Source organism: Sturnira hondurensis, unplaced genomic scaffold (genome assembly GCF_014824575.4).
Source record: "Sturnira hondurensis isolate 20B ecotype Veracruz unplaced genomic scaffold, ASM1482457v3 Scaffold0008710, whole genome shotgun sequence".
NCBI classification, from domain to species: Eukaryota; Metazoa; Chordata; class Mammalia; order Chiroptera; family Phyllostomidae; genus Sturnira; species Sturnira hondurensis.
Genome location: NW_028081341.1, coordinates 1,134,933 through 1,195,880, shown reverse-complemented (window position 1 = coordinate 1,195,880; position 60,948 = coordinate 1,134,933). Strand labels below are relative to the sequence as shown.

Genomic DNA, 60,948 nt, shown 5'->3' with positions numbered 1-60,948 from the left:
CAATCCATTTTATTCATGTTGCTGATGTAAATGCTGAGAGACTCCGGGAAAGGGAGAAATGTATTACTTTATTCACATTCAAAGAAAAATAATTTTGCTAAAATTAGTTGACAATTTAGAAAAATATTTAGTTAGTTTACTTTAAAATTATATACCCAAATGGATTAAAAAATGAAATGATAAGGTAACCAGAAGAATAGAAATATGTTCAATGGAGTACCCCAAAACACTGGAATTTATTTATAAAAAATTGTGTATTTATTCTTACATGCTTAAACTTCAGTTACCTTCAAAGTGCTTCCCATTTGATCCAATACACCTATCAAAATGTTTTTTTCACTGTTCAGAACAGTTTTTGAACTTGTAGAGTTGATGCCTTTTGATGCTTCTGCCGTTTTTTTGTTTTGCCTCTTCCCCATCAGCAAAACACTCCCCTTTGAGGACTTCTTGCATCTGGGGAAACAAAAAACAGTTGCTCGGGGTGAGATTGGGTGAATAGGGAGGGTAGGCAGGGGTGCCACACCGTTTCTGGTCAAAAACTGCTTAACATTCAGTGCAGTATGGGCAGGTGCACTCGTAAATCACCCATCATGAAATGGGCAAACATGTTGAGAGTCTTCAAGAAAAATTCACTGAAGTTGATTGCAACCTCTCACAACAGTACCAGCTAGTACACTGATACAGATGGGTTCCTAGAACACTCACTTAGTGGAGGAAGCCTATTCTACAAGAAGCCTGTCCACCAAAAGATAATTCCATTTTGGGGGGGGGTCCCCCTTCATATATATGTGTGCATACATATACTTGGTTAGAAAAGATCTTTACTATTTTTGGTAAATTTTATTGAAATATAACATACATATGAGAAAGTGCACAAATCACAAGTGTGCTAGATGAATTTTCAATGAGCAAACACTACTGTGCAATTACATAAAACCAAGGACAAAAATGTAAGGGATACGATTGATAAGACTAACAACATAAATAATTTAAAACATCCATACGTCAAAAGCAATGAAAACAAAATGTAAGGAAGAAATAAACATTCAACCAGAACAGAATGAAGGAACAAGAAGTTTAAAAAATGAGGAGAAAACAAGAAAACTCTGGGACATCTCCAAAAGTGCCAACATCCAAATCATAGGGGTGCCAGAAGGAGAAGAGAAGGGGCAAGAAATTGAAAACATATTTAAAAAATAATGAAAGAAAACTTTCTTATTTTGGTGAAAGAAATAGACATGCAAGTCCAGGGAGCACAGAGTCCCAAACAAGATGGATATAAAGAGGCCCACTCCAAGACCCATCATAATTAAAGTGCCAAAGGTTAAAGATAAAAAGAGAATTTTAAAAGCAGCAAGAGAAAAGCAGAGAGTTATCTACCAGGGAGTTCCCATAAGACTGTCAGCTGATTTCTCAAAAAAAAAAACCTTGCAGGCAAGAAGGGATTGGCAAGAAGTATGCAAAGTGACAAAAAGCAAGGACCTATAATCAAGATTATTCTATCCAGCAAAGCTATCATCTTTAATGAAAGGACAGATGAAGTGCTTCACAGACAACATAAAGAGTTCATCATCACCAAGCCCGTATTATATGAAATGTTAAAGGGACTTATTTAAGAAAACAAGAAGATCAAAACTAAGAACACTAAAATGACAGTGAACTTACAACTATTAGCAATGGAATCTAAAAAGCAAAAACAAAAACTAACTCAGCAAACAACTAGAATAGGAACAGAATCACAGATATGAAGATCTTTGGAAGGTTATCAGCAGGGAAGAGGAAGGGGAAGAATGGGGGAAAAGTTACAGGGATCGAGAAGCATAATTGGTAGCTACAAAATAGACAGGGGGTGTTAAGAACAGTATAGGGAATGGAGAAGCCAAATAATTTATGTGCACCACCCATGGACATGAACTTGAGGGGGATGGGGATTGCTGGAGAGCAGGGGAGTACCAGGCAGAGGGGGCAAGGGGGGGAAAATTGGGACAACTGTAATAGCGTTATCAATAAAATATACTTTAAAAAATAAAATAATAACTTTTAAACTTTAAAAAAATTGCAGGAGAAGATGACAAACTGGAGACTGTTTTCAGATATGTGACAAAGATAATTACCTTAATATTTATTATTTCTAAGTAAAAAATGTTAATAAATTTGGATACCACAGTTAAAAAATGGGTAAGGTACACAAGAGGCAATTAAAATATATACAGGTTGGGGAAAAAGTAGGTTCAAAGTTGTTCATATGAAAAATAATACAACAATTAATAAATAATGATAGAAGAATAAAGTATTTCAAACCCAGTTTTTGAAGTGAATGATACACATATACATATGCCGAAAAAATACTGGTGGATCTTACATCAAAACATGAATTGGTTTAGATCTGGATGGAGCAATATGGGTGATTATTTTTCTCTTCGTGTTCTTCTATATTTTCAAAATTTTCTGTGTGAATATTAATTTTCGAATTAGGAAAAATATAATGAGTAATAAAAGTAATTTTAAAGTTTTCTATAGTATGATTTTGTAAAGTCTATCCTAAGCAGTAAAGATTTCTTTTTTTATGTGTGTTAGCTGCATGCTAAAGCAATAAAAACAGTGATTCATTTTATCTTCTTGGTCTAAAAGTGTTAAGACAGTCCAGACTGATCTTTACAGGTGTACATGTTAGGGTTGCCTCTGTAGTGACATCCAGAGTCTTGACACAGCAGCAACACACGACACCAGGATTAATCAAGAATAACCACGAATAAACTACTAACACAATACTCTGGACAAACAAGAGGTAAATACACTCCTGTAACACCAACCAGAGGAAGAGTATTAAATTACTTGTGTATCAAATTACTATGATAACAGTGTTCGAAGGGTTCCGCTCAATTCCACCAAATGGCAATTTATAAATCTTAAGCTTTGATGGATTTACTAATGACATTATCTGCCAAAGCGATGCCCTAGAAGGGATTACATAAATATTTTCTGTCTCCTATTTTGCAAATGATGTTGTCACTTCCTCCTTGTAAGCAGTAGAGATAGAAGATCACCTTTGAGCAGGTCATGATGGCTTTTGTATACCAGGAGGGCATGGGCAAGGCCGGGAGAAGGCGTAAAGTGTCAGTGAGTTTAAAACCAGCTCTGGAGCTGAGAAGCTGAGGAAACCATTTATATCAGAAGCCAGGGGTCTTCTGGGAAGACAGAGACCAACACTTCTCTCCTTGCCCCCAACTTTTCTACCTGAGGCTTGGTCAGGGAGATTCACAGATTTGGGCTAGGGTGGTTGCATTTTGAAATATAAAAAAGTACAAAGAAGAAAATCATAACCATAAATATCCCACCATCTAGAATAATCCCTACCCATATTGTCTTACTTGTTTTTAGTATACCTTAATTATTGTTTAAAATTACTCATTATTATTGAATTATTAAAATTATTATAAGTTCAATATGTGCAGATTATAAATTATTTATGCAGTCCTGGCAAGGGCAAAAGTGAAAGTGAAAATATCAAATTCTTTCATTAATAAGTAACACAGTAGTGAACCTTACTCAAGATGTTTTTCAGCTAAAGAAAGGAAGAAGGGTGAAAGATTAACTTTCCTACAAATGGGATAGTAATATAAACCTTATTTCTAAACACAATTTAATTTAAATATGTAGCATAAGAAAATAAACAAGTAAAATTAAAGGAATAACTGACATTCAAAGTGAAAACAGGTTCTTTACTACAGGAGATAATATTTTCTAAACGATTCCTCTTAACAAAGAATTTATGAAAAGTACAGTGAAATTGGAACCATGTTTATTTTTTAATAAAATCTTTACAGCTTAGCTGAGGATAATTAACATCCTGCTAAGAAAAGATCTTGGACCTCAGGTCTCTTGCAGTCCCTCCCAATGTGTTTTCTTTATCTTGTTAGTATTATAGTTTGTGTGACATTTTAACATTTATTTTCTCATCTGTAGCAAAATTTCTATAGTAACTTAGTGTCATTTTTCCATTTCAACAGTCAATACTCAGTTTTTTCACCACAATTTGCTTCCAAATTCTTTGCTTTAAACTCTTATTTGGTTAAGTTGTCTGAACAAGTAGCTCTTTTAATGGATCTTGCGTTGCGTAGTGTTTTTAACTTATGAAAATTTCTACTTGTTATTTTTATTCTTGAATAATATCTTGTCTAAATAATTACTCTTGAGTTACACTGTATGTTATATTTGGGTCTCGCAGTATTTCCCTTTTTGAGGATTGTTTTAATTACCTAGTGCTGTGGAACACATCCCTAGAAATCATTGCCACTTACAACAAACCTTTGTTATTGTACACAGTTTCTGAGGATCAGGAATCTGGGTGGGGCTTTGCTGTGAGGTTCCGGCTCAGGTTCCCTCTTGATGGCCTATTCAAGTTGTGGGCCAGGGTGGCAGTCATCTCAGAAGTTGACAGTGCCTCGAAGGTCTGCTTCGAAGGTGGCTTACTCACATGGCCGTTGTTGAGAAGCTGTTTCTTCCTGGCTGGTGGCAAGAGGAAGACTTCAGGACCTCATCACCTCAGGCTTTGCATAGCCACTGGCCTACCCCAGAATGAGTGTGATCTGCGAGCGTGTGGGTTTGCAACTAGCACAGAAGCTGCAGTGCCTTATTCTTCTCCACTCCTTCTCTTCCTTCTTTTTTGCTACAAACATTTTTTTCTTTCCATTTGGTCCAAAACATGGGAGAGGGCTCTAGGGTGGTTAAAAGTCTGCCTAGAGGCTTCAGGGAGAGGCTCAGGCAGAGGCCAGACACCAGGGAAATGCAGAAGTGCCCCTCAAAGGCCTCTGGGCTCCAAAGGCTCCTATGTGCTCTTGAGAATGAGCTTTTCCAAGACATGCCCACCCAGCCCAATCCAAGGGCCCCCCAGCCTGTGGAGGTGTGTCATGTTGTCGCCCATTTTCTCCATGGGTTTCACCTCCTTATCCAGAAAGCAGTTCACCAGAGAGATGGGGGTCTGTGCAGACACAACCCAGGGCAGACACATCCAAAAGGGCCTGGTTTGGGTTTTTCTCCATGACCATGGTGGCTTCCATGGTGTCCCGAGTGCCACTCCACTCACCTTGGGATGGGCTTCTGCATGTTCTGGAAGAGGGTACAGTCACCGTGCAGGTTTTGCATCTTCAAGAGATATTTAGTGCCTTAGCACTACTCCTCAGCCAGCTCAGGGAAGCTTGATGACAAGGAATAAAGCTCAAAAAAACGGTTTGGCAGGTCTCAGACGCCGAGGATGGCTGAGATGGTTCCAAATGTGGTGACTGGAAAAGAGGCTGGACAGTGGTCCGAGTCTGGAAAATGGGACAGTCCTGGGTCTGTTCCATCCAAACACTGTTGAAGCAAGAGGCAGATCTGGGGGACCTTGGAGGGTACCCCACAGTACCTTTTAAGCCTAGTCTTTAAAGTGGCATATCATTGCTTTTTTTGAATCCAACTATACTTGACATTCAGTATTATTTTGTATTAGTTTTAGGTGTACAGTGTGGTGGTTGGACAATCATATACTTTACAAAGTGTTTCCCCAGTATTTCCAGCACCCACCTAGCACCCTACATAGTTATGACCGTAACGTTGACTATATTCCCTTTGCTGCACTTTATATCCCTGTCACCACTTCTGTGGGAATCTATCGGTCACAGAGACCAATGCTGTTAAAGGGGGGGAGGAAACTACACAGGGTGTGAGTACCAGGAGGCAAGAATCCCTGAGGGTGAACTTGGAAGCTGAGTGCTGCCATGCTTTTCCCATTCAGTGATGCCACGTAGAAGTCAGAAGCAGCCCAAATTATCTTCCTTGCGAGTAGTGGACCTATAAAACTTGATGCCTTGAAGTTTTTAATTTTAATTTTAATTGTTGGAACTCACTGGTTACTCTGTGAATTGAATGTTTTATATCATGTTTTGGGGGGGGGCTGGGTGATTTTTAATTGCTCTAATCTTTGTCTTTTTCATCCTGTTTCCATGATTATTATCTTCTCTAGTAATATAGTTTTTACCTGCATTTATCACATCCTTCTACTATTTATTATTAATTCATTAGTTGTGTATGAAGATTGTTTTGGTTATCCTTTTTTCTTTTAGGAGTGCAAGATCTTTCTCTTCAAAATATCATTCTTTAATTTTATCTGAGAGTTGTTGATTTACTCACTTATGTTTTCCTTAAGCTGTTTTATCGTGTAAAACAGTTGTGAGACATTTTCTGCTGTTGCGTTCTTTATAATATGTGGCCCTAAATATCTCCCAGTATGATTCGGTGAGACTGACAAAAGTGAGATAATGAAGAATATTAATTAATCATTGCAAATTTTAATCCTCTCATGTCTGAAGCACCACAAATAAGTGATTTTTTTCTTCAGCTCTTGTGAAATGAAGAGGGAATACATAATACTTTTTTTAAAAAAATGCTTTACTTATTTATCTTTAGAGGGGAAAGGAAGGAGAGAAATATCAATGTATGGTTGCCTCTTATGCATCCCCTGCTGGGACCTGGCCTGCAGCCCAGGCATGTGCCCTGACTGGGAATCGAACCCTGATCCTTTTGTTCAAAGGCCCATGCTCAATCCACTGAGCTACGCCAGCCAGGGCTGCATAATATTTTTAAGTAGCTACCGGGCCTTACCAGTTCTGAGATGTCAGCAAAAATCCAGAAAAGACAACCCGAACTCAGGTTTAGTTGAAGGAAACCACCTTAAAGTACAGCCCTTTTGTTTTTCTCCCTAAAATGATATAATCATTAATCAATCTTACCACAAACTCCTGGAGATAATTAGAATTCTTTCATTGTAGTTTTGCCCTATCAAATATTGTTTAAAACAAGTCAACTATCAGGAGGGAGGGGCTAGAGGTATGGTTTTGGTTGCTCAACCTTACAGATGCAATTGATTTGTCCTTTGTCCATTCACAATTTCATGGAAATCAAAGTTAGCAAGGTGTTCAATCAAAACATCTGAAACAGTTATTGCCACTGACTGCACCATCAGTCATTTGTAGTATACATTTCCTGAACTGTTTTAGGTATATCAATCCAAACATATATTTATTTTTTATAACATTAACAAATACACATAAATGGGAACATACTAAAGATATTTCTCTTTTGGAAATCTTTTAATATCTGAACATAAAGATTTCATTTAATTTCTTTAACAAAAGTGCCTTGATTTAGTTCCTGTCTCTCTGCACATAAATTTCCCTTTTTTAACGCATATATCAACACTGCTGTCATAGGCATCTTTGCTCATGTGCCTCTGTGTGCATACACGAAAGGATGCCTGTATGGCAGAGTTTCCAGGACGAATTCATGACATTCTTTAAAGAAAGTTCATTTATTTATTTTAAATATTTTATTTATTTTTTTAGAGGGAGGGAGAAGGAGAGGGAGAGGAACATCATTCAGTTGCTTCTCACACACCCCCACTGGGGACCTAGCCTGCAGCCCGGCATGTGCCCTGACTGGGATTTGAACCAGAAACTCTTTGGGTCAAAAGCCAGTGCTCAAATCCTTGAGCCACACCAATGAGGGCTCAGATTCTTAGTGTAGGTTGTATGTGACCCATGAGGTATCATTCTGTAGAAGCTACTTCAATTTACCTGTGCCTTAGTAGCCTTTGCAACTCAAATTTTAGCGGAGTTTATAACAATTGGGGTTTTCCTTAACAATGCCTAGAAGTCCCTGAAAATTGTGTTTTTCCTCCTTTTTATCTCATAATTTTTTATTTTTTAAAGGAAAGAAACTATTTATTTTTTTAAGATTTCATTTATTTATTTTTAGAGAGAGGGGAAGGGAGGGAGAATGAGAGAGAGAAGCATCAATGTGTGGTTACCTCTTGTGTGCCCCCAGGTGAGGACTTGGCCTGCAACCTAAGCATATGCCCTGACTGGGAATAGAACCAGCGACCCTTTGGTTGGCAGCCCGTGCTCAGTCCACTGAGCTGCACCAGCCGGGGCTATCTCATAATTTTTTTAAAAAGTGTTTTTGCACTGGAATTATGTATTAATGAACTAGGTACCATTTATTGAATCTCCTGGATACTCGGTTCACCCAGAAGGGCGGGCGTCACCTCTGCGCCTGTGCAGAAGTCTGTTCTGAACATATGTCTGCCATCCGTGGTGTTCTGGGTCCTAACGTGAGGGGCTGTAATTAAAGACTGAGCTAGAAATGGGCAAACTTACTGCGGGGAAAATGGAAAGTGACATCTTCACCTTGATTCTCACCAAAAATAGCAATATTATTATATTGCTTAGCTCATGCTGGAGACTGAATGCTTGCATCCTCTTGAGTCCCCAGGTTGAAATTCTAACCCCCACCCTGATGGTGTGAGAAGGTGGGCCCTCTGGGAGGAGATTAGATCATGAGCATGGAGCCTTCACGAATGGGAGTAATGCATTTATGAAGGAGGTCCCAGAGAGCTACCAGGTCCCTTCTGTCATTTGGGGACACAGTGAAAAGGTATTTCTCTATGAACCAGGAAAAGGGGTCGCATCAGACGCTGCTCCTGCCAGCACCTTGATCATGGAATTCCCAGCCTTGAGAACTGTGAGAAATAAAATTTGTGTTGTTTATAATCCACCCAGTTATGGTATTCTGTTATAGCAGCCCGAATGAATTAAGACAGTGACTAATTAGCAGTCAATAAATGTTAACAAAGTACTTTATAAGCATTATGCTAGCTAAGTCATTACCACAATTCTTTCTGGTAAGGGCTATTAAAATTCCCATCTTATAAATACTCAAGTGTATGTCAATATTAATATACGTAGTGAAAGGCAAAGTTGGAGCTTGAACCCAGGTCCTCTGGTGTAGAGATCGGAAAAAGGAAGCATTGCCTTCGACATCAGACATTGTCCCCATGGCACACCCCTGACAGTTCAACGGCAGTGGCAGAAACTTCTGCATGTGCTGACATCACAGTTGCTGCTCAGCAGATTGGAAGTGACTACAGTCCTATTTGATTGCAGTGAGCTGGAGCAGGAGAAGAAAAAAATGGTCCTAGGACTAGACCCAGTCACTTATGGAAAACGATCTCTAGACCCTCCTAGAACAGTCCTGGGAGAATATGAGAAAACTGGAGTTCCCACAGGGTAAAAGGAACAGATCTGGGGAAATGAGATTTGTGGCTGCCTTTGCCCAGAGTTTTACCCTGTGTGAACACCTACGCATAGGCTGTTACTTAAATGTCAATACATATGCGTATGCTGTTCCTGATAGACTGGAGAACCAAGATATTTAGACCATATATGACCACAAAGGTGTGGATGGAAAGGGGTTCTAAGGAATGTAACCTCACAGGGCGAGGGGTATAACTCCCTCGCTGGTCAGGTCATCGTGGGTAGTCACACCCCAGGCATATAACTTTTTTAGTAAAAAGTTTATCTGTGCCCCAAGCAAGCCCTGTACATTGTTCTTGTGCATTTAGGTAAACACACCTTTGAAAGGCCAGAGTCATCCTCTTTTTTTCAGACCCCCCCAGAAGCAACTGCTTTTAAGGGAGCCTGTAATTTTGTTAACTATCCTATAGTCCAACCCCCACCTTGCTTTCTCCCTCCTTCATGTAATCTTCTTTAAATGCTCTTCTTAATTCCAGATGCATGAAATAAACTGTACCTGTCCACACTTCGAGGCATTTGAGATCTGGATTTCTGGCTATTGCCATCAGTTTGGCAGGAATAGACACTGATAAAATTTCCCTACAGGTCTGTACATTTGTTATGGTGACAAAGGTGTTAATTCTCAACATTGGCTCGGTAGGGTGTTAGAAAACCCTGTAGCTGAAAGTAAGGTAAACCGCTCCTACTTTTCTCGATTGTTCAGGCTCTGAATCACCTGCTGATGTTTTCGAAACTCTCTTACCAGTCCTTTCCTAGTTGTATCATAGACTCCTGCCAGGCTGGGAACTTCCTGGTATGTAGCTAAATATAGAAACTGTGTAAAATTACCAGTCTACAGCCATTCAAGGTTCATACGGAAACACTCAGACTTTGCATCTGCGTTATGGTAATTGTTTTAGATGTTCCTGTTTGTGTTTGTTACAGTCAGCGCTGTGTACCACTTTTTTTTTGCTTCCACTTCAGTCATGGGAGGGTTTTAGTGATAGCCTGCATTTGGAGGGAGTTCAAGGTGGCCGGCTTTGTGTGGATTCTCCCACTATGATAAGCAATTTACTCTGGTTACCTGGGGCATTACTCAACACCATGGCCTTACCTCCATCCCTACCTCATTATTTGTAATTACTCATAGTCCATAGCAAGAAATACATTTGAATATGAGGAGCAAATTGTTAACAGTGAGGATTTGGGGTCTGATTCCATTAGATTTTAATCTACTACAGGTGTCAAACCTATATCCCAGGATGGCTATGAATGTGGCCCAACACAAAATCATGAATTTACTTAAAACGTAGAGATACTTTTGTGATTAGGTGTCACCATGTATGTAGTGTGTGGCCCAAGACAACTCTTCTTGCAGTGTGGCCGAGAGACACCAAAAGTTTGGACAATCTTCTTCCAATTTCTGTGATCTTGGGCAAGATTCTTAACTGTTCTAATCCTCAATTTTCTGAGCTGTAAAATGGCAATTAAATGACACCCAGCAACAATTCCAAAAGGCTCCTACTTCTCTTTCTCTTGCTTTAAACACTTAAAAGGAGAAAGAGGTTATTTTCTGTGTTATTTATTTTTAAAGATTTCTTTATTTGTGGAATGTAGTGTTGGTAAATCAGGAATAGAGTAAAAAAATAAAATGGAGTCTCTGTGGTCAAGTTGCTAAATTACTAAAATCAAGTGGGTTGAGGTAGGAAGAAACAATTCTACTCTTGTTTTAACTAGCCTGGGAACTTGAATTTGTGGTCTGAACCAATCAATGTGTGGAGACACATCAGACCTCCACATAACCCTCTATTACCTTCAGAAAAGACTGTTCAAGCAAGTATCCGAACTACCTGACATCCATTATCCAGACCACTGGTCATCGAGAGGATTTCCGTCTCAGACAAATCCAGAGGCAAAGAACGCAGGACTCATTCTCAAGAACATACTGTGGAGTGCTGGCTTCGGCAGCACATATTCTAAAATTGGAAAGATACGGAGAAGATTAACGTGTCCCCAGTGCAAGGATGACATGCAAATTCATGACATGTTACGCATTACAAAGAAAGAGAGAGAGAGAGAGAGACAGAAAGAAAGAAAGAGAGAAAGGAAGGAAGGAAGGAAGGAAGGAAGGAAGGAAGGAAGGAAGGAAGGAAGGAAGGAAGGAAGGAAGAAAGAAAGGAGGAAGAAAGAAAGAACTGTGGAATAAAAAGGGTTTCTATGGGAAGTAACCTCACAGGGTGATCTGATCATAAACTTCTAATTGGGCAGGTCATGGTGTTCAAGCCCCAGGCGTGTAACTTCAGTTACTCAAAGGTTTATCTTTGCCTTAAGCTAGTCCTGCCCATTGTTTCTGTGCATCTAAATTAACACACCTTTGCAAAGTCCCCTCTCAGACCCCTCTTTCTGAAGCATGAGAGCACATAATCTTAACGAGGCTGTAGTCCACTCCTCACCTTGCTTCCTCCCACCTTCGTGTAACCTTCCTTATGTTTCCTCCACAATTTCAAATGCATAAAAGAAACTACAAAACTTATTCTTGCTACCCGGCATATGTTGTCAGTTTGGCTCAAATTAACTCAGAAAAAAATGTCTACAGGTTTCAACATTTGTTAGTCGACGGTACTTTTTACTCTGATGTTACCAGACTAAAGGGGCTATTTGCCTGTGTGCACCAAAGCCCAGTAAGACAGGAACAGGGGTTTACAGCAGAGAAAGTAAAGGTTTATTTTGAGGAAGTCAGGGTGTTTTTAGGAAGTAACCTATGCCCAGAGACAGGTGAGCTCTGCTCAAAGACCTGGCTCTGAAGGCTTCCAGTGGACGGGTTATGTTGGGGGGCGGGGGAGGGGGGACCAGGAATCGTGCTGACTAAGGGAGTTAGGGTTGTGGTCAGGGTCATGGTCTCCACTGCCTGGATGGTGCTGGGATGGGGGTAGTTCATGGGTGCATCTTGTCAGCCATGGAGTCACTCCATCTGGTTTCCTACTTTTCTGGGTCTGGAGCAGAAACACCACTGAGGCCTAGATGTTATCTCTAGTTGGACAGAAACTCTGCCTCCCAGGTTAACAGACCCAAGGCTTTGTTCCTATGATTATCTGATGCTGATCAGAACCTTGTTGTTCAAACTTGAGTGATCCTGCAGGGGAGAAGCAGGCAGGTGAGTCAAGGTGCTGCACAATCGAAAGGGAAGGGAAGGGAAGAGGTCACCATGCAATGCAGTTTCTGTGCAGTTACACTAAGAACCTTCAACCTTTCTTTGTTCTTTGGAACACTCTGGGTACTTACTCCCTAGTGTTGTTTTGGGTATGCAAACCCTGAGACCCTTCAGTACATTTGTATCTTGTATTTCTAGCTAAACCTTGAGACACTTTGAGTTTATTTAACAGAACTAACATTTTAATTTAGGGTTGTGAGAAACCTTCAGCTTTTCTGAAATTTACAGTTCATTGTGCTCTGTTTACCATCAGCTTCTGATAAAAAAAATATTAAATTTGTTCAGAGATTTCACTATTTCAAGTGATTTTTTTCCTTTCTGGTAATAATTTTCTCAAACTTAGAATTTTTAAATGTTTTGGATTTTTAAAAAATAAATAATTAGAAATTGATTCAAAAAGCAGATGTTGGTGAATTAAGAACATTTTTATTGTAAAATATACATAACAAGAATTATTATTTTAACCATCTTTAAGTGTATAAGTCAGTGACAATAAGCACATTTCCAGTGTTTTACAACCATTACTGCCATTCACTTCTAGAACTTTTTCATCTTTCCCAACTGGGATTCTGTACATATTAGACAATAACTTCCCATTTTCCTCTCCCCCTGGTGATGCAAGGACACCCAAACCTGTGGAGAATTTTAATAAGAGTTTATCTGAACCAAACTGATGACAGTTACCAGGAAGTTAGATGTCAAATGCTCTGGAGAATGAAACTGTTGTAGCTCATTTTTAAGCANTTAGAAATTGATTCAAAAGGCAGATGTTGGTGAATTAAGAACATTTTTATTGTAAAATATACATAACAAGAATTATTATTTTAACCATCTTTAAGTGTATAAGTCAGTGACAATAAGCACATTTCCAGTGTTTTACAACCATTACTGCCATTCACTTCTAGAACTTTTTCATCTTTCCCAACTGGGATTCTGTACATATTAGACAATAACTTCCCATTTTCCTCTCTCCCTGGTGATGCAAGGACACCCAAACCCGTGGAGAATTTTAATAAGAGTTTATCTGAACCAAACTGATGACAATTACCAGGAAGTTAGATGTCAAATGCTCTGGAGAATGAAACTGTTGCAGCTCATTTTTAAGCATTTGGAATTAAGGAGGGAAAGTAAGGAACAGGGCATGAAACTGGTAGAAAGCACAATGGTGCTGGATTCCAGGATAGGCAACAAGACTCTGTGTGGTCTTGAGGTGGGTTAAGCTTTCAGGGGATCGGAAAAAGAGTCACTCCAAAGGTGTGTTAACCTTGATGCACAAAAACAATGCACAGGTCTCGCTTAAGGCAAAAAGAAATTTTTTACTAAAAAAGTTAGATGCCTGAGAGTCAGGTGGGGCCTGACTCTCTACCATGACTGGCCCAGTTAGAAATGTATGTTCAGATCACCCTGTGAAGTTACTTTCTGTAAACCCCCTTTCTGGCTGGCTGCACGCCCATCAGCCTAACCCCTGCCAACCACTGGGCAGAGATACCCATAATAGCAGATGTTTTTTAAGGACATGGGCACGGGTTGGTACTTCCATAACTTGTGGCAGGCGTTTCATTTCTGCCCCAGGTCTGTGTCATTTGTAAATCATCCTGATTGTGTAACAAGGTAAAATGCTCATTCTCTCTGACGCTATCTTAATTCTAGTCTTCCTTTTTTTTGTGCATGGACTTCAAGCAAGTAGCCCCTGTTACAATTATGCTAATCATTAGGGCAATTCTGCTCAAGACCTGAGTTTTTGGAAGAACAGCCCCTTGTCAGGGGGTGCCCCTCTCAAGGGTGTTGGGAAACATGTATGAAAAATAATTGTTTATAAAAGACTTGCAGAAGATTCAAGACCAGACTCAGATTATCAGGAGTCAACAGATTGACCAGGACAAAGAGATTTAGAGATTTTGTGTTCTTCCCCCCCGGATCCCTGCTGGCGCCCCACTGTCTATGGTAGTCAGTCACTTCTTGACCTGCCCACTCTCCCATCCCTTGACATAAAAAAGCCTGAATTCTAGGTTCTCTTAACATGGATTTGAAGAACGTCTAGGGTCCCTATCTTTTCGCAGCAATGCCTTCTTGATCAATAAACCTTTCCTCACTTCAAACTCTGAAGTCTTGAATATTGGCCCTTTGAAGGTTTGGGCACATGAACTTTTGAACTGGTAACACACTGAGATTTTAATATGGCCTTTCTGGGTCCAAGTAAGAAGCATCCTAACCTGTAATAATTTTTGCGAGTTTATTTGAGCCACACCGATGACAATTGCTTCAGGAAGCAAAATCTGAACAGATTGAGAAAACCCTCCAGAAAAATGGTAGTTTTGCATCTTACTTTACAGATTACAATCAAAAGAGAAGACTTAAGGGGGTTACATGAAATCCATTGGTGATAGACTAGGGAGGCGGGAGGAAGCAAAGTGGGGAAACTTCTGGGATTGGGTAAAAAGTAGAATGATAGACTCGTACTTCTTTTACGAAGGTGGGTAGGGGTAGTTAGTAGTCAGCACTTAGCATGATAGCAGTGCCAGTGAGGGGATTTCTGGTCTCTGCTCTGGTGCTCTCTTGTGCTTTTAAGAAGTCTTGAAGAAGGAAAATTGACCTCCCAAAGGTAATTGATCGCACATGCAAAGAGACAACATACAGACTCGGTTGAGGTAAAGATGGACTTTTGTCAGGGATGATTCTAGCCTAGGACATGACTACCTGCCATGATCTGCCTTTAGTTAAAAAGTTTTAATTTCAGACCATCCTGTGTGGTTATTTTAGGCCTCCGAGTTTGCCAGGCAGGCCTCCGCTGAGCTCGTTAGGTTTAGGGTGTGGCCACTTTTTGTCCACATCTGCATCGGAATCACAAAGGAATGCTCCGTCTGACCAGAGCAGCTGGCTCTCCAGAGGCCAGGTGGGATGTGAGTTCTTGGTGTGCATTGCCTGGGCCTGGGTGCCCGACAGCAGCCCCAGCTTCTCCTGCTGCTCGGAGAAATGAGTCCTAGTCTTGGTATTCTGTTTGAGGGTCTGCTCAGCCTCTCACTCTGCCTTTCAAGCATTGCCCAGGGACTCCAGCGGGCTGCACACCTGCCTGCCAATGTCAGCTCAGTTTCTACCCCACCAGGAATTTACCATTCAGCAGCACAACCCTATTTCTTCTTGCCCAAATACTGACCTAGTAAAGACATGGCTAGATCTCAGTGCTTATCTGTAAACTGAAGCAAGTGAATTAGGTAATCTCAAAAGTATTTTACAGCTTTAAAGTTGTTATTCTCAGTTTAAGACAAACAGTGATCCTGTTGTAATAGACTAGGTAAGATTCTCCTGTAGAGATTTTTTCATATACTGGTATTTGTCATATTTTGATATCAATACAAATGCTGAAAGTTTTATGTTTGCTTTGAAAGTTCAGCTAATGATCACTGAAATGTCAAGGAATTTAGGAGAAAAAGATAATCTGTTAGTACAATGAATTTCATATCCCGAAATTTAATCCTGAAAAAATTGAATACCTCTTGGGGACTTTTGCATGGACTGTGTTGTCTTTTCACAAAACGGTTTTGACTTTCACTCCAACACAGCCTTATTTCAGGTGAAGGCAAGTCCCTGGCTATTTGATAGGGCTATATGCATTTCAAAGCTAATCAGTATTAAATAATCAGCTGGTAAAAGAAGAGTAGGAGGGTCATTGTGTGTATTTTATTATTGTGTAAACTCAGGAAAACAAACTGAGAGGCTGAGAAAACTCACTCAGATTCTAGCAGATAAGTAAAGTGGCCTGGTCAAAATTACAACTAAACTACAGAACAATCATTATTCAGAGGCATCAGAAATTGAGCTGAATGGAAGACCTACAACTACCAAATTAAAGGCGAAACCACATCAGGACTGGTAGGAGGGGTGGAAACCTGAAACAGGCTGGTCCCACACCCACATGTGGTGGATAAAAATCGGGAGGGATATCTCAGGAGTGAGGGGTCCCAGCCCTACAGTAAGACCCCCAATCCATGGTTCCAGTGACAGGAAGATAATTCTTTGTAACTTCTAGCTGTAAAACACAGCAGGGACTGAGGCTGTTGAAAACAGAAATTTATGGAACCCCAGTCAGTTTCTCCTAAAGGGCCCATGCACAGACTCACTCAGACTTACTCTCTTTGAGCTCCAGCATAAAGGCAGCAGATTGAAAAGCATCAGAGACATACAGGGAGGAGCTGAATTGTCCAGCTCCAGGGCAAAAGCCTGGGGTCAGTTTTCTCCCAGATAGAAGTGCTGGCAGAGGCCATTGTTCCTTTTCTGAGCCTTCTGCACACAGATCCACAGAGCTAGCAGGCAGGCACCATATCTGAAACTCCATCAACCTGGCTCACACCATTTGCCCCATGCTGGTGACTTCCCCAGGCCCTGCTGTACCCAACTTTTGGGCCCACCCAAGCTGTTTCCAGTGGCTTTTTAATTCAAATGGCTTGTCTTGGCCCGTGGTTCAGATTTTTGTTAATTCTCTGAAACAAGCAACATCTGGCTTCAGTGAACCCTGTACCTCTCACTAAGTTGCCCAGTACTAGTAGCAGGCCTTGGTTCACAGCTTGGCCTTGCCTGAGATGGCTTGGCCTTGCTAGCCATCTTAGATTGCTTTGTTGCTTATGTCATGTGACCCTGGACAGAACATAGACAGTGGCTGCCCTTAGATGTGCCAACAGCAATTAAAACTCAACTACAACAGGAGTGTGTACACAGCCCACATGGTGCGCATGCCTTAAATACTCAGCTTGGGTAATAAGGGAGGCTGTGCCCCTGGACCCTATAGGACACCTACTATAATAGGCCCCTCTATCAAGCCTAGGAGGCATAGCAGCTCTGCCTAAAACATATAAATGAACACAGAGAGGCTACCAAAATGAAGAGACAAAGAAACATGGCCCAAATGTAAGAACAGAACAAGACTCTAGAAAAAGGGCCAAATAAAATAGAGAAAAGCAATCTACTTGATTCAACGTACAAAACGTTGTGTGCAGGGATGCTCAATAAACTTAGTGGGAACCTTAAAGCATAAAAAGGATTTAGTCAGAAATGAAGCATACACTGACTGAAATGAAGAACAATTTACAGGAACTCAACAATAGTGTGAATGCAACTGAAGATCAAATCAGTGATTTGGAATATAAGAAAGCCCAAAAAACAACCAATCAGAACAGCAAGAAGAAAAAATAATCCAAAAAAGTGAGGATAATGTAAGCAGCCTATGGAACAATTTCAAATATTCCAACATTTGCATTATAGGGCAGCCAGAAGGAGAAGAGAAAGAGCAAGAAATTGGAAATCTATTTGAAAAAATCATGAAAGAAAACCTCCTTATTTGGTAAAAGAAATAAACATGCAAATCTGGGAAGCAGAGTCTCAAAAAACATGGATACAAAGATACCTACTCCAAGATACATCATAATTAAAATAACAAAGCTTAAAAATAGACAGAGAATCTTAAAAGCAGCAAGAGAAAAGAAGTTAGTTATGTACAGGGGAGTTCCCATAAGACTGTCAGCTGATTTCTCAAAAGAAACTTTGCAGGCAAGAAGGGATTGGCAAGAAGTATTCAAAGTCATGAAAAGCAGGGACCTACAGCCAAGATTGCTCTACCCAGCAAAGCTATCATTTAGAATCAAAGAGCAGATAAAGAGTTTCCCAGACAAGAAAAAACTAAAGGAGTTCATCATCATCAAACCATTATTATATGGAATGCTAAAGGGACTTATTTAAGAAAAAAGATAAAAACTATGAATAATAAAATGGCAATAAATACATATCTATCAACAATCAAATTTAAAAAACTAAGCAAACAAGAAGAAGAGAGACAGAGTCATGGATGCAAAGAGCATTCTGATGGTTGCCAGATAGGAAAGGGGTGTGGGAAAATGGGTGAAGAAGTGGGGGGATTAAGAAGCACAAATAGGCCCTGGCTGGTGTAGCTCAGTGGATTGAGCACAGGCTTGCAGACCAAAGCATCATGGTTCAATTCCCAGTCAGGGCATATGCCTAGGTTTCAGGCCAGGTCCCCAGTAGGGGACACATGAAAGACAGCCACACATTGATGTTTCTCCCCCATTCTTTCTCCTTCCCTTTCCCTCTCTGTAAAAATAAATAAATAAAATATTTTAAAAAAGAAGTACAAATAGGTAGTCACAGAATAGCCACGGGGATGTAAAATATAATATAGGAAATGGAGTGGCCAAAAATCTTATATGCATGACCCATGGACATGAATAATACTGTGGGGGTTGTCTGAGGGAGTGGAGGTTTCTGGGTAGAAGGGGGAAGAGGGGGAAAATTGGGACAACTATAATATCATAATCAATAAATATAATTAAAAAATAACTATTTCAAATAACATTTTTTAAAAAGAGACCTGTAGGAAACAGTTTAGACCATTTCTATATTTGTTATTGTATGTTAGGGAAACATCAGCGGTGATAGAGTTCAAGACCTGCTGGGAAATCAGAGCGAAAGTCTGCTTCGTGGGAGTGGATTACTCAGACAGGAATGCAGTTGGCAACAGGATCGGCAGGAAGGTAGGCTGGGGCAGGTTTCTGTGCACCCGAGCTGGTACATTTCAGACTGTACCCTGTATGAAACAGGAGGAATGCATAATACCGTGCTAAGGAAACACTACTCTGAGCATATTACTTCCAAATCTCAAGATTTACATAGTTTAAGTTGGAATTCCTGGGCCAGACTTCCATTCTTAAATATTTAAAGTCTTTCCTTAATCTCCTTGTTTCCCCGGTTCCTAGGACATCCCCATGTGATCACTATACACATTTGCAAATCCCCCAGTTAGAATTAATCTTTCCATATGCTCAACGCTTTCCATTTAATCCAGGGTGATAGCCCTTATTAGTTTGCTTCCGAGTAGACAGTGGGTCTCGGGCCCCAGATTGTATGCTTATAGAGAACACAGAGAATGTCTTGTTCATTTTTGTATTACCTTCTTCCAGCACTCAGCACAGACTGGTGATTGAAGGAAGGTTATTTGAAATAGAGATTTCTTTTATAAACTCATGAAAATGCTGAATGCAGTTTCCTCTTACAATGTGACATTAATGCACATTACAAGTCGGTCCAACATAAGAAGCTGCTTAATGGATGGTAAAAGGCACAGTCGTATAAATTCCTTTGCTTGAAGAATTATTTCTACCTGAGTCACATGGTGTTTTGGATCCAACAACATTAAGCACTTATGTCAAGTCTTAGAAATATTTGATGGGGGTAAAAAAGAATTATGACAAAGGTCAGTTACTGCTAGGAAAAACTTTTCTGATTGAAAGAACCTTTTTACAAACAATAATAAATAAACCTCTCACAATTACACTTTATGACCTTCCCAGTTTGGCTGTATAAAAGACAAACACTTTTTCTATTGTTATTCCTTGTTTTAAAAATAAAAAAGAAAAAAAAGACAGAACAGTCACTATGACTAAACTCGACCTTTTGTCCTTTACGAAGGTCATTTTGTGAGTTGTGTGGAGGGCAGGGCTGGACTTTGTTCCCTTGGTTGATAAGAGTAATCAACATTTTAGAATACAGGAACTATATGTGAAGGCCCACATTTTTATCGTCTACTTCCCAGCTGTTATCGAATCTCTGCTTCTTTTGTACTCACGTTGATTTTCTGGGCTAGGTGACTACTTTTTTTTTTAAATCTCCGTTGGTAAATATACAAGGTCCAGGATATCCTCCACCCCCTTCCAGCTCCCTCCAGAGAAAACAGTGGGGTTGGGGAACGTGGCAGCCCTGCTCAGCACCCAAGGTATTCATTCCTCAGTGATTCTTGAATGAAGGAACGAAGAGGCTCATCTCAGATTGCTAAGGCAGAAGACAGTTTGGCTGAAGCCATTTTGGGGATGAAGGTCGTTGTTATGAGAATAGTCTAAACAGGGTGACCCATAAATAAACGTGATGGTGCCACATTAGCCAGACCAGACACTTAAGAGAATGTGCTCCCCAGGAATGTCAGTTAAAAAAAGAATAATTCCACATAAAATCACTGATGAAAATGCCAGGGACAAATTCAACGTCAATATGAAATTTGGGGACCCATTTCTTTAATAAAAAATTTTTATTGTAAAATTTTTTTTACCATTACCATTTAGACCCTCCCCCGCTGACCCCACCTGGCCCCACAGAGACCTGCTTCTGAATATTGACGCTCCCCTTCTTCCTCCACTGCACTCCTCCACTGTCCCTTCCCTGGGGCACAAGAGCTGGCCTTCAGTTTTGTAATAGGCACTTAGACATGAGCAGGGCAAGGACAATAGACGAGATACAGAAGGTCACCAGGGAGGAAAGCCCCTGGTGCCTAGCAATGGACAAAACTGGGGAAACGAGGACTTCACCCCAGGGTGACCTTCTCTCCCCTAGCACACGACTGGTCATGAGGTTGAGAGCCCCTACCATTTCCGCCCTAGAGATAACATCTAGGCCTCAGTTGGATTTCAGCTCTGAGCCCAGAAAAGCATCAAAACCGGGGGTAGGGGGGTAGGGGTGGTGCCAGGACCAGGTGCACTGACTACTGACCCTGCCCTGGTGCCGATGAGTGGAAACCACGCCCCTGGAGGAGCACAGCTGAAAAGCTGATGAGTATTCGATTTATACCTTCCCCTGACACCTCCCCTAGGATTCCTGCTGCCTGCAAGGCGGGGATAAAACCACCAGGACAAAGGACCCAGAACACGCCCCCCACCCCAGCACTCCCATGCCATTCTCTCCCCGCCCCCCCCAGGTACACATCTCTTAAAGTCTAAGGGACCCCACGAAACTAGACTTGCCATGAAGGGAGCAGTGGGCAGTGGCAGCTTGCCACTGGCTAACCTCCCGGACCTGTCCCCAGGGACCCCTTTTCTCTGACTTGTTAGTGAGCCAAAGCAGCCCAGGCCCAGGCTCATTTCCCCGTCGAGTCCCTCTCCTGTTGCTCCTTCTATGCTAAGNCCCCCCCCCCCCCCCCCACGTACACATCTCTTAAAGTCTAAGGGACCCCACGAGACTAGACTTGCCATGAAGGGAGCAGTGGGCAGTGGCAGCTTGCCACTGGCTAATCTCTCGAACCTGTCCCCAGGGACCCCTTTTCTCTGACTTGTTAGTGAGCCAAAGCAGCCCAGGCCCAGGCTCATTTCCCCGTCGAGTCCCTCTCCTGTTGCTCCTTCTATGCTAAGCCCTTCCCTGTTTCACTGGGCCCGGCTTTAATAAATGTCGCACCCGAGTGTGCCTTTGCCGTGGCCAGGGAATTCTTGCTTGCTTTACTGCACTTTGCCTCTTGACTGAAATCTTCAAGAAGTCAAGAACCGAGGTCTCATGATCTCGCTGGTAATGGTGTGAGTGAGTGCTTGAGAGCAGTGGGGGGTCGTATTAGCTATTTTTAATACACAGACACGTGAGAGAGCTGTTTGATAGAGAATTTTCTTGCCAGTGGTTGGATCTGGGGAGGTCCAGGCTTTGAGCCAGTTTCTTGGGTCAAAGAATCTGGCTCAAAGAGGCAGACACGGGGACTGGACAGATGCTCACAGGCTTTTCAGACTTGGACCGAGAGAATGCAGATGTAAAACTGGGCGTTAATTTGAGTAGTAATTTAGAGGAGGTGTTGATTTAGGGAGATCTAAAAGATATGGACTTAATAGGAAGGTTAACCATGGGCCTCTTGAAGTGAGAGAATGATGGCAGATTGTGGAATAGGCTTAGCTCCTAATCATTATGTATTTTAATACCTAGGTTCTAAAAAGTGATAGCTACCAATAAAGAATGGAACATCTGTAAATAGTAGATTTCTTCCCTCGCCTGCATTTGTAACCTTATTTCATGAACATGAATCTCATTTTGAAAGTAAAGGAGCCTATTGTTAAGCAGCAAGGTAGAAAGGCTATGTTAATTCTTCAGTTTACGAGTAGAGAATTAAGACTGGAGAGTTTTTATTTGTATGATTGTTTATGGTATTGATGTATATATTTGGCTCCTTGTCCCACAGACAATTTGAGCAGGAATGACAGGCAACTCAGGCCAACACCGCACCAGTGCCAACCCCCAGCACCCACCTACCTTCTGTCTCTGGAACCCAGATGGAACAGCAGAGTAAACCCCAAGTTTCTATGTGTATAAGTAGATGGCTACAAGATTCATGAATTAAGTCATTCAGTACTTTTAACCCATGAAAAAAACTACTTGGGTTCTCACTCATTATTTATTTACTTTAATTTTAGACATGACTATAATAAGCAGGGTTATCTGGCTTTATTTAGCCCACAGGAGACCAAAGCTATACATTTCCTTGGCATTACAATTATGAAATGGTTTTCACAGCCATTATTAGCTGCTTGAGGCAGACACAGCAATAACACCAAGTGGCAGTTGACTGCCAGACAGCCTGGAGAAGACAGACGACTTGTAAATAGTCGCTATGTAAACCACAAGAATACACTAGTCTACAGCTGTGATTAGGGGGAAGGAGAAAGGCATGCATCACTCTTCCCGGGAGACAGTGCCACAGGTCAGACTCAGGTCCCCAAATGAATACAGAGGTCATCCAGCCCAGTCTCCCAGGTCAGCACCTCTATAATCTTCCTTTAAGGCCATTGGACAGGCTCTGCTTATGTGCTGCCTGTGATGTGTTTCTATGCAGGTGACAAGGAGTCTGCTGTACATGATTAATTTTGTGAGTCACGTTGGCAGGGTCATGGTGCTCACACATGTGGTCATACATTAATCTAGATGTTTCTGTCAGGGTGTCAGAAAGAGTCAACATGTAAGTGAGTGAACTTTGAGTAAAACAGATCGTGCTCTGCAAGACAGGTGGGCCTCGTCTAATCAGTTGAAGGCCTGCATAAGCAACAGCAACAACAACTCCGACCTACCTGAAACAAGAGAGAATTCTGCAGCAGGTGGCTTTCGGACTTAAACTGCAGTCAGCCCCATCTCTCTCGCTCCAAATGTCACAGGACATTTGGCCATGCGTGGAAACATTTGTGTTGTCACTGGGATGTGTGCTTGGGGCGGGGGGGTGCTGCTGGTGTCTGGGGGTAGGTGTGAGGGATGCTGCTACACTTCCGACAGTGTCTTGCACAGCTCCCGCAGCAAAGAATTATTCAGCCTAAAACCTCAGTGGTGCAGAGCTAAGAAACCTAGAGTGAGACACAACTCTCACCTCCAAGTAGCTGGCAATCATTTTTTTAATCCTCATAACACCTCTACACATAATACACATTATTATCTATTATAAATAAGGAACCTAAGCCACACAAAAGTTACAATAAAGCTAAACTACTTATGGATACCTCTGGGAACTGGGATTGGTGGTGAACTTTCACTTGTATACAATGAATTTTGATATCTTTGAATTTTTATAACCTGTTTTATTATTTTTTCTAATTAAAATCAGAGTTTAAAGAATTTTTAAAAATGCTTTATCATTCCCTTTATCATTTGCCTATTTAAAACGACCCAGTATCCTCAGCTTAGCTTCCCAGGGGCCCTGATGTCTAGTTCTATCTCCTATTCCAGCTCCTTTCCCTCCCCCCACATACCCCGGACTCCAGCTGCTCTAGGTGAGTGTCTATTTGGGGTGCCTGTACTTTGCTCTGCTCATTTTTTTACTGCCTGTGACACCGAGGAGGGTCTTGTACATATACTGTGAACCAAAGTAAGTTACAAAGATGAGTTCTGTTTATATGGAACCCAAATCTGCTTCCCTATATAATTTTACCCATGGTCTTGTTTCTCTACTCCGGGTATTTACAGGTTTGTACCTAGGGCATCTTCACAACACAATGCTACCAACATTTCAATATTCACCTTCTCTAAGTTTTCTTTTTGTAGACAAAGCCTCTTTAATTATTTCAGTCATTTTCCAGACTGCATCTTATTTTAAGACCATTTTACCCTCCTAGCTGCCATGCTCTGCTAGAATGTTCTTCTCTGCTCGAATCCTTTCTCCAGCGGGGCATGCAGTATGGTGAACCAGAGGTCAGGGGTGAAATAACTCTTTGGAGAGTCAGCAATCTCTCACTGCTGATTTCTTCCTGAACTTTGTACGTGGATGTGGGCTTTCCCTGCATTAGCTCCTTTGGAAGGTGTGTCACACATCAGTGAATTACAGCTCATCACGGTAGGTAAGGGATGTTTATGGTGATACCAAGTCATCAACAAAAGCCTTAAATCATATTGAGCACACTTGGCTTAGGAAGGCAGGGAAGCATTTAGTGCAATTTGTGTGTTTGTATAAAATAGATAGAAGTCTTTTTAAAATTGTTTTTTCTTAAAGAGGTATTCACACAACTCTCTGAAACACAAAATTCTCCAAAAGTCCTCAGTTCCCCAAGGCTCTAGAGAGACAACATTGAATTGTACAGTGAATCAGAATGAATCAAGAGAGATTGTTCGAGAGCACAGCAAGAATCCTATGCTTTAAGGATAGATGGTGCATGCTGCTGATTTCAAAACTTGGTTTTGAAATATCTGCAGAAAGCTTAGAATAAAAAAAATTATGTGGTTTGCCAAAGATCACTTGAAAAATCAGTGACACAGTCCCAAATACCAGCTAAGGGTCTGAAATGCTTAAAATAAAATGAACTTTAAATATTTTGTCTCTGAAATATTATGCATTTAGGAGGTGCTGTGTTTGTGCACACAGATGATTACAATGCTCTCAATTGGTATTACGTCTCTTCAAAGTCTGTTTCTCTAGTTGACTTATCCATGAAACCTCTGGATTTCTTCCCCTATTAGAAGATAGTCTTTCTACAACAATTTGAAACATATTAAGCTACCAATGAACACCTTTAGCAGTACATCAAGCGAACAAATTGTATCCCCTACCATCTTCATCCTCTGTTCTCTTCCAAGAAATAAGGCTCATTTCCTAGCAGCCTTTGATTATGTTACCGTTGCCTTTCTCAAAAGCCTTCAGGAGCTCCCAGATGCTTTTGATACTAAACAAAGATTTGGAGTAATGAACTTGGAGACTTTCTTACAAATAAGACTTTCATGATCACCAAAGGCTCTAATTTTTTTTCCACGTGGTGTTTCCATCCCGGTCATGAGAGACTGCCTACTTCCCCACAGGAGGACTCGTCCTTACTACCTCTGAAGTGTGTGGTCGTGTTTGCTATGTTCATCTTTAGTAAGAACTCTCTCTAGGGTTATAAATTTTCTCAAGTGGCATGTTTTATAGCTTAGATGGAGTCGTTTAGGCCACCTCTTTGCGAATTAGAAGTGCAGTTCAGTCAAGGTTCAGGGAAGATGGCTGGAGACCTTGCTTTGTTAGGAAGCGAGTTCTGGAATAAACACCTATTTTTGGATTACTCTTATCCAACCTTCTAGTTATTACTTAATTCATTATGTCCCCACTTTGAACTTCTCCCCCACCTATTTTTGGACTACTCTTATCAGCCTTCTATTTATTACTTAATTCTTCATTATGTCTCCTCTTTGAACTTCTTCCGGCAAGAGACTGAATGCAGTGAACATAGAAGAAAACAACAAAAATAATAACTAACATTTGATGTTGAGTGCGCCAAATATGTCAGGGCTCTTTATCTACTTGACCACTAATTTGGACAATAATTATACAAGGCAGAGAAAGATGCACTTATTTTAAAGATTTAAAATTGGCTGAGAGAAGTTTAGTCATTACTAAGGGTCCCATGAGTACCAAGTGCTTAAAAGGGGAAACCAAAGAAAATTTGCTACTCATTATTGAATATCATTGAAACTTGTGGAAAGAATGAAAGGGAGATTAGTGTGGGATATATGTAAAAAAATCCAGCATCCATGCATGGGTTCTGCTATAAATATATGGATAAATTGTGGATTATGGTGCGAAAGTAGAGTGGATGTTGGGAGTGGGTTTCTCTAACACTGAATTGGATTTACTTTAAAGTTGGAACCATTTTAATTTTTAAAGACAATCTGATGGAAAACAGAGTGGGTGGTAGATGGTCTTAGACAGTCTTTCATACTTTTATCTTCTCGTTGCCTTACCATTAAGATTATGGGCAGTCAGATTTGGGTGGGGAATTTTTGCGTGGCTGACAGTTAAGTGGGATCTAAGATGCAATGGTAGCTTGGAGATCTGAGTTTGTCAAACACCTGGTTCAATAACATAAAATACAGTGATTTGAATATTTCAGCCAACTCGTAATTTGGCATGATCAGAACTTAGATGAATAATATCTACAATAATTTCTAAGTCTCAAGTCATTAGTTGGTCTTCATCCGTATTGCCACGATATCTATCAATCAAAACTACCTCTTCCTTTCCAGGACACTCGTGTTTGTCTCCTGAAGGGGCAACTGGAAGGAGATAGATGTGGAAAGAGCCTTCCCAACATAAACTGACCTGTCAGCCTTTTAAAGAATGAGAAATTGCTTTGGTACGGTGAAAATGAAGGTTACAACCTACTTGTGATGAGTTGTAATCTGTTTGCTAACAGTCCTTACTTTATAGTAATGAATAGTTTATTTTTCTATATTCGTGATACCCAAATAAAGGTTAGCACCAGTTTAGAGCACAGGATGAGAATTTCTGTGGCATTTCTGCCCTTGGCATTTCTGCCCTTATCACCCTTCCTGGACTGTAGCCACATTTTTAACGAATTTTCTGATGGCAACAGTACTTCAGGCCTTTTATCATGTCTCCTTAGGCACAAAATTCAACTTGAAATGAGAAATGGAATTTTATGTGTATGTGTGTGTATAAAAGCTGGAAGTTAAGACAAATATTCAAAAAATCTCTAGGAGTCAGAAAACCGTATTACTTGTTATATGATCCAACTCACAAACTGGGATAGGATGACTATATGTTGAAAGGATAATGTATATATTTTAAAAAGTTGAGAAATAGTGTATAATGATTACTATATGAAAATGAAAATAAAAGTCAAATGATAAGGCAAACAGGTTTTATCCTGGATAAGATTATTTTTTGGAGTCTTGAATCTTAAAGACCACCCAGAAATAGAATGGACTTGGAAGGAGAATGAAGAGACTGGAGCCGTTCTGGGAAAATAAAACAACAAATTCTTCCTTTGTCCCGTGCTTCTCTGCTAATAAATATTAATAGACCTTTTCCATTGACCTTCCTCATTATCATTCCCAACTTAACTATTTACAGGTTCTAAATGTGCAAGATTAAATCTGAGAAAAATTTGATGTTTTGTACCAATGCAATTTCTATTTTCTATTCCTGTGAACGTGTGTGTTCTCTTTTATTCTCTTTCCCAGGGATGAAATTTACAGAAAGCTGTAAATACATGCTCACGACCAGCGTAAGATGAAAATACACATAGAAAATTACAAATAGAGTTGTTATTTAGCCCAGCTTTGTCTGATTTAGAAATAAAACTTATGTTTGTGCAACTTTGTCTTAGCTTGCCTTAGCTAGTTCTTACTTCAGTTTATTCAGCAAAGTTATTTCCTGCACAAATCATGCCTTTGCCTGACAATTGGATAATTTTTTCTTTACATAGCTTCCCACTATCCCTGTTTTCAAGAGCTGCTGTGCACAGTTGGTGGTTCCTGTAATCTCCTCCTCAGTGGTCAAGTAAGTGAGGAACTTCTAGACCTGTTGATTTTGTGATCATTCCTTCTGTATTGAACCACACCATTTCACTGTATTTGACAACTTGTCTCCTCAACTTTACCAAAACAATTTGTTTTCAATTTAGTATGATTTAACAGAAAGAGAACTGCCTTGTACACTGGGGAATCTTGGTTATTCTCCATATGCCCCCTACCCCCTCACCTAAGTGACTTCTCATCAGAAAAGTGAAGGAGCAGGATTATGTCCATTGTTGTCCACTTGGAGTGCATAGTAGAACCATCTGAGAAACTTGAAAAAATACTACCCCTTGGCACTGGCTATAAAAGCCACTGGTTAAACTGAAGAAAGATACGTTAGAACTAGGGTCATGTGAAAGCTTCAGCCTCAGGATGTGGACTTTCGGCCTTTAATCTGTGGACTGTAGAAAATAGAGCATGAATAAAATGACTAAGAATGTAATAGGGAAGAATGCCTGCCTGCCCATCTCTGGGTCATTTGGCTAGAGAGCTCCTTTTACCTATGTATTTATCTGTCTTGACCATAAACCACTCATGTATCTCATGTGTCTACCTCTAAGGACCTAAAAGCACTTTATGTAGTTTTAATTAATCTTAAGATCTGGTTAAGGTGACTAAAAGTCCTGTTTCCATATATCCAATTGTGGACACAAGCACATATTTGTAAGTTGGTGGCATTTAGGAGACCTGCTTCCCAATTTACTAGGTGTGACTGCAGAAATGATGGGGATCTTAGTTAATATTTTGGGTCAGGGGCTGTGAGGGCTTAGGGAGCCCAAGAGCTTTGGGAGAGGGGGGTGGTTTTATAGGGAGAGGAGGCACTTTTTCTAAGTGCTGACTAGCTACATACTTCAGGCAAATCCTCCCAGCGGAAAAGCAGGGGCTGTTTGGGAAGCTGGCTGTCTCAGCAACTTCTGTCTTAAGCTTCTCTCAGGAAAAAAAGCCTTCGATCCTTCAGTGTTGTCCACGTAACCTCCTATTGATGGTGAACACCTTGGTTCTGGTTAAGCATAATATGGTTGACAGCTGTGCCAGTTAGGGTTCAGAGCAACCACAAATTAATGGGGGCTGCAAAATGTAGTGCGTTTCCTCAACTTCCTGTTTTTCCTGAGAATGAAACATTAATTCTTTAAAGTTGTATATGTATGTGTGTGTGTGTGTGTGTGTGTACCAGTAAGAAACCCAAACCGTCAGTATAATACAAAAAGATGTAAAATATGTGTGTCTATGTGTACACAATATACCAATGCTAGCATAATATTTAATGGAAGCTTTAGAACTTTTTATGATAGAAGACAAAGAACCCCATCATTGCTACTAGTACTCCTAGTTTAGAAGCACTGACCAACGTAATTAGACATGAGAAAGTAATAAGAGGAATAAATATTTGAAAGAAGGAGATAATTTTGTTATTTATAGGTGATGGTAATATATTAAGAAAAATAAAGAAGTAAAAAAAATTATTAGAAACACTGAGATAAATTAGTAAGATGGTTGATTTTACCCACACACGAAAAAGAATTTATTCATTCGCAGCTGTGTAGAATGCATTAATCATGTTTTTTTCTTTTAATGAATCCCCAAATAAATAGTTTTCCTATATATAAAGAATAGTTGGCTAAATAATATCGTGGAGCAAAGTTACTAGTTGCAAAAGCAAGTAAAGGAAAAAAATACTCAGAAATAAAATTGAGAAGAAATGCATAGAAATTAGGTGGAGAATAATAATACTCTCAAGAGACTTAATAGTAAAAAGATCAGAAGAAATACTCTGGTAAACTGCTGGATTTGGGCATGCTATCCGAAAGGGCATGTTCAAAACAAATTAAAATAATCGCTACGCTGTCTTCTAAGGAGGGCAACTTTTGGTAACTGGAGGGCCCTTTGTCTGGCAGAACATCAAGACAGATTTGAGGAGGCAAGTTGAAGAAAAGAACTATGCAAACCACTCCCTGTTTCAGCTCCAGATATGGGAAATGAATAAGAACAGACATGTCTGGTGGGGATTTTCCTGTGAGGATGTGTTTTGCAAAACCTGCTCATATTTTCTATAAAACTCCAGTTATGTTTACTATGGCTTTTGCGTGAGATGACTTTTTAAGGGCATTAAAAGCATGTTGAGTTAATGCATCATGGTAGTCTAAGGCATGGGACAAATACAAAGACAGCTATGTGGACACCATGCCACCATTCACCCAAATGAAGGCACACCTGAAACCTGGATTATCTTGAGAAAATATTTGCAACAGTTAGATGAAGATCGAATACTCTCTACAATAACAGTGGTCTTATAATATAGTTAGAAAGAGGCAAATTAAAAAGCAAAAGGGCAAAGGCAGTTCAAAAAGTAAAAGATATAAATGGTCAATAAGTATACAGAAAGCATATAACTTGACTAATAATCAAAGTAAATCAGTCACATCGATGAGATATGAATTGGCTGTATTTTTCTACATGTTAATTTGGAATTTTAAAAACTAAAATAAATACATAAAACAACAACCACAACAAAAACATTACCTTTCACCCATCAGTCATGGTTCTGAGAATTTAGCCTGCAATCAGAAACATTCACAAAAATGTATATAGAAAAATGTTTTTTGTGTGTGCCCTCCATGCCTCCCTGCTCTCACCCCGATGCCAGACAATTTAGTTTCTCTCCATTTGTCCCTGGTTCCTTTCTTTTTTTAAAAGCATATTTTATCGATTATGCTATTACAGTTGTCCCATTTTATTTCTCTTCTTTATCCCCCTCTGCCCTACACCCACCTCCCTCCAGCATCACCCCCACTTAGTTCATGCCCATGTGTTATACATATGAGTTCTTTGGCTTCTCCATTTTCTATACTGTTCTTAACCTCCCCCTGTATATTTTGTGCCTACAAATTATGCTTCTTATTCCCTGTACCATTTTCCCCCATTCTCCTTCTCCCCTTCCCCACTGATGACCCTATATGTGACCTCCATTTCTATGATTCTGTCTGTTCCTGTTCTACTGGTTTGTTTACTTTGTTTTTGTTTTTTAGGTTCAGTCACTGATAGTTATGAGTTTGTTGTCATTTTACTGTTCGTAGTTTTGGTCTTCTTCTTTTTCTTAGATAAGTCCCTTTAATATTTCATATAATAAGGGATTGGTGATGATGAGCTCCTTTAACTTTACCTTATTTGGGAAGCACTTTATCTACCCTTTCATTCTACACTTGATCTTAGCCAAAAGGCCAAGAAGCAATCTACCCTTTCATTCTAAATGATAGCTTTGCTGGATAGAGCAATCTTGGATGTAGGTCCTTGCCTTTCATGACTTGGAATACTTCTTTCCAGCCCCTTCTTGCCTGTAAGGTTACTTTTGAGAAATCAGCTGATAGTCTTACAGGAACTCCTTTGTAGGTTAACACTTTCTTTTTCTCTTGCTGTTTTTAAGATTCTCTCCTTATCTTTAATCTTGAGTAATTTAATTATGGTGTGTTCAGGTGTGTTTCTTCTTGGATCCAACTTCCTCGACTTGTATTTCTAGTTCCTTTGCCAGATTGGGGAAGTTCTCCTTTATTATTTTTCAAATAAATTTTCAATTTCTTGCTCTTCCTCTTCTCCTTCTGGCACCCCTACAATTCTGATGTTGGAATGTTTAAAGTTGTTCCAGAGGTTCCTAAGCCTCCTCATTTTTTTTTGAATTCTTGTTTCTTCATTCTACTATGACTGAATGTTTATTTTCAATCATTGTTCCAAACTATTGATTTGAATCATGGCTTTCTTCCCTTCTCTGCTAGTTTCCTGTACATTTTGATTTATTTCACTCTGTATAGCCTTCATTTCTTCCTTTATTTTGCATCTCTACCCAATAATTTCTGTGAGCATCCTGATCACTACTGTTTTGAACTCTGCATCTGATAGGTTGGCTATCTCCTCATCACTTAGTTCTTTTTCTGGAGTTTTTATCTGTTCTTTTATTTGGGCCATATTTCTTCACCTTGGCATAAGTGTTCTGTAGAAAAATGTTTATTATAGAATTGTTTATAATGATAAGAGTTGGAAAGAAAATCAACCATAGGGTATTTGTGAAAAAACTTACGGTATAACCACATTAAAGGATACTATGCACCTATTAACAATGATGTTGCATTTATTTATTGATATGGTGAGATTTTCATAATCTCTTGTTAAACAAAAAGACATTTATACCGCACATGTAATTTTATGATATTATTTGGCTAAAAAAAGGATTTCTCTATATGTCTGTGTCAGAATGTACATCTGTGTGTAAAACACACACAGGTAGTTTACATGTGTAGAAGGTAGAAATGTGGGGCATCTTAATGGCTTCTGTGCTTCTCTACGTTTTCTATTTTATATAAAATAGGTATAATTAAATGGTATTATGGTGATGATAATAAAGGAAGATTTACAGCAACGTCATATATTTTAGAATTTTACTATTCCTTGGGAAATATTCGTGTTCTTACTTGACTCTAGTTCATAACTTTAAAACCTTTTCTTTTAAGATGAGGCAACAGCTTCTCTCTGTCTCCCTCAGGGAGATACATCTTTCCTTGTATATTTTGGCATGAGAGAGCTGGAAGGAGCTTGGGCTGGTGTCTTCTCACCAGCCCCAGCAGTGTTTACAGGTAAGAATATTACTATTTGGGCAAGTGTCCCAACATATTCACATTACACAATTTCACGGAATTGAGAACTTTCCCAGTAGGGGTGTGTGTGTGTGTGTGCGTGTGTGTGTGTGTTTAATATCCAAGAAGTGAGCTAGTAAAACAGTAGGAGCTGGATGAGAGCTCCTGAGAATGAGTATGCAAACACTCTCAGATCCAAGACCTGAAACCAAACCAGCACACAGACTACATGGACAATGAGGCCATTTTTCTTGCTCCTTTTTCATATCTTAAAAACCAAACCAAACCAACACTTGCAGATACCCTTGTGTTTAAGTCCACGTGAGATAAGTAAGACACATTCAAGACACCTTGCAGCATGTGTGTTGGAAAGACAAGACCCACGCTGTTGAGGACATGGGGGCTGAGGAAGTCAGAGCACTGCCACCAGGTGCTCTCCAACTATGTGACTTGACGTTTTAAATGTTAACACATCTTTCAACTGACAACGAAGTTATGGGGTAGCCTAGACAGAAAAAAATCACTTACATCTTAAATGCAGGATACAGAGAGGAGAAGGGAGTCTTACCAGTGAAGTATCTTAGCAGCATCTGGATCCTTTGAGGTACTTTTAGTGTAGAGTGGAATTTACTTGACAGAAGAATGTAACAGAGGAATAGGTATCTATTCTTTTATGAGTACAAACTTGTGCAGATAGATGATGGAATAAATGTGTGCTTGTTCCAGTATGTGTTCCTTTGAGTCAGACTGTGTTCAGTATTATTAACCTTAAACTGCTGATGAACCACAGCTGCTTTCCTGACTTACTAGTAAATTATTAGGATAAAAAGTTATTTTTAAAATATTTCATTTATCTATCTTTAGATGGATAGGGAAGGAGAGAGGGAGAGAATATCAATGTATGGTTGCCCCTCATGGGTCCCCTGCTGGGAACTGGCCTGCAACCCAGGCATGTGCCCTGACTGGGAATCGAACCATGATCCTCTGGTTCTCAGACCAGCACTCAATCCACTGAGCTATACCAGCCAGGGCTAAAAAGTTATTTTAAAAAATGTCTAAAATAGGATAGCTAATAAACTACTTGAACCAACCCAGCAGGTCTAGTAATTTGCCATTTTCACTGGTTACTAGGTTCAGAGTTCAGAGTAGGATTTCTAGAGAGGGAGGTATTGGGGAAGTAGGAATGGAGGATAATAAATTCCTTTGTGTCTTTTATCCACACTTAAAAAATGCTGGTTACTACAGAAGTGTCTGGATGTGTTAATATTTTTCTGCAAGTTTTATATTATTTTTGTTCCCCCCATTTCCTATAGAGGAAGGAAGAGTTAGACCTTAGTGACAAATCAGACAATGGCTATAGTTTAGTGGGCCATAGTGTCTTCCTCTTGCGTTCCTAGCATTTGCCCGCTGCTAGGGAAACCATCGTATGTGACCCATAAGTAGGGCACTGAACTCACCACTCAGCACTTTAGTTAACGAGTCACCATTCTTGACATCACTCTGTCAGCTGAAAGAAAACTCCAGAGGATTCACTGTGAATGAGATGAGCTAGCCGTGCTGAGTCCAAGCTGGATCTTGCCGTTTTGTCCAAATTTTGAAGGCTATCTAAGTGATTTTTAAAGAGGCTCCCAGACCATCTCAATTTCTATAATGACTCTTCTTGCTCTCTAAAACTAGCTAAACTTATTTCCTTATGATTTATCAAAGGTTAACTGAGAGAAACAGAAGCTAAGAAAATAAGCATAAAATAAAAAAGGACCAAAAAAATCAAATACCGAATGGCTATAATTGGTGTCTTCACCAGCAAGCAAAATGACTCCTGGGTAGAAAATGCAAGGGATAAAAATAGGAACAGAGTTGGGTAGAACAGAAAAAAACATGAGCAGTCAAAATAGAGCACTGTGACTATGGCCCTGGAGTCCATTGTTTCTAAAGTTAAGGGTGATAAACATATTAAATGTCTTTATTCTAGGGAATATCTTTCAAAAGACAATTCTGATTCCCAGGGAGTGAACTCCCTGCCTTTAAAGTCTGTCCCTGTCTTTTTCACACGGCGTCAGGAGCGGGATGCATCCGAAGATGATGGCAGGACAGTCATTCCCCACAGGGCAGTAATGAAGTTACATCCCGCTGACTAAAGCAGTTCCCTTCCAGAGAATCATGATCTCATAAAATAGCTGGCCTGTCCTTGAAAGGGAGGCATTGTTGGTAGGTAAGCCAACGTCCTCGGAGCTGGGACTCGGCCAGCCTCTCATTGCTGACCCACCTTTGTTTGTTTTCCCAGACAAAAATGATTGCAACACATTTAAGGGCTGCGGCAAAAACTTGCTTGCAACAGTGAGATGTTCTATGTTGCTAAACTACACACAGTATCCAACTTAAAAAATACACACACACCACAAACCAACAACACAAAGTCCAGTGAAAAGCTCAATTAGCCAAGAGGTTGTTTGTATGTTATTTTTTTTTTAATGTGATCACCAGTTCACTCAGTTTCGGTGCTTTTTTTTTTTTTTTTGAGAGGAAGGGAGACTTGGGTTGTTGCCAAAGAAGATAAAAACCCCATACTGCTGCAAACATATTTTTTTATTTCCTTTCACCAGGCAGCTCTGCTTTAGTGGGACACACACCACATTAAGTTTTAAAACCCTGGATGCTTTGGGCAAGTCATTTACTCTCCCTGAGCACGAGTTCATTCCTTTATAAAGTGAGGATGCTAATACTCCCACCAACTACGCATGGTCTGGTTAAAATGGTTAAATGAGATACTGTACATGAAAGCATTTATCAACTGTAAGGCATGACAGGACGGTGAGAACGGGAGGGATCATCTTTGTTTACCTTGGAGCAGAGGATGGCTCTGGGGCGTTGAAATAGGGGACATGCCGCCCCCAATTCTCTTATTTTCCTGGGTCTGAGAGGCTGGGAGAAGAGAAAGAAGTGAACCCTGAGAGTTGGAGACTCCCATTTATCCACTAACATGAGCAGAAAAATAATTTTCTTAAACGTTAGAGAAATGCGTTAACGATCTAGGCTTTTGTCCAGTTCTGCTTCTTTATCTAGACCCGCCCTGTCCACTGCAGCACGGGGTCCAGATGACCCCGCTGTGTCCGGGACAGCGAGGGAAACCATGCTGTGCTTGTCTACAAGTGACTTGTGGTTTTTGGGCTCTGCAAATACGATGAGTCATAACTGAGATGTGCTGTGCGTGGAAATACATGCCAGAGTTTGAGGACAATCGTTCAAAAGAAAATATCTTTTCCTTTCTCCTTTAAAAAATCATCTTTATTTGATTCACAGTTTAACGAATTCGAAAATGACTACTTCCGTATGACCACAACCACATTGAGATACGGAGCACTTACTCCAGAAAGTCCCACTGTTTCCATTTCCAGCAACCTCTCCCCCAAATCCTGGTCTTAGACAACCACTGATTTGTCTTCTTCATGATAGATTAGTGTTGTCTTTTCTAGGAATTTATTAAAAAACACACAAAAAACTAGCTTAATGGTTTTGAACTTCAATCCATGTTGTATGAATAGCAGTAGTTTATTCCTTTTTTAAAAATTATGTTATTGTTGTTTAATTACAGTTGTCGGCATTTATCTGCCTCACTCCCTCCCCCTGGCCAAACCCACCTTCCTCTCTTGCTTCCGCTCCCCCTTTGGTTTTGTCCAGGTGTCCTTTATAGTTGTTCCTGAAAACCCTTCCCCCATTTTACCCCCTCACACCTCCTCTCTGGTTACTGTCAGCTTGTTCTTAATTTCAGTGTTTCTCGTTATATTTTGTTTGCTTTTTTCTTTTTTTGATTATGTTCCAGTTAAAGGTAAGTTCATATGGTATTTATCCCTCACCGCCTGGCCTATTTCACTTAGCATAATGCTCTCCAGTTCCATCCATGCTGTTGCAAAGGGTAGGAGCTCCTTCTTTCTCTCTGCTGCATAGTATTCCATTGTGTAAGTGGACCATAGTTTTTCTGATCCACTCATTTACTGATGGGCACTTAGGTTACTTCCAGTACTTGGCTATTATAAGTTGTGCTGCTATGAACATTCAGCTGCATAGGTTCTTTTGGGTTGGTGTTTCAGGGTTCTTAGGATACACTCCTAACAGTGGAATTGCTGGGTCAAAAGGCACGTTCATTTTTAGTTTTCTTAGAAAATTCCATACTGTTCCACAGTGACTGCACCAGTCTGCAAAAGCTCCTGCATGGCTAAAGAAAAGAGCATTAAAATGAAAAGAGTCCCAACTATATGGGAAAACACATTTGCCAATGATACCTTGGGTAAGGGTTTGATCTCCAAAATATATAAATAACTCACATGACCCCACTCCAGGAAGACGAAAAACCCAATTAAAAAATGGGCAAAGGACTTGAACACACACTCCTCCAAAGAGGACATACAGAGGGCCCAGGGGCATGTGAAAAGATGCTCAGCATCACTAGTCATCAGAGAGATACAAATTAAAACCACAATGAGATACCACTTCACGCCGGTCAGAATGGCCATCATAAATCAGCAAGTGTTGGAGAGGTTGTGAAGAAAAGGGGACCCTAGTGCACTGTTGGTGGGAAAATATCTTGTTAGTATTTGTATATTGATTACATGAAGTGGTGATAATATTTTGGACCTACTGGGTCAAAATATATCGTTCAAATAAATTTTGTTTTAAAAAGACTATAAAATTTATAATTACGCAGATGGCTCATGCAATTAAAATGAGGAATGGAGGAATTTGCAATTTCATGTCTTGAAAAGATGAAACAGGAAAAAGTGTTTTTTCACTTTTCACTCTTACTAGTTCTGAACAGGGAGAGATATTATGATTGGCTTTGTAATGACCTGTGTCCAAGTCACTTATTAAAATCTATTTTATAAGATGTACATGCACTTCTTAGTTTCCTTCTGAAGGTTTGTTTAGTTGCCTTGAAGTCTGGAAATGTGTTTTACGTAACTTGCTTTTGCATTGTATCTTAAGAGGTGCTCAGCAAATGTTGTATAAATTGTGGGTAAAATAAATAATGCATCTATGAATTTATCTTTCTGACCCAAATTGAAATTTGAACCTAAAATGCTGTCTAATTGATTTGATGTTAATGATATATGCATTTTAAAAATATGGCTTGTGGTTTAAGATATGTTACATTATTTTTTATCTGTTAAAAAATCTTACTTTTAAAACACTTCTAAAAGAATTTAACAAATGAATAAAGCCTTCCTAGATTAAATCCCTGGCTCACTTATTCCCAAAATACAATCCTCTCTCACTTTTGTCATTTCAGCACCAAACTAAAAATTGACCCAGGAACAAACTGATAAATCCTGTGTGAAATAAGAGAACAATAGGAGAAGAACAATAAGGGAAGAACAACAACTCCACTAACCTGGCTGATGGGGATTGAAATCTCAGCGGGGGAGAGTGGGGCAGGTTGGATGGGAACAGCCCCGGGCACAGTGAACACTCACGGGCTAGGGGCCCAGCAAAACCCCGGACTCCAAACAGCCTCAACGCGGGTGGAAGGGAGGGCGTGGGGGAAGGGCTGAGCCTGGCTGCAGGGATCAAAGAGAAGCAGGGGAAACAGCCAGAGCAGTGTTGCTCTTTGAGCAGAGATAATGGAGTCCTCTGGGGTGAAGAGAATGAACACACAGAGAGATTTCAAAACACAGCAGACCCGGAGCTGATCGGATTCCTTTATTCCATACCTCAAACTCATCAGGCTTGTCCTCAATTCAAAACCACTCCATATTGAATTACAGGGTTGGAAAAAAATAAAAGGGCATCCTGTTGAGTGTGTTTCAAACCGCAGGTTCATCTCTCTTCAGTGCACGAAATTAATTCAGTGGGTGGAGATTCGTATTCAAATAATGAAATCAAATAGAATGGACCATTGAAGGGCTTAGTAAGTACTAGGGATAAATATTGTTTTATGAAAGTTTTGTGTTTGTGTGCATGTGTGTGTACGTGTGTTTGGTACAGATAAAATGTCTTTCTTATTGTGGATCTCAGTTGAATGGTGAAACTCAGGAAAAACTGACCTGGTCTATCCCCCTGCCTTCTCTTTGAGGTATCCTAAAATCGGTCCTAGGAAATGAGGCCTTCGGGGAATAGAGGTTTCATAACCCCTCTGACTAATCCCATGGAAGCATGCCTCCTGCAAGGGCATCCCCTCCACAAGAACAGTCAGTTCTTTAGGAAAGAGGTCCAGGATCAGGCATTTCATTCTGGTGAAGCTAATGCTGCTTGTCAGAAACTGTGGGCAACCTCCCTTTAAAGTCCCTAATTAAGGAGCGGGAATGGGGGAAAATGGTAATAACACGCCTCAAACGTGAGGCGGCCACTTGGCCAGTGTTCATTAGAGAGCCTGAAAACTGTGGGTTCTATTTAAGGAAAGTCTGGGATGGTTTGAGGGGAAAAGGAAACAGGATGGTTCAAGCAACTTGTCTCCTTATTCCCAGCTCTGCTTTTAGATTCCTTATTTCGCCCTGACTTGAGTCTTGAAATTTTAGTCAAATTTGGTTTACGATTTGCTTCATGATTTAAGAAGCAGACAGGAGCACATATAGAAAAGATCAGACAGAGAAGAGGAGATGGAGTTTTTAATACAAAAATTGTATTAAAGATTCTGGCAAAAGGTGAGGACATTCCTGGATCCTCTGTAGACAACCACCAGTGATGGAGAAAAAGGAATTGATTTCCATTTCTGTCTCACAGAGTTAAACTTAAAATTCAAAGTCAACCAGGCGAAGGAAGGACCGTTAACGACAGACTTCATTATTTTCTGCAAAGCATGAAAGACAGAGAGAGAATTGTGGGGGGAAAAGTCCTTCAAAGAAGACTGAGTCAAGCTATCTTGAGACAGATCTTGTCCTATCCAGACACAAAGGAAAGTGCTGAAGGTTTTACAATGGGGTGGCCACTAAAAATACCATTTAAAGATGAGCAGACTTCTTTATCGCCCCAAGAAATCAAAGTAAACCGTCTGAAACCCAAGCTGTAGGAAATCCCGCTGCTCAGATACAGTATCCAGTGCGACACTGAAACAGCGTATCACTTTCTGAGAGCGGAGGCTGCCTGGCTTAACCTCCAGCAGAAGCCTTTCCTTGGAGTTGAGTTCGGTCCAGTTCAGGAACAGACATTCTCTCAACTGTGTCCGAGACGTGGATTTTAGCCGTAATTATGGCCTGCTAATCTAGTGTAGCCCCAAACAGACAGAATGAACCCATTGCCATCACGCTAGCAACCCAGTTTCTCTGCCTTGCCCAGGGCGTGGGTCTGGGAGAGAGACTATTGAGAAGTTCGCTCGCCGTTGCCATCTTTGCCTCTATCTAATCTTGAAGGGGCTCGGTTTCTCCAGAGGAAGAACTGTGTGCCACCCTCCCGTCTCAGAGCGGCTGAGGAAACAAAAAAACCCCACAAGGGCAGTGTTTAAACATGTCATAGCTGGGCACTGAATTGCTGTGGATGTGTTTGTAGCATTTCATTGTCTCTCCCACCCACCCATCCTGGGAAACTGGCACAGAATGGGCCTTATTCTGTGTGGTTTTTTGTCCTGCCTTCCCAGGCCCTTCTCTCCTCTCAGTTAACCTAGTTTGAATCCTTGGGAACATGCTGTCATATTTTAGATGCAGAGGACAATTTCAGGTTAAATGGTTACTCTCTCTCAATCCTTAAACAGAAAAGAATGTTTAATGGTGGGAATTTCAAGTTAGCTGAAAGGCAGTATTAGTGGTAATTTTGTGCAATGTGGTTTTCCAATATCTCCTTCAAATCATACAATAACAGCAACATTTGCTCCCATATGTGAGCCACGTAATATTCCTTCCTTCCTTCTTTCCTCTTCCCTTCCCTTCTTCCTCCCTCCCTTCCTTGGTTCCATCCACCCTTTCCTCCCGCCCTCCCTCCTTCCATTCCTCCTCCCTTCTTCCCCGCTATCAACATCCCTCCCTCCTTTTCTTCCTTCTTTCCTACCTTCTTCTTTTTATTAAAGACTATTTGGGGTGGGCAGTGTGAGGTTTACAACAAACTGAAAGTACTGAGATTTCCTGCGTACTCCTCAATTCCACGTGGGCGTATCCCCTCCCATTATCCACATCGCCCACCAGAAGGGCACATTTAAAAATTCATTCATTAATTTTGTCTTTCCCAGAAACTAAAGTCACCTTTGAAAAGGAAGAAATTTCAGACCATTGATGAGATTCAGGAAACTACGACAGGGCAGCTGATGGTGATTGGGAGAAATTTGTGAGGCCCCAAGGTGCCTACTCTGAAGGGCACTGAGGCCTCACTGTCCTATGTACAGTGTTTCTTGTGTCTTGTCTCTTCTTCAGTAAATGCCTATTTTTCCTATTACATGGCTGGATACCTTCTGGACAGACCTTTATACTTAAGTATTTTATTTTGGGACATTACTAACGTAAATGGTGTTATGTTTTTAATTTGAAATATACTTGTTCATTGTTGGTTTATAGGAAGGACATTGACTTTAGCATATTCACTGTGTATCCTGAGCCTCCCTTCTTTCTTTATCAAACATTTCTGAATGCCTGCTGTGCTAGGCAATTCGTGGCATGATCCCTGCTCCAGGAGCTCAGAGTTTAAGGAGCAAGGTGGATAAATAAACATAAAAATTAAAATCATATGTTACTACAAAGGATGTATGAAAGAGGTTCTTCTCACTGAGCTTAGGTGGGCCAGGAAAGACTTTCTGGAGATGTATGAAGTGTGAGCCTTACATGAAGTCGAAGAGCAAGGATATTGTAGACGGAAGATGACAGAAGAAACTAGGTGGTTTTCCAGGAATCTATGGTGACTGCGCAGCAAGAGACGGGGCCAAAGAAGTAAATGGCATTGTGCTATTGTGTCTCACGCTGAGGACCTTGGCTTTTATTCTATATATCAGTGTTTTTTTCCCAAGTAATTGAAGCAGCAGATTTTTTTTTCCAAATTAAATTTTGTATGGCACACCGATATAAAAATTAGACTAAGAAGATTTTTAGCTAACATGCATGCATTTTATAAATGAAAACAATGAATACCCTGCCATTGGGTTGAATACAACACTGATGTCAGTTGTCAGAAGTACAACACTTACGTCTTCATGATCATGGTGTCTCCCCGGCCACCCCCCCCCCCCCCACCCAGGTAAGTGTTCAGTTCTGTCTCGCGTTAGCTTCAGCTGTTCAAGCCTTTTGTGTCTGAGCTTTGTTTGTTGTACGGTGGCAGGATAATTTTGATTCATAGAGATAAATAGTGGAGGATGATGACTCTTACAATGTTACCTGGTGAACAGGTAACCGCCACTCACAGTTCTGTTAACAGGGGACAGGAAAGCGTGGCGGCTCACGCCTACCGACCGGCAGTTGTCACTGCAGTGCTAGTGTGGTGTCTTGCCAGTGTTGGAGTCAATGTATTGTTTCAGTTCCATTGGATGAGTGTTAAATAAACTCAGAACGAAAACTAAAAAAAAGTTACCTGAGAATCTCAGGACACTCTTCTATAAAAAGAGGTCAAAGAGAAGGTTTTGTTCTGAGGTCTACATCAAAACCAAATTCTAGTTTGGGGGACTCTGAGGATGATGGCACCAGCAACTAAAACTAAATATACCAGATAGTGATTCCCAGGAAAAAAATGAGTTCAGCTTGAGACATTTTGCATTTAAGGTATTTTGTATCATAATATAGGAAGCTTCCTGTAATTATGGAAATAGTTGTTTTATTAAAAATTAAATATGAAATGTGTGTATTTTAGAGTTGTGTAACCTAATTTTTTTTTTTTTTTGCTGGCCTCCTGTGTCCTGCTTTTGCTAAAATTTTAATGGTTTATTTAAGAAACTCTTCCTATTTCAGATGAATTTGGGAATGCATGCCTCTGCTTTGCCTGTGGTTCCAAACTCGGCTGCTTCATCCTCTCCGATCTCTTGATTTCTCTGTAGATGCACCCAGACCAATGTTACATTATATTTAGCAAAGTTGAAATAACTGACAGGGACTTTTGTGCCCTCTCTGATTGCTGCGCATATTTAAGCTAGGTCATGACGCCACTCTCCTCCCTCAGTCAAGTTGAATGAACATGTATCTCTTCGATGAATGGCTTGTTACAGAGCAAAATGTTCTTGATGTTTCCCAGCTCTGTGGCACCGTCACCATCCACTTACTCATTTACATAGTTCTTCATCTGGCGGAAGTAGATGCTGGGTTCTTTCTTGATTTTGAAAGTAAATGATTGTATTAAATTGCTAAGGCTGCCATAAAAAAGTACCATAGACTGGATGACTTAAGTAGCAGAAATGATTTCTTACAGTTCTGGAGGTTGGAGGTTCAAGGTCAAGGTGTCTTGGATCAAGACACCTTGGATCAAGGTGAAGGTTTGGTTTGTCCTGAGGCCTCTGTCCTTGGCTTGTGGATAGCTGTCATCTTACTGTTTCTCCATATGGTTTTTTTTTCTCTGTGAGTGCACCTCCTGGACGTCTCACTAAGTGTCCAAGTTTCCTTTTCTTATCAGGACACCAGTCAGATTGGATTAGGGTCCTCCTTAATGCCACATTTTAAATTAGTCATCTCTTTGATAATATAGAGATAATACATCTCTATATTATCTTCAAATATAGTCACATTCTGAGGTACTGGGGGGTTAGGGCTGCAACATGTGAATTTAGAGGGACACAATTCAACCTACAACAGTGACTAGATATTTTGCCTAGGGTCTCATGAAAAAGACAAAAGTGACCTCAGTAGATTTCAGTTTTCTCCACAGTATCATGACTTCTTGCATTTTCATTTGTATTTTGATGGGGCTCAGAACCAATCTTTGCTTCTGTTATAGGGAAGGAGGGAGGGGATTTTTTCTTCTTCTGGAAGGTGTTATAGATAATGCATCATTTCTCAGCCTTTTTGCTGTCCCAACACTGAGAAGGGATGGTATATCTCCACAACAAATGAGTGTTTTGCTAAGCCTGAGCTGGAGAATTTCTTATTCAAAACCTGTGCCTAAAGCCTTACTATCCCCTTAAGGATACTGTCTAAGCTACCTGAACAGAGATCACAATAATACCACAAATGAAGAAGAGAAAAAAATATTTTCTCTCCTGTAAGAGCCCACAGTGGGGATGGAAGCTCAGCCCATCCTCAAAACACAGCCTTTCGCTCTGTATTGTATATATAGGCATCCTTATTTTTTTCCCAGCTGTGATACTGTACAATCCTGCTAAGTAATGGGCACGGGAATCTGTTTTCTAGAAAACTTCTAGAAAATTCTGTCCTTGCCCCTGGGACAGAATTCCGCATGTGCTGATGTCTCACCCTGAGCTTTACTTATAAGTCATCACCCATCGTTGAGAGGACAGTGCTGGTGTCTCATGAACAGTGTAGGACTGTGAAAAAGAAAACATTTTAAAAAATCAGTCAACATTGTGCTATTTTAGAAATCCCTAAATTCTTTTGGTTCATGGTGTCATTAGTGTCTTATTATTTTTCACAATACCCCTGAACCAAAAGAAATGACTAGTAATTCCATTTACTAAGTTATTAGGTTCGAACCCTCTAATATAAGTACTTATGTTCTTCATAGCCAAGTAGCTATTTGGAAAGCAAAAATATATACATAAAGAAAAAGTAGTATTTAGCTTAATTCTTGAATAAAGACAGTTACTAACGGGATATCTGTGCCTCTTGGGCATCCTTGGAATGCCTGGACACTATCACTTTCATTTCCGGTTCCACAGTGACTTTTATGAGGTTCCCTTTTCACTGCAGCAACTGTGGAAAGCCCAGCTTTGCAAAGAACAGAATGTCACTGAAAGGAATGTAGCATGGCCCAATGAAACGGAATCACCTGGAGGTAGCCCTGGTATCAGACAGATGTTGCTGCGCTATCCTTGGGAGTCTAAAATTTCCTGTTGGCTCTCCTGAGCTCCCTGCGGCACCTGGAGCACCCCAGGGCACAGTGTGGGAACTGCAGTGCTGGGCGAAGGAAGAAGAAAAACACATATTCTGTGTCAGGAGCTCGACTACAACACAGCACATAGGTATATAGTCGTTCAAGTGTCCTGTAAGGCAGGGTACATTTTCTTTGGTCTGTTTAGTATCTTAATCCCCTTTCTATATTTAGAAAGGCCTGCACTATATAGTCCTTGGGTGGCAGAGTTCCTCTTCCATTGCAGACTCTGAATAGACATGAAGTCTGGTTTCTAATCGCCCTTGAGCGAAGGCCTTTATTCCTCGGCTCCGCAATCAGACCTGCATGTCTTGGATTTTCAGTCAGAAACTATTGATCAATACAAAGGGTCAGAAACCTTGGGGACATTTTTCTGGTTGTGTCATGTCAATGGGCACACTGGCAACAAAGGCAGTGAGTGGTTGGGTTGGTGTCAGTGCTGGTAATGTGGGTGGGCTTGGAAGTGACCTTAATGTGTGGCTGTGTCCTCATGAGACTGGTTCTGTGGCATGATTTTGGCCGTGGTTTGGGTGGGATAGCTGCCCTTTTATCTGCCCATTCTGGGTCTCTAGTCGTCTTGAGGATGTGGACAACCAGGTATCCTTTTAATATACTTCTTTCTCTTTTTTTTAATTTTTTTCTTTCTCTTTTTAAATCAGCCTAACTTACTCTGAAAGTTGGGACAAATAAAAAAATATATAACCAAAGATTTCCAAAACCAGAAGAGAGGCAAGATTTTAGAGGATAGATTGCCTTGACCTCCCCAGATAGAACAAGGGTCTGAGAAAGTATTGAGACGAGCTTTCTGAAAGCTCTGGATAGTTGAAAATGTCGGAGAACCAGTCCTTGGGGGCTGAAGGCTATTCAAGAGGAGGGTTTAGAGTGTGGACAGATGTGGGAGAGGGGAAGACTTGGAAATTTGGCACAGACTGTGATAAGCCCCTACCAGGTGAGTTTCAAAATAATACATTTGTGGTAAGTAGGATGTTTGTAAATATGCTGAGAAAATCCACAGACCCCCAGGTAAGGTAGGAAGATTCATTAAAGGGGAGCTGGCCAGGACAATAATAAATAGATATCATGACTGTGATAAATGTTAGGATGACGAGAAGATGAATTGTAGGTAGAATTATACAAGTAGGAGAAATAAAGATAGATAACATATATTTGGGTGATGTGTGTTTTTGGCAAACCCAGAAGTCAGTACATTTAAAGGGTGGGGCAAAAGTAGGTTAAGAGTTCTTTATATGGAAACCATACAATAATTAGTAAATAATACAAGAATAAACTCTGTGTTTTGCATACTCACAACTTTAAACCTACTTTCGCTCCACACTGTGGACTTGTCACTAGCTGACGCTTCAGAGGGCCAAATCTAGATGAGCATGTTAGAAAGCTAAATGTCTGGCTCAGAAACCTAAGGGAAAGGAAAGCAGGGTCTACCTGTATCGACTTAAGAAGCAGATGAAATATTTGAAACGCAGGTGGACTTGTGTGAAAGAGGAAAGAAACAAGATCAGGAAATGGAATCCTAGACGCACGTTCATGACTAAAGAAAAAATTGCGGCAGAAAGAATTGTCCTGCAGTGACACAAGTTCCTCAAGACGAAGAAGCAGGGTTGGAGGGACACCCGCCAGAAGACACAAACCTTTTTCAGGCTTCACTGGAAGAGACCTAGACATGCATTTACAAACTCTGCAACGTAAACGGAGTCCTTATTTTTGAAATCCACATGTTGGTTGGCTTCCATGGGATGAAGCAATTTCAGATGTGACTCATCTTATCCCTTGATAAGTGAAAACACGATGCTTTTGTCAGGTATGCATAGGCTGGCGGGACTTTCCTGTTCTTAGGAAAGCTATGAGGCGGCTGTATTTGGGACAAGCTCCTCTTAAGTATTAGGCAATGTTATAAATATTACTTATTCAAAAACAATTGCTGATCCTAGCAGTGTTATTAAAGGCATTAGGATATCTTGAACGTGAAATCATTTCTCAAAACTCAGCTTCAAAACAATTGCCCAAGTTGTTTTAATTATGGCTTAGTGTTCTAATCTGTTCACCCATCTAGTTGACCTATATGCTCTGTGTACACTGTCCCATCAGTGTGATTTTAAAACAAGTCCTCATCCACCCACTCCCTCTATCATGGGAAGAATGTAGTTTTATCCTTATCGCACTGTTAGGGGAATGTAATGCTTTTATGCTTTTGAGATTGTGAGATGTGCAGCAATTGGTTGTGAGTTTGGATCAAGATTTGATTTGGGGATTCATTTTTCCTTCCAGAATGACCGGAGACAGAGGAGGAAACCAGCAGGTTGGAAAGGAGCCCCTGGAAGTTAAAGGAAGCTATCTGATAGAAGGTATATGCTAATGCCACGGACCACCCAACGCACACTAGTCTTTCTCTGGGTACCTGGCACAAAATAGTTCAGAGAATTATCCTTATTCATTTAGCAAATGGATGTGGGGAGAACCCTTCACCTCTGATAACAACCTGCATTTTTAATATTACAGCTTCCAGTCTCTTCCCACTACCTAAGCAACCACCCCAAGGAGTACCTTGTGTTCCTCTTTCCACATCAGGACTTTTTGTAACTTCGTCCTTTGCTGCTGCTCTTATTTCTTTAACAAAATCATCAGTCTTCTTCCTTTTTAGCATGGAGTTATTTGTTCTGTTATTTGTGCCTGCCACAGTGCTTGGTTCATAAGTCTGCACAAGCATGGAGTCTGTGGTTACTATACTATTTCTGTCTTTTTGTAAAAAAAAGATTTTACTTATTTATTTCTAGAGAGAGGGGAAGGGAGGGAGAAGGAGAGGGAGAGAAATATCAATGTGTGGTTGCCTCTTGTGCACCCCTACCTGGGACCTGGCTTGCATCTCAGGCATGTTCCTTGATTGGAAATTGAACCCACGACCCTTTGGTTTGCAGACGGGCACTCAATCCACCGAGGCACACCAGCCAGGGCCCATTCCTATCTTTTACCTTCACCACATGGGCACAGTCCATTGCATAGTCATCTTTGGTCCTGCCACATTACAGGGATACTCAAAATGCTCTTGAATGTCAAATGGCTTCTTCTACATTACTGTATGTATGGTCCAACTTACTGTCCAGAATGTTTTAAGCTTGAATGCGTATGTTTGTCTTAATTTTTTAATTCTATAGTGCTGTGTTATGAGAGACAGTCACTTAAATTCACTGGGCATTTTGTTTTTTTTTCTGTTGAAAGTTGCATTTTTCTAGATAATGTCTAAGATGCCTGTTAGTCTCACACCCTTAGCCTGCAATTCAGCTCTTTCAGTGTATCCTTGGGCAAGTTATGTAATCTCTTTGTTAAATGAAGAAAATACGTCTAAATTCCAAAGGTGGCTGTGAGGAATAAGTGAGATAAAATCTGGAATGAGTTCAGATTGGCCCAGTAAACACACTGGGTCTGCCTGGGTGCCAGAAATTGTGCTAGGTATTGGGACTGTAGAGATGACTGAGACACTAGTTCGACTCTGGGGAAGGCATGACCAAGAAGTCTTGCCTGGACCATCATATGGACTCAGTAACTGTTTCCTGTCTTCTCCTTTCTCTCCCTGGTCTCTCAGTTATTTAACACTGGGATTTGGAATGGGATGAGGAGACAGCTTTACGTTTTATGTTATTTTTCACATGGTATTAAAATACGGTGATGAACCTTACTTCAGGACCAGAAGCTAAAGTTCCTTAGCAGTGAAAGGGATGACCTAATTTGTAAATAGCGAGGTGGGACCAAAACAGCCCTAGATCTCATGGGAGTCATACACTTCAGAAGAAGAATGTTGTGGGAGTGACTGGCTCGATGTTCTCTCAGCCTGGAAACAGCATTTAAGATGTCCTTATCTTAGAAAGAAAGCAAATTATTTCTGGTTTATTAGCAGAGGAACAAAGTAAACACAGGGCCTAATTTTCCTAATGTAGTAATTTTATATGTGTTACATGCAATACATTCATTGCTTAAGAAGGTTATGCTGTTCTTTTCAAAACAAGCCACCCAGTGGGTTTGGCCTCCAGAGAAGCTGCCTACACCTCTGAGAGATGTGCACTGGACATTCAGTCTTGACACTTCTTTCCTGCCCCCTTCACTTCACCACGTTGAGCGCCATGTCTCTGTGCCAATCATTTATGTATATCTGAAGTTGTGGTCACACCCTGGACTGTCTACTGAAAATAAACTATCCAATAATTTCTTCACAAAGATGTACTTCAGATATCAAAGTTAAAGATGTGCTTAACTATTCACAATTTTTAAAATACCAAGACAAGGAAGACAGAAAATGCTGGCCTTACAAAAAATGATTTTATTAAATTTTTAAAAGATTTTATTTATTTATCTGTAGAGAGGGAAGGAAGGAGAGAGGGAGAGAAATATCTAGCCATGATCATTGCTCCATACTCAGTTAGGAAATTGACACCTGATTGCTATTGTCTTTTGCTCTCAAATATTGCCATGGTCCATGGCAATGTCCATACCTTTGGCATGCTGTGTCCAGCATCCTTACATTAGGGGCACCCGACCCCTGCTCTGATGCCATTTACCTCCATTCCTCCTCAGCGCTCATTTCCAAATTCACATCTTAAATTTTGTTTTTCATTTTCTAACCACAAAGCTCTATTCCTGTCACTGCTCCAGCCAGTTCTACTTCCTTCCTTCCAACAGAACCTGGTTTTCTACCTTATCCCACCTCCCAGCTCTGGCTTCCTTCCTGGCTTCCCATTTGCTAAGTCCCTTACCAGCTTCCCTTCCCTCCCTGAACTAGCCCAGAACCTGTGTCTCCACACCCCCCTGCCCTGTTGTGAGCACCCTACTTCTCTCTGCCCTTTGGCCATCTACTAATTTTCAGTGGTCCTTACCTTCTGAGTGAGTGGACCATTATTGTTACAGCTGGTATTTTTAGGTGAGGTGTTGCTGAGGCAAAGCACATAACTAGACTCAATCCATTGAAGTTTTCTTTTTTAACTCATCTGGACATAAGTACCAACCAGCGTTCTTTTTATTCAGATATTTCTGTCACATTAACCATTCAAAACTTTTACCTATTCTTCAGACCCTTCTCCACTCTCTCAGTCCCTCACTCTTAGTGGCTGTCCTGGCTTCCTGCTTCACTTAGACAATAGAAGCCACCAATATAAGTCATCTCGCACACGCTTATCTTCAGCCCAGCTGTTTTGTTCCCCGCCTTTCCAATGTCTGCTTCTGTGTCAAAAGAAAATGCACTTAGTGGATGTCTTGCAGATGCTCAAGACCAGGCAGGTTCGCACAGGATTCTGGCAGGCGGAATAAAACTTGTGGAGCTGTGGGGCTATCTGACATGACTTTATTCTGGGGTGGGGTGATCCATGCATGCCACAAGCCATGTGTTACACCACGGGAAGTCCCGACTCCCTTGTATACCCAACGCACACAAAGTCGGCAGGGTGCCAAAACATTATATAACAGAGCCTGATCCTGCACATGTGGCCCCATTCTCAAGGTTGTATGAACACTGCTAAGCCATAGTTGCCCAGACACCTGTGTGAGGGAGTCTGACTGACTTCAGTTTCCCTACAGTGGAGAAAGCCCTTTCTGTGATTATTCTTCACTCTATTGTTTGGCCAGTTTTAGAGGTTTTTTTTTTTTTTTACCAATGATTAGTTAGGTCCACACGTGTTCCCTGTGTTTATAGCCTCTTCATCCCTGCTGTTTCTGAGTTTGTTCTTATGAAGACTGGCACACGCTGGCTTGGTCCCAGAAGATTCAGCAGCAGTCATGTCCTGCATGCACTTTACCCAGGCCAGGGTGTCCACGAGGACCTCGTGTTCACCAGCATCGACGACAAGGGAATTAGCTGAGCTGTTGAAGATTAGTAGTCAGCTGCCTGGGCAGAACCCCAAACAAACTCCCCGCTGACCTTTATTTTCCCTTAACTTTCTATTACCAAACTTGTTTTAAAAATTATTTTTCAACCACAGTTGGCATTTAATATCATTCTGCTCCAGTTTCAGATGCAGAGCAAGGTGGCCAGAAAATCACGGACTCTGCAGTGTGCTTCCCCTGCTGGCCCGAGCTGGGCCAAGCCCGGTTATCTCGACGTTCTTGGTTATACTCCCCATGCTGCAATCCACATCCCTGTGGCTACTCTGTCAATTTGTCCTACTAGTCCCTTCACCTTTCTTATCCAGCCTCCCAAGCACCCTCCCCTCTGATGGCTGTCAGTGTGTTCTCTGTATCTATGAGTCAGTTTCTATTCTGTTTGTTAGTTTGTTCATTAGATTTCACACATAAATGAAATCATGCAGTATTTGTGTTCCTCTGACTATTTCACTTACCATATAATGCCCTCTAGTTCTGCCCATGCTGTGAGCGAACTTTTACTTCATGCCCCTGCTCAGCTCTCTGATCCCCACTGGGCTGAGAACTTCTGCAGAACTTTGCCTGCGTAGTGGGTCTCATCCGTTAGGTTGCCTTTTAGTGAAAAACTGCTTCTGTGGTGATCTTAAACAGAAAGAAATCTTGTTGGAAAGACATGGAGGGCTCCAAGTATCAGTGAGAGACTGCAGGGCAAGTTTGACAAGGACAGAAGCCGCGCAGCCCCAGAAGGTCAGGGGGAAGGGCAGCACACTGGACGTCTGGCTAGAAGGCTGTGGCTCTGCTGTAGACTTGATCACTGCNAGAACTTCTGCAGAACTTTGCCTGCGTAGTGGGTATCATCCGTTAGGTTGCCTTTTAGTGAAAAACTGCTTCTGTGGTGATCTTAAACAGAAAGAAATCTTGTTGGAAAGACATGGAGGGCTCCAAGTATCAGTGAGAGACTGCAGGGCAAGTTTGACAAGGACAGAAGCGGCGCAGCCCCAGAAGGTCAGGGGGAAGGGCAGCACACTGGATGTCTGGCTAGAAGGCTGTGGCTCTGCTGTAGACTTGATCACTGCTGCTGTGGCTATGGACGGGTTCTCACTCTGCTCTTTTCTTTGTGTTGCTTATTCAGAAGTCAATGTCCTGAGCAGGAGCATCAGGTTGGGGGAAGCTGAGTCACCTGTTTGTGTTGTGCCTGCCAGGGTAGGAATGATGGCAGGGAGGTGAGGCTCCGACTCCTTCGCGTTCCGTCCACAGTGGGAGGCAGGATGCTGCGTCCCATCTCGACTACCCTTTGGCGTTCCAACATCTGGGCACCTGCTGACCACACTTACAGTTATGAGAAAGAGTGTTCTGCTTCATGTAATGCCTGAAAAATGAACTCATCCTCTTTCTGATGGAAAAGGAATCCTGATTTGCTTCACTCAGTTCCAAATTTGGTGGTTCAACGTTTCCATTCTTTTACCTGGAAAGAGAAATGGTGCCATTGTTTAAAATGTGTCGCAACATTTTAAAATCGAAGGGCCTCCACTGCCTCTGCAAATGAGTGTTTTGGATTTAAAACCAGTACAGTAAATAAGTGACTGCAACATATGAATAAGCATATAAATAAATAAGCAGCATATTTATTTCCTAATATGATAACGTACTTCTGACCTCATTTCTGATTAATTTTCTTCTTTTTATTTTACCTGGCATTTTGCCCATAGAAAAAGAGGCACAGTTGAAAATTCAATGTTGAGGTAAGAACATTTCTTTTTATTAAACCATGGTATAACCTGAGGACTGGTAAGTTGCTGCAAATATAAATATGAAGTACCAGGTCACCAAAACACACCAGTTCTCCCTGGTTTTCCTCTATGGACTTGTTTTATGTGTTGACCTTTCTTAAATCTTTTAAGTATGATTCCTACATACCACAATTATGGTATGAAAAACACGGGAGGCTAAAATATTTCAGTGAAACTTTCTAAATGATAAACATGAATGCCTGCCTTTCCCCCCTCTGCTTCTAGCAAAAGTGTTGGCAAGCCCTGGAAACTCGTTTAGACCTAGCAATTTTTTTCACACCATCATCATTGTTAAATCACACCACCTTTGGGTTGGCTGCCTGATAACTTCCTGTCACAGTCTGGCTAGCCGAAGTTAAATGCCCATAATTTAGACTCATGTTTCTCTAGACCTTTCAGGCTCTAGACCAGGGAATGAATAAAGATTTCCACAATCACCTGCTGGAATTTTCTCTATCACCTTGGTTATCAGTGTTGAAAGACAAAGCCAAATGCTTTTAACAGAAGTGTTCAACAGGCTTCTTGGGGGGTTAGGAATAGAAATCACTTTGTTTATTAGCTGTTTTTTTTAGGTAGACCTGAGTGGTCATGGCATCTTTTCCCCCCTCATCTTTAATGTAGAAAAATAGTGCTTTGTACCATTTCTAATATTCAAGGACTTACTGATTACAATAATTATAAAACTTTACTAGTGTGCCAGTAATTTATATGAACATCATAAGTTAGTAATTCTGCAGTTCAAATTGTTTTGTGTCTTATTTGTTTGCAGTGCTGTGTTGGAGTTTTCACAATTTACATCCCTTTAGTGATGTGGCAGCCTGGAAACGGCTGCTCAGACCCCCTGCTGCGCTGCGTGTGCTCTGGAGAGAGCCCCAGTTTCTGGCCTCTCCATCTACCATTGCTGCCCCAAGGAGGGCACCCTTTCCACAAGCTGCTTTTAGCCACCCGGTGTGGCAGGCATGCCAAGAGAAGTGAAAGTCTTGCAAAAAGAAGGTTTTCTCTACAGAGCAGCTTTGGTTTGAGGACCCCCAATGGCCTGCATGCAGCATTGTTGAATGGTCCTGCAGTCTGAGTCTCTACTTAAGCAAAATGAAGTCCTTCTTCATTTCCTTTCGCCTTCTCACCGTCAGACTTGCATCGTGGTCTGGATGGTGGCCTCCCCTCCTTTTCCCCCTTCCATTTTTCCCTCAGATGTTTTAAATACATCTCTTGCATGTTGCATCTCATCTTGCTGTCTACTTCTTTCAGAATGTCTTTCAAATTGTTTCATCACTTACTGTTTCCAAAGCTCCAATCTTTAAACATTTTTGATTATTTTATTTCTTATCTTTTTAAACTTTTAAAAATTATGCTTGTCATAAAATATTACATTACTTTCACATGTATAACATAAAGGTTCAACATCAAAGTGACCCCTTTTTCTGATTTCTGCATCCACTAATTCTCATCACGGTGGTTCAGTTTTTCCTGCAAACTGTGATATTTTTGTGGAGGCTTATTTGCAGTAAAGACTTTTGTTGAAAGTCTCTGTGATTCTTAGGTAATGCGTGTAAAACATCAGTTTTGAGTTTTCTTCTGAATGAACCCTAGCAAGTTCGATGGTCTGCATGAATTATAATACTAATTTTATGGGTAGATTCAAAGGGGAGTTTTTATTTTTGCTTCTGGAAATAACACTTTTCTTCTTTGGAGCAGAGCTATTAAAACAAATTAATTTTATTTTGTCCATCATTTCTGTGTGTTTGTATTTTTGTTTGCTTCCATCTATGTCAGATCAGTCTATCATGTCTCCATATGTCTGGGTAGGATCCTGTAGCATTGATTATTATCTGCTGAGTAATTGCTACACACTTGGTGCACATTCAGTATTGCTCATACTCCTATCAGCTTCATCTAACTTTTAAAATTATCTGTCATATCCTTTCTCCCCTGAGTACACTCCTTGGGGGAAGGCACCATGTTTTATCCCATTTGTATTCTGTCTCATCAGAAAGATCCACCCTAATAACAGTTCAATGGATGTTTTAACGGTTCCCTTTTAAAATGTATAAAACAAAAATAATTTGCGAGGTGGCTTCATGGGAAGTTTTAAAAATGCGCATTAACTGTGTGAAAATTAATTTAGTGAAAAACTGTATGTTTCACTAAAACAGGCTTCAGGCTTTGGAATGAAAGTGAGGAGGTCTTATTTATGGTTTATGGAGATTGATTAAAATATTGAAGAGTATTTTATTAATATGAATGATGTCATGAAGATCATAGGAGCCACAAGGTTATGTCTAGGCTCTGCTTTACAGTGTCTTGAAGTAAATGTTTTAAGAAATCCGGTCATTGTTATGGCTATCAGTCAAGGCAGGTAAAACCAGACTGTGCCCTGTGTTAGCAGCACAGTGGGGCTGTTGCTTCTCTGTCGTAGCTGTGGGGAGATGCCCGTGGAAATCTCTGTGGTCATTCTGCTGCATGGACAAACCCAAAGGGAGAAAGTTAACATTTCAGCAGGGGGAACCCTTGACCAGTGGAAGATGGGAGACTGGAGAAATCATGTACTCTTCCATCACGTGGGTGAATAGCTCTGAATCCCATTTCTACACAGTTTCTCAAAGAGTCTTTAGCGGGAACAGGGCCCAGTTGCCCACAGCAAAGACCAGTTGGTTATGATAGCAGTTTCCCTTTATCTGTGGTTTCACTTTCCATGGTTTTAGTTACCCGAGTCAACCGTCATCCGAACGTATTACAGAGAAAATTCTATAAACAAACAAGTCATAAGTTTTAATGGGCCACTGTTGTGAGTAGTGTGATGAACTCTCACACCATCTAGCTCTGTCTCCCCCAGGACGTGGATCGTCCCTTAGTCCAGCCTATCCTCGCTGTATACGCTGCCAGCTCAGCAGTCACTTAGCGGCTGTCTCAGTTATCCGATTGCCTGCTGTGGTGTCACAGTGCCTGTGTTCAAGTCACCCTTATTTTACTTAATATGACCTCAAAGCACCAGAACAGTGGTGCTGGCAACTCAGATATGCCAAAGAGAAGCAAGTGAAAAGATAGATGTGTCTAGGAAAAGCATAGTATATGTTGGTTTGGTACTCTCCACAGTTTCAGGCAGCCATTGCAGTTCTGGGAACACATCCCCCTCTGATAAGATGGGAACTACTTACTCTACAACCTTGGTTTTTTTTCTCTTCCCAGTTTTATCCTCCTAAATACCTCACTCTTGTTCCTTAGGATTAACTATCCCCAAATTACTTTCACCTTGTCACAGACTCTGCTTTTGGGGGGGAACCTAGGCTAAGACATCTAAAATGACATATCATAGGACAGTTGGTGAAGGGGCCTAACTTCCCTGAAGGGGAGGTTCATTTTGATCAAATAATGTGTAAACCTTATTTAGAAACATGTGTCTGGTTGACGTATGTTTGGCCAAGATGAAGAGTCAGGCTTTTCAGATCCCAGAGCCTTGGGTTTGGGTGTGGGAATCTTTAAGCCACCGTTTAAGCCGAGGAGGGTTGAATTGGTGGGAAGAGGTGGGGAGATATACAGGCACTGTGGGGCCAAAAAACGTGGAACAAAGGACTTGAAAAAACTGCACGCTGTTCTTCCACATCATGAGCTCTGTATTCTCAACTATCTTAAATTTTTTCTCAAATAAAAGAAAAAATGGCATTGTTTAAAAAATTCTGTTGTAATCATATAAATCCAACTGACAACTGAATCAAGATTCTGGTATCCAGGGCATATAGACCAGATGGCCAGCTGAGGGGTCCAGCAGAATGCTCCTTGAATAAAGTCCATTCTCCCGGGACTGGTAAACCAATTGAAGCCAAAGGGAATAAAATGTTCCCTGGGTGCTTTAATCCGGTGTTTTTCCTGCCTTCGCCAAATTGCTTAGAGTGTGTATATCCATAAGCTGGGGAAGCTTTAGTGTGTCCCTTTCACAGTGGCTCTGATGAGCCGTCCTTTTAGAAGAGGACACTGGTAGGATTTCCAACCACAGCTTTTTGGGGAGTTAAGCCTAACAGAGGTTGAAAGGTACTTAAGAGGTAGAGATATCTTGTCTATCTCCTGATTAAACATTTACAGATGGACTGCCATATAAATGTATCATGTCAAGAAGAGCCAACTTTCATATGAAACATGAATTATCTCAAGATTAAACAGACAGTTATATAAAGACTACATGGTAGTGAAAACAACAAGAACAACAAATTGTCAAGATCTGACCTGTGCAAGGCTGGATGCTATAGCTGGATATTTTCCACATACCATTTCTGGTCCTCAGAACGACACTGCAAGGTCAGTATTATTTTCTTTATTTTCCAGTAGAAGAAAATGATACAATTCCTCACCCAAGGACACACAGCTGGCAAATTGCAGTGTTGGATGAGAATAATAACATCACCATCATCACCACCATTAAGATGTTGGCACTCATTATGAACAGACCGATGGTCACACCTGCAACAAACATCTTACATGTGTTGTTTTTTGTTGCCTGTAATAACTTCTAGAGTTAGTTAGTCATATGCCCATAATACATATGTGAAGAAAGTGGATTTTAAAGGTGAAGTGACTTCATCAAGGTCATGCAATGGGTACATAACAGCTCTGGAATTTTAATTGGGATGTGAAGTACTCCATGCCTTCACCCATTCTGCTAGCACTCTGACAACAGATTTCTCATGTGTTGCCCTGTGCCTGTCTCAGCTGACATGTTTCTATCAAGCGTGTGACAGGGTCAAGTTCCATTTCTCACTATTTTCCCCGAAGGTCTGACTAACGCTGCTCTCTTCAAGGGGCTGCTAACACGTCTGGTTTCAGCAGTGTGCAAAACGACCGATGGGAAGAAGACCTCTTCCTCCAAGGTCTTTCTTATGCATAGTTCATTTTCTGGGCTGACGAGACCCAGAGGTGGCCCCACAGGGTCAACCAGTGAAACGTTGCTAACTCCAGTGCCTCGTGAAGCAGTGAGCAAGATTTAACAGAAAATAGGCACATTTTACGGTAAGTCAGTTTCATTTGTGAGATTTCCTCAGACAGTGTCTAAGGAACCATGACAAGCTGGAAAACGTGATTGAAAATGGACTCCATTGGCTACTGTTATATTCTCCTTCCTTCGGACACAGCCTGTTTGTCAAATAGCAGAATGACAGATCTTCAGGATTAAAGGTGGGGAGAAATAATTCCACATGTAGGTTGCATAGCAACTTTCTGGGTTTTAGCAACGTGTCTTTGAAGTTTCTGTGTTCAGAGAAAAACCTAAGAACAGTATGAAGGAGGGAAACAACAGTCTGATTTTTATTTCTAGAGTTAGCAACAAAGTGTCAGACTGTTTTCTTATTTTTTATTTGAATTCTTAAAACATCCTTTTTCCCATTCACCCTGAGGATGTCTCACTTAGATAGGAAGCACGAGTGCTGTTGAGAATTTCTTAAAATAAACGCAAGGCCCATTATCTAATTCCTAAACAGCAGAGCAACACAGCACACAAAAATATAGTTTTCACACACACTTGAATACATAAACTAAATATAGTTTTCATACATACCGGAATACCTAAACTAAAGAGGAATGTGTATGGGTATAAATGGAATCCACTACTAATTAGCTGTACTACATTGGAGAAGACTTTGGTGTCTATGAACAGTTTCTATATCTGTAAATTGGGCTTATCTCTTTTAAGAATCTCTAAAAGTTTTCTAGGCCCTGAGATTTTCATGTATTCTATTCCACACAAGGGCAAAGTTACATTATAGGTGATACCCAAGGAGAAAAAAAAATTAGGAATTCCTGATTATAACCTTCTAATTATGCAATAATTTTTTACCCTGCATTTCCCCCATGTCTCTTATGTGGTTTGTGGTTTTTCTCTACTACCTTTCCCCCTAACTTTCCCAAAAAGAGAAAACAGTGGGTTATTGTTATGCAACCATTCTTAAGAGGCCATTTCCTAAGGGGGTAATCCAGCTGGCCCCGGCTAGCTTTTGATTCAAAAATGCCTCTAGAAAAACAATCTCTGCCAATGATTTGACGAAGTCCTGACTGGAGAGCGAAGGAGCAGAACCAGGGGTTGATCTGATTTTCCAAATCCTTTAATGTCAGTTGAGTGCAGTCTCACAAGGTGGTCTTTCATGGGCTGATTTCTTCTTCTTGCAGTCCAAATAAGGGAAAAGGAGTATAGAGTCTGGTCCTGTAGGAGGAAAAGTGAGCAGGATGCCTACCATGCTCATGCCCCAAGAAGTACGAGAGAAGGAAGCTCTACTATTTGTTGAGTGTCCTTTTTAAATAAGGTACTTATTCTGGTGGACCACAGTAAATAAAATCTTAGCTTCTTTATTTTACAGACAAAGAAACTGAGGTTCAGAGTGGTTAAATATCTCAAAAATTGCAGTTACTTTCGGCTTTCAGCTTTGAGGAGGCAAAGGTGTAATTTTCTTCGGTTGTCCAGAGTCCGGGTTCATCCCACACCAGCCGCTTTCACCATGCTCCTGAAGCTGGACCCCAATGAGATTAAAGTCGTTTACCTGAGGTGTACCGGAGGGGAGTCGGTGCCTTGTCCGCCCTGGCCCCCAAGATCAGCCCCCTGGGCCTGTGTCCAGGAAAGGTTGGTGACCACATCACCAAAGCAACTGGTGACTAGAAGGGTCTGAGGATCACGGTGAAACTGACCGTTCAGAACAGAAAGGCCCCCATTGAGATAGTGCCTTCTGCCTCTGAGCTGATCATCAAAGCCCCAGAAGAACCGTCGTAAGACAGAAAAGAAGCAAAAAAAAAAACAAAAAAAAAAAAACCCAAAACATTGAGCACAGTGGAAATATCACTTTCAATGAGATCGTCAGCAGTGCTGGACAGAAGCAGAACAGATCTTTAGCTAGAGAACTCTCTGGAACGGTGAAAGAGACCCTGGGACAGCCCAGGCTGCGGGCTGCAGGGTGGATGGCCGCCACCCTCGCGGCATCAGAGATGACATCCACGGTGGCGCAGGGGAGTGCCCGGCCAGTTGAGAACTACAAAGGAAAATACTTCAATTAAAGATCATTTAACAACCAAAGACAAATGACACAGTTAAGCATTCATGGAGTAAGAGTTCAGTCCCAGACGTGTCTCCTTTTCTGGTCCTACTGTGCTCGGTCCTTCCGTGGGAGCAGAAGCAAGGCTGGCTCTCGGAGGAGGCCACTGCCATGGCAATTGGTGACGGTGCGTTAGGTTTCTGTTTGTGAGTTCAGCGATTTAAGTTGAATTAATAAATGTTTTGTAGTGAAATCCCATATAAAATAGTACTGTGGACACTCTTATTAAGCTTCGGTGCCAGCTAAGCTTCTTTTTACCTAGCAATATTTCATGGCTTTGTAAGTAAATGCACTCAGGGAAGGTGAGAAAATACGTGCCCATAACACGTATTTTCATGTTATGGGTTTGGGCGCCCCAGGGGTGTAGGTGTACCAGGAAGCCGCCTCTGACAAGAGCCTCCATCCGGGGCTTTGCACAAAATGCATCATTGGTGGAAATTTAAAAAAGACCTTTTCCTCAGGACTCCTGAGCAGGGGAAGTGGAGGAGAAAGTGCCATCTATACCACATTCTCTTTAATTCTAATCAGAAAATGTTGGTTAAGGGTTCTGAAAATCAAATTGTAGTAGGGCAATTGGCATCTTCAGAAAAGCCAGTAGATGTTAGGGTGAAGTAGTAGCAACCATTAGAATATAACAAAGAAGAAAAGGTGTTGGTAAATACAATACCACCGTCCCCCTTTATTTTCACAATTTCCTTTACCAGATTTCTCAGTAACGTCTGTTGGTAACCAAAAATGCAGCTAATTAAAAACCCACCATTCACGGTTTGGAAAGGAAATACTTCTGAATAACTCATTTCTGAGGCGTGCCACAGCACCCTCTCAGTTTGCTCCTAATTCCTTATTTCTGTAAACATTGGGTTGGCCAAAAAGTCCATTTAGGTTTTTTTCCATAAAATAAAAGACACGTTTTTCATTTTCACCAATTACTTTATTGATTTGGATATTTTGAGCATGTCAGCTATCTCCTGTATGGTGTGACACTGGTTGTTCTCAATGTCTCTGTTTGACAGCCATCTACCCCCACCTGGTCTACCTGGCCATGCAGCATTGCCCAGTGAGAAATCTCCAGCACAAAACTTCACAAACCATTTTTGACACATTTGATCAGTCTCAGCACCTTCTCCATATACTGCACAAATCTTTTTTATTTTGTGTTTCAGTTGTGTTTTTACCTTTCCTGAAATAATTATGAATGGTGCACTGAATATGTTGCCTCTTTTCTTCCATCTTCAATATTAAAATGGCTACAAAAAATTCACTGATTTTGATAAGCTTTTTTTAGTGCATGCCAGTAAGACGATTGTTATAATACAATCCACCAAAATTGTTCCGAATGAAGTTAAAGACAATGAAGTGCCTACTAGAGCCATCTTACGGAAAAAAACAACAACAAATGAACTTTCTGGCTGACCCAACATGAAGAAGTATTATTTCTGTTTTAGACTTTGCCCACTCCTCTGCCTTCAATCCATGAAAACACAATAAGTACACTTGAAAAATCCAGTCAAACAGAGATTGGACTTGACCTTTTTAGTGTTTTTAGTTCTACCAGATACAGGGTAGACATGCTGCTCTCTCCCTCCCTCCCTTTTTTTCTTCCTCTCTTCCACCTTTTCTTTCTTCTTTTTTTCACTTTGTATTAAAGATATAAACATGTAAAGCTTAGAGTCAAATGATTATGAAAAGCAGCGATCCCCCGTTTCTTCTTTGTCCATCTTCTCCCCAAAGGAAACTACATTCACCCATTTTAGTTGCTGTATTTTGTATTTAGTTTTTTTTTTGTCT

The 60,948-nt window shown here is 40.8% G+C and overlaps 2 long non-coding RNA genes, 1 other non-coding gene and 1 pseudogene across 3 annotated transcripts; 3 read left to right on the top strand and 1 right to left on the bottom strand.

The window, feature by feature from the left end:
* The first annotated feature begins 11,059 nt into the window (after positions 1–11,059).
* LOC118993315 (U6 spliceosomal RNA) lies at positions 11,060–11,166 on the top strand. The gene has a single exon (XR_005067837.1). It is a non-coding gene; the product is annotated as a U6 spliceosomal RNA (small nuclear RNA).
* Positions 11,167–22,512: 11,346 nt separating this feature from the next.
* LOC118993299 (uncharacterized) lies at positions 22,513–28,514 on the bottom strand. The gene is made up of 3 exons (XR_005067835.1): positions 28,442–28,514; positions 26,598–26,607; positions 22,513–22,523 (listed from the first exon to the last, which is right to left on the bottom strand). It is a non-coding gene; the product is annotated as an uncharacterized LOC118993299 (long non-coding RNA).
* On the top strand, positions 28,506–28,823 carry LOC118993298 (uncharacterized). Its single transcript, XR_005067834.1, has 2 exons — positions 28,506–28,636; positions 28,682–28,823. It is a non-coding gene; the product is annotated as an uncharacterized LOC118993298 (long non-coding RNA).
* Positions 28,824–58,557: 29,734 nt separating this feature from the next.
* Positions 58,558–59,094, top strand: LOC118993291 (60S ribosomal protein L12-like; annotated as a pseudogene).
* Positions 59,095–60,948: the final 1,854 nt, after the last annotated feature.